Raw genomic sequence first — 72,089 nt, forward strand, 5'->3', positions numbered from 1 at the left:
ATGCAGTCCTACATTTGAGACCTTTATTTTAAGCTACTGTTAATAGTTATAATGGCCCCAAAAAGTATTTATACACTTTTGAACAACTAAGACATGCTTTAAAATATATGAATGTCATAGCATTGCATACAGTCTGCAAAAAAAAAAAAAAAAAAAAAATGCTCGACCTTTTCTCAGAAGTAGTTTTTCTGCGAAGATTAGTTCAGGACATATGTAGTTCATCAAGCATAGCTAAATTCCACAAAGCCTGCAAACTATCTTGAGTGTATCCTTTTGTTTTATTCAGTCACATTTTATTTAAAGGTTTCCTTGTTATTGTGTAATTATACATTTAAGTACTGAATAATTATCAACATTAAAGTTTATCAGGATTAAAGTTTGGTTTAGGGTTAGTTGCATGTAATTATGCATAATTTACTGTTATTACTACAGTAAACATGTAACGTGTAAGTGTAACACACACTGTAAAATAAAGTGTTGCCTTTTTACTCTTTATAATCCTACTTTTGTAAAATGTTTTGCATTTGTGAAAGTGTGTTACATGTAATGATATTTACATAATAATGACATTTACATAAAATGAATGTCACTTGGTTTAATAATTGGGTTTATAGTCCAGTTTAGATAACTTGGGATGTCCCGAGCCAATATACACTGGACTGATTTGAATAACTTTAATGTACTTGAAGTGTGCACCTAGCTCTAGGAAAATACTAATCGGATCAAAACTCGGTATACCGGCAGATACTCAATTTCAAATGACTCAGATTGGATCAAAGAAAAAACTTAATGGGACATACCTATTTGAAACTACATGCCAACTACCAATCATTAGTATATTAGTAGACTGTCTGACTAATATCTGCTAACACTTTATTTTGATGCTCCCCAACAGACATTCTACAGACTTAACTTTCTTAACAGTCTGTTAAACCTAACAGTCAATTAAATTTATATTATAATCAGAGTTAATTGACATGTAGTTGCAACTTGCAAAGTTACTTATAGTCTAAAATGAAGGTGTAACTAATAATGTTATATCATGCAATGACATTCATACTGTACATAGAGCATGTAAAGTGTCCAAATATTTTTTGAGCCACTTTAGTTGCTCATTAAACTTGATCACAATGGATTCAAATAAATTATTAAATATAATTAATATATATAAAATAAATATAGATTTGTAAGGTGTGAATAAAAAATAAATAAAAAGTATCTATTATTATTTTAAATTGTGTTTATTCGTTTAAATGTATGGAATAATAATCAATCCCTTATTAGACTACGATGACATGGGTCTCACAAAACCACATGCCTTTTTGATACCGCCATTCCAAATATACCAAAAAGGCATGGAATACTCATGATCTAATTACAGTTCCTCTCAGAGTAGCTTCAGGGCTTACTGTCAGCCATTGTTCTTGCTCATCTGAGAGTCTTTACAACTGTGCATGTGCAAATCTTGTAAATGAATGCAGACCGCTGTCTCATCCCTGCCCAGTGAACTCTGAATCCCTAAGTCTGTGTGTCTGAGCTCTGGGCTGGTGATGAGTTACAGAGGTATAAATCCCCTGTTATTTGGCACACAGAAAGGACTGCTCCATTGGAGGGTTTGTCACTGCAACTGCACCCCAAGACAGCATGTGTGCATTCTTGGAAGGGTTGAAATCCCTGTGGCATGCGGTTCTGGGGCGTCATCCAGAGCTCCACCACCAGCTGAGCAGATTTAATATGACAATTTGCCTTGTGTGACTGTAGTCCTCATTCCAATGACTGAACCTGCACCAAAATAAATAGTGGTATAAAAAACAGAGGCATAAAGATTGGATAGTTGTTCAATCAGATCAAGGAAAACTCTTGTTATATACACAGAACAAAATTATTACTTTTGTAATAAGCAACACTTTTGTTTTTGCCCCCATTTTTCATGAGCTGAACTCAAAGATTTAAGACTTTTTCTATACACAAAAGGCCTATTTCTCTCAAATATCGTTCACAAATCTGTCTAAATCTGTGTTAGTGAGCACTTCTCCTTTGCCGAGATAATCCATCCACCTCACAAGTGTGGCATATCAAGATGCTGATTAGACAGTGTGATTATTGCACAGGTGTGCCTTAGGCTGGCCACAATAAAAGGCCACTCTTAAATGTGCAGTTTTATCACACAGCACAATGCCACAGATGTCGCAAGTTTTGAGGGAGCATGCAATTGGCAATTGTTTGGGAGCATGTTTGGGATGCTCTGGATCGGCGTATACGACAGCTTGTTGCAGGTCTTGCCAATATCCAGCAACTTCTTTTAAAAAAAAGGAGTGGACCGACATTCCACAGGCCACAATCAACAACCTGATCAACTCTATGCGAAGGAGATGTGTTGCACTGCATGAGGCAAATGGTGGTCACACCAGATACTGACTGGTTTTCGGACCCTCCCCGGACCCCCCCAATACAGTAAAACTGCACATTTTAAAGTGGTCTTTTATTGTGGCCAGCCTAAGGTACACCTGTGCAATAATCATGCTGTCTAATCAGCATCTTGATATGCCACACCTGTGAGGTGGATGGATTATCTCAGTAAAGGAGAAGTGCTCACTAACACAGATTTAGACAGATTTGTGAACAATATTTGAGAGAAATAGGCCTTTTGTGTACTTAGAAAAAGTCTTAGATCTTTGAGTTCAGCTCATGAAAAATGATGGCAAAAACAAAAGTGTTGTGTTTATAATTTTGTTCAGTGTATATAAACTAAGGAAAAAGCCTATGTTGACAGATAAAGGGTTGGCATAAAATGATATATGAGCATTTGAGCTCTATATCTGGCATGAATTATATACCTCTCAAGTCTCACCATATCAACATTGAGGAAGTGACATATCTGTGTTGTTTTATAGCCCTGATGTCGAGTCTTTGTGATTAGTATCCTTTCAAAGACTCTGCGAGGTGTTGAAGGATTGTTATGGCATGGAAAAAAACATGTTTCAAATGTAAAAAAGGTTTCTCCATTTCCATAAAACTATTTTTTTCATTGATGCTACCTTTTATTATCAGTAAACATTGAATATTAGTCCTTGTGCAAGTAATGTATTGCAAATTTCAAGATGTTAATTAAAAAATCTTTGAGACCACACACATAGTAAAAGTGGTAATGAAAACAATCTCCATTGGGTAGAAGGGGGAACAACTTGATCAAACAATATCTTAATAAAGGGTTTCTTCATCATGGTGTTGATATCCAGTGACATGTCAAGACAAGGTTCTGGTGCACAGTGTTTCTCATTTCTACTTGAGCTGTTTCGCATGTTCCTGCTAAGCAACAAACACTTTCATTCATTTGCAATATTTATTCATTCCTGCTTGCAAATTCAGATGGATCTAAAAGTAAGTTGTGTGTAAAATGGAGACCAGTTATTCATCTGCTTTGAAGTAACTTGCACCATTATAAATTAACATGTTTGAACATGTTATGGTTGATCTTAAAACATCTGAATGTCTGTCAAGCAACTGACAGTTTACATAAATAGAATGCAATATAATATGCAAAAACACAATACAATACAATATTATAATATACTTTTTTACTGTCTGCAGAGCTGTTGTTATCTGTCCCACACACACATACACACAAGAATCGATCTCCGACTGAGATAATCTGTGTCTTAGGTCATTTAATATGGTCTGATCTATTACCTATCAAAGGCCATCCAACCGTTCCTACAGAGGCAGTATTAAATACAAACCCAAACCTCATTGATCTCCTCTCAAGAGACCCATGAAAACAATGAGTGTGAGGAGTAATGTTTCACAGAGGAAATGTTTGGAGTAGATATCTCTGAAAAGGTGGCAATGTAACTTTTAAATAAAAACATGGTGCAGATAAGCAAAGAAAAAAAGCTTTTGGGCTTTGAAAGAATACAGTACAATGTGCTCTATCTATCTGTTGGCTCAGTAGAGATATCATTGTTCGCAAGGCTTTAGATTAGTTTGTGGGCCAAATGTTGAGCATGGCCTGAATTCTCACTTTATTCTCAACTGATGCAAAAAAGACAGATAAAGAGTTAAATCAACATATTTTTGTTAGTATAAGAACATTATTATGAAAATGGAATTTATTTAAATGGATAAAGCCTTGATGTCCAGTAAAAAAATAATCTTTTTCAAAATAGATCCCAGACAAAAATATGGGAATGGAGGCTTGTTTCACGCCAATGAATAAAAAATAAAAACAGTAATTGCAACTTTATTTATATCTCACTTTTAACATTTTTTATTCCATAATTAAATAAGAATGAAAACATCTAATAATTTGTCTGAAAATAAATAGGTACAGTACAAAACAAAAAGAAAAATAATATAACAATGAAAACTATTTTATTTCATACACTGTAAAAAATTTCTAACCCTCCCAAATCAAAAATTTCAAGTGACCGATAACATCTAAATTTTTCAATTGGCCAAAGTGAAATTCTGTAAATTATAAAATTAAATTTACAGATTTTCACTTGGGCCAATTGAAATTTACAGAATTTCACTTGGGCCAATTGAAAAATTTAGATGTTATCGGTCACTTGAAATTTTTGATTTGGGAGGGTTAGAAATTTTTTACAGTGTAAGTATCAAGCAATCTTGACATTGCAACACAATCTTCTGGCCTATGTACCTGTGAGAAAAGATATACTTTCCAACTAACAAGGTGACTGATTTCCCTTTACACTCCATTTGATGCCTCCCACTTTCAGCGAGACAATTTGCACAGAACCACCTTGTCAGAGCCTCTCTTGAATGTAATATACAGTCTGTGTTTGAAAAGCTCAGACCACCACAGTACAATCAAGAGATTCCAACTCCTCTTTGTCTGCCATGCAGCTCACAGTAGAGATAAATGTGCGGCTGGATGACTGTTAGCACAGCAGGCAGGTAGACTTCCCTTGACTTACTGCTTTCAGCCATCGCACTTCCACAGCACTATGAAAGTTGATGATGCTGAGCAATTTCAGCTCTGACAGAGTTGCTGTAAAAACGCTGCCAACAGAAAGGCAATACATTTAGCAGCATGCATTACAGGTGCATTTTCATTTGAGAGGCAATTACTCTCTGCAGTAAAATAGCTTTTTCACAAAGACAGCTCCACCACTGGAGGGCTGGTGATTTGTTGTGGCAGGCTACTTGGCAGGAAGTAAGCGACTGATGCTGGTTTTCCGAACCATTGTTTAAAAAAAAGGTAAATTTGTAAGCAAATTACTCCACCCTGTCCCAATTGTCCCACATGAACAGGGATTCGGTCACGTGTGCTACTCTTACAATTCAAACGTGTTATTGCGTGCATGGAATGTGCTAGTAAAACAAATATTAAACTCTACATGTAGGCTCCACCGAGCAATCTTTAGTTAATTACTTCTGTTGGACGAAAGGAAAAAAATATTAGATTCTATCTGCATGCTTTTTAAAGTCCTCCTGTGGGGAAAATCAAGTTTTTAAAGTTGTTTATATGGCTATGTGGTGTTTTTAATATACTTTAAGACAAACCATGTGCAAATTCAGAAGTCAGCACCATTGCTGAGTATTTTCTCCTTAAAACTGCAGTGAACCAAAGACAGTCTCAAAATCACGGTTGTTTCTGACGTCACAAACTTCCTTGTAACCAATCATGTCAATGTGTCATCAACGGGTGGATCTCTGAGCTGGTGTGAGTGAGTGGAGGCGGGGCTACGTTGCATATTAACGTATACTAAATGAAGCAAGGGTGTAGAGTTACATTCAAGCTATTTTAAGACATGAAAAAAGCTTAAATATGTCATTTTGGTGATCAAAGATGAGTTTTAAGGGATACAATTATTGACTACAGGGGGACTTTAAGGGTGTTTCTTCAACTTTCAGGTGCCAATGATTAAAAAAAAAAACTTTTTCTTGTTGTATATTGTCCAGCAGTGTCATTTCTACAATAAGCAATTTAGCTCTAATAAAGTGTAATCAAACATTTGTGCACCAGGATTACTGTACCAAGCTTTAGGCCCTGTTTACACCTGGTATTAAGATGAGTTTTGGTCGATCGGATCACAAGTAGACTACACTAAATACAGGTGTAAAAGGGGTCTAAAACGTTTTGAGCTTGTCCACTTTCGACCACTTCCAGAGGTAGTTGAAAATGCATTTTACCTGATTGCTTTCGTAGTGTAAACGCTCATGTGGTCGAATGCGTTCGAACAGCCACAAAAGACCGCCTACTCTCCGCCTACTGAACTAACGCATAAAAATTATTGGAAGAACTCTAGCCAGACGGGATTTAAACTTTGTCGGCTGAAAACCCAGATTTTGTTTGAACAGTAAAAACGTACCAAGCACGATGTTCTCTCACCATTCCTTGTGATTTCACAAGTTCAAAGAACTTCTGAGCAGAATAATTTTTATGATGTTACTTCCATTTAAGCTTTAATTTTTTCAAATTATGCAAAAAATGTCAAATATTTTTAAATTATATTTAGGATACATTAAATGCTATGCTAGCTATGAAATTAGCCAAGGTGATAGCCTTTTATTCCAAAAATATAAAACATTTAAAGGGATAGTTCGGCCAAAAATGATATTTAACCCATGATTTACTCACCCTCAAGCCGTTCGAGATGCATATGTGCATCTCGAATAAAATGCATCTCGAACAAAAAATATGCATTATGACGTAGGACGTAGCAATTGATTTAGCGTCCTACGTCATACACCGGCATCCATCTCCCGTGAACGCGCGTCGACCGTTGCCGGAAGCAAGATATTTTCATTTATAAAGTTTTAAATATGTATATTTTTACGACAAAACCGCACGGATTACCCTCAGAAGGCCTTCGTTTATCCCCCTGGAGCCGGATGGATTACTTTTGTGAAGGATGCATGCACATTTTGGGACTTGAAGGAGGTGGACCTCATAACTTCACATTATAACCACTGAAAGATCTAAGACATTTTCTAAAATAACTGAAAATGTGTTCGTCTGAAAAATGATTGACAGATGCATCTCGAACGGCTTAAGGGTGAGTAAATCATGGGTTAAATATCATTTTTGGCCGAACTATCCCTTTAATTTTCACAGAATTAACTACAATACTTGAAATTACATTAACATGGGGAAACAAATTAAGAAGTATAAACAATGTTGGACAGTGTTAGTAGACGAATAAAAAAAAACTAGTGTGTTTTAAGAGAGTTTATTATATTTTATAAAGGTCCACAGAGCCAAAAGTGCCCATAGTTAGAAAAAAGTACATTGAAAAAAGTTTTTGCACTTTTCTTTTTTACTTTGACAAAGGAATGCTTCTCGCCAAAGGCTAAACTACCAATTTTAACATGCAGTTTCCACTCACAACCAGATCATATTCTCTTCATACTCTGGTGTTGAAGGTATTCCACACTTGAAAATCTTCATTTAATCCTCAACAGTCCCCATCTGATAGGACCGGTTTCGAATATGCCAAAAAACCACATATCTATATTGCTATCTGTAGGCAACCAGTTGAGCGTAAACCAATCTTGCACATGGCCCTTGTGATTGAAATCTGTATTTTCTATTACCTCTCTGTAAACAGATGGCAGATAAGAAATGCCAGCAGCTCTGAAAATGCCGCCTCCGTGGTTCCTTCCAGTAGGATGAAGTACAGGATGGGGTTCTCCATGGTGGTACGGGACTGATTAACCCCCAATCTGTCTCAGAGCTGCAGAGCTTCCCCATGGACTGCCATGACAGCTCGGCTCAGAGGCCAAAATGAATATTTTTCACTGAGCGAATTGCCGGCATGGTGCGATACAGAGTTGTGCTAATTGACAGATGATGTGTTTCCACGGTTCTCTATGAAAGTTAATTGCAATGAAAGCAGGACCGCAAACCTTTGACCTTGAAGGATGCTTCATAGTAGTTAGGCATGCACAGGTAAATTTGACAGAACACAAAATACACAATACAGAAAGGCACTTGCAGAAATATATTAATGCACTCAATGTCCACACATTGTTTGAGCAGAAATCTTCATTCTCAAAGAGTTTTATCTATTCTCTACATGGTTGCTGCTGATTACAGTTTACCCTGGGACACCTAAGACATGTCATACATGAGGTAGACATTTCATAAATCATTTAATTAGGATTGCATTAGTGAATTAATCTGCCAGCTGCATGCCATGATAAGGCAGTTCACTAGAGGGTGTCCAGAAAATCTATTCATGTCTATCTGTATCTAAAATGGCCTGTCTGTCACAGTGCTGTGGGGTTTGGATGGCTGTTTCTGAAAATGACTTGCCTTATGAATGTTCACCTTACGCCGCAGTGACAGCGGGCAGATTGCTCTCCGTCGTGCACTGCCAAAGCTGCGCGACTAAAACGCACATCACAATACTCGTATCTGGAGGAATTGGAAAGGCATGAAATCAAGGTCAAGTAACATCAAACTATTTGTTTACCTACAGATACTTCAATTCAGCTCTTTGTGGAGGGGTGAAAAGTTGATTTTGGAATCATTTTAGATCTGTATTGAGCTTGACAGGCTAGATTGCAGTAGAGAAAGGTTATAAATAGCTGATAAAGCTTGTATAAAGTGGTTCAGTGACATGGATTCCATAGACTTGGCTGACTTAAATAAAATACAGAAACATATTGCAAGCCAGTACTAAAAGGGGAAGGAGTTTCTCCAAAACACAGCCTGCATATGCCAGTGAATGGAATAATCATACATTTGTATAGTTTTGAACTGAGTTCATATCCTGTCTTGTCTTTCATTGTAAAGTCTGAGATGAATGACCACTAGTATATGTTTGCACTTCGTTGTGGTTGTGATGTTGTAGCATGAAACAAGCACACAGACCGCCACTTTCACACAATTCATGTCAAACTCCATCCAGTTATTGCAGTATACAATATGACAGCTTCAACTTTGGCTCTGATTATGTGGAATGGCAAAATATCACAAGAACAAAATCAAAGTCAAAGTGGTTGCAATGTAGGTTTACTTGGTACCAATTAAGGTAACACTTTAGAATACTGTTTCTTCATTAATGAATAACTACACAGGAACAAATGAGTAATGCATTAGTAACACTAGTAACTACAATTAAATAACAAGAAACTCTGTTTAATGAATTAGTAAGTAATAGCGCTCAGTCGGATGTGGTAGTTCACTATTAGCTAATCAATAACTACTATTTTTCATACCTCACTAAAGACTATAAGAACTACTATATACAGGTTAATAAATATTTATAATGCACAATGTTTAATATAAGGTAATGGTAGCCCATTAGTAATGAATAAAGTGTTACTACATCATTCTAAAGGAACTACTAATAATTTGGATCAGTATTCTAAAGTGAAAAACATGATAACAACCTAATATTGACTGAAGTCATTGTAAGCTTTTAAGGCTTTTGTAAGGTTTTGGATAGTAATGAATCAAGTGTTACTACATCTTTCTAAAGGAACTACTAATTATTTGGATCAGTATTCTAAAGTGAAGATCATGGGAACACACTAGTAATGACTAAAGTGTTACCAAATCCATTGGAAGGAATTGCTATTCAAAATCTTACAAAAATCTCAAAAGCTTACAATGACTTCAGTCAATATTAGGTAGTTATCATGTTTTTCACTTTAGAATACTGATCCAAATAATTAGTAGTTCCTTTAGAATGATGTAGTAATACTTGAGTCATTACTAGTGGGTTACCATTACCTTTTATTGTAAATTATGCATTATTCATGTTAATTATGAACCTGTAGATAGTAGTTCTCTGGGAGGTATGAAAAAAATAGTAGTTATTGATTAGCTAATAGTGAACTACTACATTCATCTGAGCGCTATTACTTACTAAGTTGTTAATCAGAGTTTCTTGTTAGTTAATAGTAGTTACTAGAATGTTAATAATTCGTTACTCGTTTGTTCCTGTGTAATTATTCATTAATGAAGGAACAGTATTCTAAAGTGTTACCCCCAATTAAAAGTAATGTTCCATCAATAATCAATTACAAATCTTATAAGGCCACGTTCAATACAGTTGTCAGTCCTGTATTTGAGTCCTTAATACGGTTATGTTCACACACAGTTTAGTTGCGGGAGTAACAGCCGCATTCTATAGCCTAAAGGAACTTACACCCCTTAATTTTCAGCATTCTCGAAAAACCCGTGCTGTGTGAACAGAACCGAACTGGACAACTAGTCGTCTGTCACGTCATTGTGAGAGAGACGCTCTGCGCTGCACAACCGCATGTCTACCCTGTGTTGTGGGTTTGCATTTGTGGTTTTGGTAACTTACAGCAGCGGAGATATTCGCTGTGTGTCATCTTAAGGCTTTAGATCCAGTCACTGTTCTTCACCGGAGTTGCCTCCGTCAGTTTTGAGTTCTACATGCGAGTGTCGCAAATCAAATGCTCCGCTCTCCACACGGATATAAAAGCTGCTGTCGGGTAATGAAGATTTGATGGATGAACTCACGGATCAATTGGACTCATTATGTCAAAAGTAATAAGACTTTTCAGTTTTATGGACGTCGCCATTTTTTATATTACTTTGGTCATTGTTGCTATGTTTAGGCTACTATTGGTATAGAGAATACGTGCTTGATTCATAAAGACAGTATTCAAGACCCTACTGTAATGTGAATGGGACATTTGGACATCTGTAAGTAAATGTAGTTGTCAATCCCAAAAACTGACAGTATGAACATCATTTTGACTATATATATAAATTTACTTAACCAGAGTAAGAAACTAGTGATATTGCCAGCATCAAGAAGACAACATGGCCGCATTAACATGATACTAATGATATTTTTTTTTTTTACTTTTCAAACAGGTCAGGGCTGCAAAAGCATAAGCTTTAAACCTAAATCTAAGTAGGTTGTAGAACCATTGGTACCCTTTTGTCTCTATGATCAACTTTGCTCACAATGCTTTTGAGAAACACTGCCCAGATCTTGTTGCATGTGTTTAAACAGCAAAAAACTTATGCAACATGTATTAGACATTTTTTTTATCATATGATGGTCTTGGTATGAAAGTATAGAGGAAACAAGACATCAAAACATCAAAAACACAAGCAAGGCAACCCAGAAGCTCCACAGTGGACTAGTCCAAGTCTTTATCCAGCCTTTATGAGTATGACATGGACAATTATCACACCAGACCCTAAAACCCATCTCTAACCATTCCAATGTACGGGGGATAGTACCGCCAGAGGCGGGCCTGGTCATAGAGCCATAAACAGATAATAACTTAATGGCAGACCAATTTGGAAGCAGCTGGAAGCAGGTCTGTAGAAGCAGCTGTTTTAACTCAGACATACACACATGAACACATATGCATGCACTGGCACAATCACACACCACCACAACAACCACAAGACATCTGATATCTGCTGCATGGCTTATTATATTTACATTTTGTACATGATTAGTAAATATGCCGGCTCTTAGATAAGTGCAGACACACTCACACACATTGCTCATAATCCTTTAGCTTCTGCGGATCCACTGCAATATCCCACACAACAATACACATACAGTGACATGAAGATACAAATACATGCATATCAATTTTAGAATTTGGAATTTACTTGTGTCAGTGTGACCTCACATATTTGGCCTCTACCATGGTTTAAATATGTTATTTTTAACATGATTAACCCCTGATTATAAGGAAAAAACAGGACAAGTTAACAGTTTATTAAAATAGACAGACAGACACAGTTGTGGAAAGAATTATTTAAATATGATCAAAGATGGCTGTAAAAATAAATCTGCATTGTTTATCCTTTTGATCTTTCATAAAAAAAAATCTAACGTTTCATTGAAGTAAAATAATTGAAAGTTGGGGGTAAATCACATCATCAAATAAATGCTTTTCTCCAAAACACGTTGGCCAAAGTGATCTACCCGTCTTTTTTATTTTTTACTTTCTTCTTCAAAACAGCTTTTAATAAACAAGGTAAGATCTACTGAATTTCCAGATAATATTTTCCTAGTGGATTAATTAAAAGGGAGCCAGTCTCAACTGGGATATGAAACAATATCTGTATCGACAATGATAAACTAGGTTAATTAAACAAATCTAGATTTATTTAATCAAGAATTTCTCTTCAAACCTCACGACAGTATACAGAATGTCACATACTACCATGTTTTTCCTATACTGATACAAAACTAAGGATTAAAATACATCATTACAGATTCAGAGTTGAGAGCTATATCCATATTTCTGCCTGACCATTGGGGCAGAAATGAATTCATAACCCCATTGGACTCACAGTCCCATTCCTCATTAGTTCAACCTAACTTCATGAAAATAAGATCTCAACGAAGATCCACGCATTTTAGAAAACGAACAGCTTGTCTCACTGTTATTTTTCCTGAACCCATTAGCATTCTTAAACTGTATATAAATCAACTCATTTGGTATGTGGTACATTTTCAAGCGACGCATTAATATTCATATGTGTTAGGCATACATTATGGATCAGAAGGCAGTTGTGGTCACATAGCTTCAGTACACATATTGCCCTCTGCTGGTCGCTGCAGCACTCGTCTGCGGTCTGGGACAACATGTCTAAAGTCCTCATTAGAAAACCGTTGAGCACATTCCCGCGGCCACAAGCTAAGATACTGTAATTTTGTGGCTTGGACGGCTCCGCTCTCTCGCCGGAGTTCTCTGCTCCGCTTACTGATTTACTGTACTGATCTCATAAGCACAACTCAGACTGTTCATATTACTGCTGTCCACCCCAAACACAATGCATCAATCAAACCTACACCTGTAATATTGCTTGTTTTAGAACGCTCACATTACTCATTGAATATGAGAGCTTTGAAACAAAATTCAAGTCTTATATTCCTGTATTGACTTGTAAGCCTATTTTAAGGCCGAGACAGAGGCATTTTGTGCAAAAATAAAATCCTGCGGGTAATGGTTTGTGTCAAAACACAAAGAACCAACCATTTGTTTGAGTTAAACTAAGCAATATGTCTGAGCAAACTTATTTCCTCTGTTACACTGTGAAACATACATTCGTAATACCTATTTAATGAGCAATGAGACTGGAATGGCTCAAAAAGAGGGAAACAAACCTTGCCAAAACAACACAGAGACTGCTAATTATAATAGCCAATAATATTAAGGGGAAAAGAGTGTCCTCAGAAGCAAGTGAAATAGATCCATTTATGGATCACATTCTCTATTAGTCACACAGATAACCTTTCACAATAAAGACAAGTAATTAAACACAGCATAAAAAACTAATTATGTGGTCTGTCTAACTTGATTGTGTTGTCTGAGTGAAGCAATTTATTGCAACACTATACCTTTTGGAAAATGTACAAAGATTCCCGAGGAGAGAGAGAGAGAGAGATAGATTATATTGTGCTCGTCCTCTATCAGGCATCTCAGTCCAAAAAACTCACAATAGCAACTTCATAACAGAGTGAAAAAACAGCCCAAGGCAGCATACCTTTACTTGCTCTTATTCACAGCTATGAGAATGAAGCAGGATCCCTCTGTTGCTCTTCCTATTTCAGATATTTCAAAGAAGTATGTGTAAACGTTACTTCCAATTTTTCTGAACATTAAAAAGGTCATTTGGACATGCCGGTTTTGGTTGTTCATGCATGCTAAACCTCTGCACTGCAGTGGCATATAAACCACACAAAGGTGTGTTTAAACAGGCCGCTTAAAGGGATAAAATGAAAATTCTGTCATTAATTACTCACCCTCATTTAATTTCAAACCGGTAAGACGTTCGTTCATCTTCGGAACACAAATGAGGATCTTTTTGATGAAATCTGAGAGCTTTCTGTCTCTCCATTGACAGCTACACAACTTTGACGCTTCAAAAAGTTCATAAAGAGATCGTAAAACTAATCCATTTGAATTGAGCGGTTTAGTCCAAATTTTCTGAAAAGAATCATTCGCTGTATATGATGTACAGGCTGAATTTAGGCTTTTATTTACATATAAACATTAATCAACTCACACATCAGCTGTGGTAAACGGAAGCTCAAGCATGTTCGCTTGATGTGCGAGAACCAGTGAGGTTCATTCTCATGTTACGCAGCGCGTTTGAGCTTCAGCAAGAACCAATGAGGTTCATGCATGTTACGCAGCATGTTTGAGCTTCAGCAAGAACCAATGAGGTTCATTCTCATGTTACGCAGCGCGTTTGAGCTTCAGCAAGAACCAATGAGGTTCATTCTCATGTTACGCAGCGCGTTTGAGCTTCAGCAAGAACCAATGAGGTTCATTCTCATGTTACGCAGCATGTTTGAGCTTCAGCAAGAACCAATGAGGTTCATTCTCATGTTACGCAGCGCGTTTGAGCTTCAGCAAGAACCAATGAGGTTCATTCTCATGTTACGCAGCGCGTTTGAGCTTCAGCAAGAACCAATGAGGTTCATTCTCATGTTACGCAGCACATTTGAGCTTCAGCAAGAACCAATGAGGTTCATTCTCATGTTACGCAGCACATTTGAGCTTCAGCAAGAACCATTGAGGTTCATTCTCGTGTTACGCAGCGCGTTTGAGCTTCAGCAAGAACCAATGAGGTTCATTCTCATGTTATGCAGCGCGTTTGAGCTTCAGCAAGAACCAATGAGGTTCATTCTCGTGTTACGCAGCGCGTTTGAGCTTCAGCAAGAACCAATGAGGTTCATTCTCATGTTATGCAGCGCGTTTGAGCTTCAGCAAGAACCAATGAGGTTCATTCTCATGTTATGCAGCGTGTTTGAGCTTCAGCAAGATCCAATGAGGTTTGTTCTCGTCAAGCAGCTTCGGTTGAGCTTCTGTTTGTGTTCGCTGATGAAACTACATTTAATTACTGAATTAATCTGTTTATCCAGTTTAAAGTCACTGTCCATAACAACACCCAGGTTTTTTTTTTTTTACAGTGGGCTTCACATATGTTTTTATAGCACCCAGATCCAGATAAGGGGACCCATGGGCACTGTCGGGTCCAAATACCACGGTTAGAATATAATCAGGGCTGGGCATGACTTAAGAAAACATATCTCTTGAATGTTCGTTTTCCTATTACAATTTTTTGTTTTGTTTTGAACAAACAAAAACCACTTACTACATGAGTTTTAAAAAAACTCAATTCTCTAAAAGCAAGCATGAGAATGTGAAAGAAATAAAGATAATTGGAGATTTCTGAAACATTAACAACAAAAAATTGCAAAAACTACATTAAGATCTTATTTAATGTATTATTTCTGTAACGTCATGAGGGATAAATGTACTTGTCACGGAAATCTCTAGACAAAATGGTTTGGCTCATGTGTGTTAACACTCTGATTTAAACTGTAAATGCGAATAATAGGAAACGTCTCCTCTCTCAACTGTGAACGTTCATAAACTGCAGTCAGAATGCTAGAGTTTTGCTCCTGTGGGAATTCAAACTAAATCATCATTGTTGAAAGATTTGCCAAAGGCAAAGATTTGCATGAATCTATGTTAACCCTGAGCAGTGCAAATGTTTGTTTTCCAACAACCACGTGCAACTACCTCAGTACAGACCAGCACTTCTACATATTCTGGAAAAGGAAGTATAGTTTGAATCTTCTATATGTTTTAAAATGCTAAACTGTTGTCTGCATTTGCATATATGACACATTTAGCAAGTTAGCATGAAGTCGCTGACTGGTTGTTTTAATATAGCCTGAGTTTGAGCAAAAGAGTCGGGTGTCGTACTAAAATAAGCCTGCAATTAATTACAATTATTGCTGGTATCAATTACATGACTCCAGTTATAAATCATTAGAGTTGTTTACCCCAGAAATGCAAGTTCTCAGCAAGAGTGTTTCTTCCAGACCTCTTTGTAACAGCCAAGGAGGCAAGGACATGCATAAACAAACAACTCAGCGTTCTACATCAGAGCCCATGGCGTATGAAGATAACACACTAAATTATTAAAAGCTCAGTTGATTAGACTGTTGTGCCACAGTCTTTGTGCTATTTTCATCCAAGGCTCAGGTCAAACACACCAGCTCTGATTTCACACACACACACACACACACACACACACACCCATGTACAATCTCTCTGCAGCACTTCCATGGAGCCCACTTGCACTTGCCTCGGGATGAAACCTTTCTAAAATCTCCATTTTGAACTGACAAGTTTAAACAAAGCAATTTCAGGCACAGCTGCACCTGCCGTGTCCGCAGACGTCCTGCGCACTGTCTAGCGGGAAGACAATCATTTGTCTCGTTACACGGCTGAAATGAGCTCAGGATCTGTCTCGCTTGCTTGCAGTGTGTGTGTGTTTGGCTAGAAATTGGCGTAAAGAAAATATGTTGCGCAGATGGTGAAAAAGTGCTAAAAAACAGTGCACACCATAATTGAACTATTATACGCCGTTCAAATGCTTCAGAAACATAATAATAGGAACAGCACAACGATATATAGCAGTTTATACCTACTGAAAACACAAAGACTATATTTTGAAGCAAATCTATCTGTAGAGATACTGTTGCATACATTGATATTCTGAGAGACCATTTGCGATCTTCATGAATATGGATGTTTTTCTATTTTTCATTCGCAAGGACACGGCAAAAAAGAAAAGAAAAAAGAGAGAGCTTGACTTTAGAGCTTGACAGTTAAACGGTTTGAGGCTCCTCATGTGGGTGTGAGCAGGTTTTAACAGTGCTGAGGGACCGTTAACGATAAGTGAGATTTAAGGAAGTATTTGAATAATGGCTTATGTAAGGAAGGGAACAGACACGTACATGGCCATATACCAAATACACAGAGGACATTACATTTAGAGCAGTAGATAACGCTCCTTATTTTAACTTTATTTTTATTTTTCATAGTATACTGATAATTCTGTTTTTTTTAACAATCAAATGGTGCACACACAAAAACTGGAATATGGGTCAATAACAAATAATAGTGTCTACAATGAAGAGAAAAAAAGGAAAAGAAAATCGTTTTAAAAATCTATTTTAAAACACGCTCTCCAAGATCTTAGGTTTTCTTAGGAAAAACTTGTATCATTTTCAAGCAAAGTTTTAGTTTAATGACTTAAAGTATAAGCTTCATCATTACTAATTTATGATTCATTACTAATTTATGAACTAATCATTAAACACTAATTCATATTTACAATCAATATCTTCATATAATTAATAAAATTATAGTTAATATATAAAATGTAATAGTTTAAAATTAACTCAATTCTAAATCATAAATGTATATCTATATTTATTTGTTCAATAATATTAATTCATAGAAATGAGAGCTATCAAATCGATTAATTGCGATTAATAGCCTCTAACATAAAAGTTTGTGTGTGTGTCTGTGTGTGTGTGTGTGTGTGTGTGTGTATTTGTAGCCTATATATATATATATATATATATATATATATATATATATATATAATTACAAACTTTCATGTTAGATGCAATTAATCGCTATGTAAAAAAACAAAACAAAATGAGCGTCATGCCACTGACCCATATGCTTTTGGTTCATTTGGGTATTTAAAATGTCATTTGGCTAATCTCCAAACTCAGTTTGTCACCATTCATGGATGCTAATTAAAGCAGGCTAACATGGGTTTTAGCATTATGCGGGTTAATCCATTTGTCTCCCTATTTGAAAAGATCCATTATTATCATTTTTAAAAAGCGGATCGACTTTCCCTTCTCAGTTCCTTCTCTGGGCCTAAGGGGCCTGTTGCTAGGCAATAGTGGCCATCTAGGTGACGTGATCTCCCGTGGGCCTGGTTCTCACTCATCACCTTCCACATAAAGACATATACGCGTACACACACACACACACAGAGAGATAGGCAAAGACATACACAGAAATATGCATGAAAAGAAATGAAAGAGAAAGTAAGCAGACCAAAGATAAGAAGGTGAAAACAGAGAGAGAGTGTGAGTTAAGCACGTTCATGCTATCACATTTCTTCCTCTGGATTCATGACCTTATCTCTCGCAGCCTGTTCTCACTCACTCATTGCAGTGCTGAGAGGGACTTCACACGCAGGTCAGGCCTCAGTCACTGCAGATGGCTGTAATGAGAAAGACATGGGCATCTGGTCATCTCCTCTCTCTCCTATCCTCTCGTCTCCTCTCCAGAGCTGTGAACGGAGCACTTCAGACATTTATCCGCAAGAAATTAGCCGAGACATGACGTGAGAAAACGTTATCATGAAAGCATGAAGCAGCAGGCCTCTCGGCGGGATTTAGGATTCACATTTCTTTGCCGCTTCTTAGGATTCTGCAGAGATGGTGAGAGTGTTTGAATCAGTTAGGCAGGTTAGGTACTACAAGGGTAAGTTAGAATAAACTTTAGCATGTTTCACACTGCTTAAAAAAAGGTTATTAACAAAGACAAATGTAATTCAAATTTTATTTTTGTCAAATTCAAGAACATATGGCGTGTTTTTTTTAAACATTTTCAACTTTCTTTATAATGTTGCTGTTTGAGCCTGAAAAGTGTCTGCAAAGTTGCAAAGTCACTCCAAAGGGAGTTATTCTCTATATAAGCAGTTTCTGAACTCCATGAAATGCCTACATTTTAGGGGCCATTTACACAACCCCATTTTCAACTAAAATGCAAAACTTTTTATGCGTTTTGGCCGTTCATTTACACAACAACGGCATTTTGGGGGCCTGAAAATGCTAACTTTTGAATGGGTTTCAAAGTGCACGTTTTTGAAAACAATACTGAGTATTATGTGTTCAGTCTATCACGTACTAGTGTTTCTTTACAACATCGCCAACTACTGGCCTAACATGCATAATACAACGTTTTTAGCCGTTTTGCGTATCCGTGTGAATGGGGATCGTTTTGACAATGTTGACGTCTGTACACGAAAAATGCTAAGTAAAACTTTTTAGTACATCGTTGTTGTGTAAACGTACCCATAAGTCTTAAGTTTCTTCTGAGAACGTACACGACACAATATTCCTCATTTAAATAATTTACATGCTAAAAAGGGGCGAGACCTGGTTAGGTTGCGTTAGTAGTGTGGTGAAACCGGGTGAAACTCACTGTTATGGCAGCATGTTACGTACATGACATTTCCAAAACACGCCCAAAGCATTTGACCAATCACAACACACTGGTCTAGCCAACCAATCAGAGCACACTGCGATTTTTGAAAGGAGGGGTTTCATAGAGACAGGAACTAAACAGGGGTGCGTTTCCCAAAAGCATCGTTAGCCAACCATGGTCATGAGTTCCGTCGTTATCAGCATAGTTCAACGAGTCGGTGTTTCCCAAAAACATCGTTCTAACGAACATTCACAAACAGCATCGCAAAGTTGTGTGGTTGGAACGACAGCTCTCGACCTGCATGTGGTTAGAAGCATAGTTTCTTGTTTGCATGACGTGGACTCAATAAATCCTTTTCTTGAGGATTTATTCAATTTATCTGATTTTTCAAACATTTTCATTAAAGAAGTTATTACTCCACCATGTGCGTGACATCATTAAACAACGTGGTTGAACGACCAATTTGTGACAATACGGTTTCGGGAAACAGTCGTGACTAGCTAGTTGATTTCTTCAGCGATGCATTGTACTATGGTAGTTAAGCAACGAGTTACGTTGTTGTATGGGAAACGCACTCTAGAGCGTTACTGACAGACTGGGAAGAAAGGTGCTGCAACAATGTAAAATATTTTAAAGGGGGGGTGAAATGCTCATTTTCACTCAATCTCATGTTAATCTTGAGTACCTATAGAGTAGTATTGCATCCTTCATATCTCCAAAAAGTCTTTAGTTTTATTATATTTATAAAAGAAAGATAGGCTGTACCGAGTCTTTCCGGAAAAAAACGAGCGGCTGGAGGCGGGCCGTGTGGGCGAAGCTAAAGCTGTGCTAACGCGCCGAGCTAACCGAGCTAACAACACACAGAGACATTTGTTCAACAGTTTTACTCACCGCCTGCGGTTCCAACGCATGACCGCAAACCTTTATCATTGTGACTGCTCGATCCTTAAGCATTAGACGATCTGCAAATCCGTCGATCTGGGCTTTGTTTGTAAAACAATCATCGTCGAAATGCAGGGAACAAACAGTCCGTTGATGCTCAGGAAAAACAAACTCCATCCACTGGTCCCTTAACGCTGGGTTCTTTGGGAATCTGTGCAGGGTTGTCTTGCCCTGGCAACCAAAAACACACTTCTTTGGTGACATTGACTTCCCTAAAGCCGAGCATAGCGCTTTGATGGCGTACTGCTTTCGCTCTCTTGCTCTGGTCTACGAGTGCGCGCGCGCCCGCGGAGAAGTGCCCTTAGGACCCATATAAGGAAATTCCGCCCCAGCTGACGTCACGAAGACCCATACTCGAAAAAAACGTTCCGAAACTTGTGACAAACCGGAAGGACAATTTTTGGCACAGAAATACTCCTTCAAACGTACAATTTAATTTGTGAAACTTTGTCCATGTTTAGCATGGGAATCCAACTCTTTAACAGTGTAAAAAACTCAGTATGCATGAAATAGCATTTCACCCCCCCTTTAAAAATAAAGTGTTTTCTGAACATTCAAGCTTGAAAGCCTATTCTAGTAGACTCCAAAACCAAAATCAAGACTTTGAAGCCATAGAATAAAACCTGAGCATTGTTCCTCTCACTGAGGGTTTCTGAGAAAGTTTCAAATCAGTCACCTGTGAGGTTTCACGCCTGTTAGTAAGCTGCGTATGCAGGCTGGAGGCTCCTCACTAGGTTTTGGAACAGACCTTCAGTGTGTGCCAGTGTTTTAAGAGGAATGTTTAAGACAAATAACAGTGAATGATAGTCTGAAGGCTCAAGTCAGTTCCACTACTGCCAGAGGGCCAGCGAAGACTGACTGAATGTACAAACTGCAAGAAACAGAGCCTCCATTCACCGGTTAGCACGACATGACAGGCTGTGTCTGCTGAACATGGCTGTGCAAACACACGCTTGCTCAAGAAAACGTCCAGTTGGTTTTCAGCAAAGCCAGTAAAGTCCCCATCAGCAGAGTGTTTATCTGATCTCAGTTCAGAGGCCCAAACAGGCCTGACTGTGGACCATCTCCGTAGCCATGATGAGAGACATATGCCTGGATCCTGTGTCCATCCTCAGAGTGGCTAATCCATCTATCATGTCCGTCGCTGATAACCTCTTCCATGTTTGGCCTCTCATGTCACCGCTGCTTTGTGCACTTATCTGCACCATAATGTCAGCTTGTGCGGGATCAGAGAGTAGTAATATAGCCAGCGACAGGGCAGAATTGTCTCATATGTTGGGTGGTTGTCCTGGGTCAATCATGTGACATCATTTTTTTGTCCTATACATTTACTTTTTTTAAATATGCTAAAAAACACATACAATGACTTGAATTAGGAGGAGGTCAAAAATAATAATAATAATAATCAGTACCACTGTATAACTATTATGCAGTGTTGGTGTCTTTAACTAAAACAAAGTTTTCTAAACTGAAATAAAGCTAAAATAAAATATAAATAGTAGATTTAAATAACAACCACTTAACTTTCACCCCCCTTTTTGAGCATAGATTTGAAAATGCACTAACCAAACTTAAATGGTTGTAATTCATGAATGCTTTGGAATACAGACTTAAGGTTGGTCTCTTTTTAAAGAAGACACTCATTACAGATTATTGATCAAATGAAAGTCTACAAAAGTTATAAATGTTTAGGTTTACTGTAAAACAAATGCAGTGTACTAAACATTTAATTTATACAAAATATATGTTTAACAAAATAACTTTTACTGCAAATTTTCTATACGTCTAACCAAGTTGTGTTCCAAATTTGAAGTTGATATCACAAAAATTGAAGTTCCTATGAGATGTTGTTTTGGCGCTATACCAAAAATAGCCACTGGGTGACACCCACATTCATTGATGTTTTGTGTGTGTGTGTGCTCCTGTAACAAATTAATACATTTCTGTCACAATATCACTTCTATCACAAGGCGGTCACCAAATATGGAACCTCGAGTCTCAGACCTTTCCGACGATATGTTTTGTCAAGATAATTTTTTTTAGATTATACAATATTTTTTTAAAAATGTGTAATATGAAACATGACATCGCACACTAGGGGAAGGAGCCCACTAAGAGGATTTAAAGTATTGTTTCCATGGTAACGCAATTGCCGATTTGAAAATGGTTTCCAAAGGATGAATTTTGAGTTTTTAAGCTCTCAAATGATACCTAATTTTATGATTTACTAAAATGTGGCAGGAAAACTAAATGAAATGTTGCATTGGCATCTAACTTTAAATAATAAAACAAATACAAGTTGAAGCATTAAAATGACTAAAACTAAAACTGAATTAAAAATTAAATATTTAAATAGAAAAAAAACTAATAAAAATAACAAAGGTACATAAAAAATACTTAAAACATTAATAAATGAAAAATCTAATAATATTCAAAATATGAATAAACAGTAGTATATATGATAGTATTATACATAATATAAATAGTAAATAATAAAATAATAAATAATATAAATGAACACTCCTGTTGTCATAATGGAAAAAAAAAAAGCCAGATTAAAAGAATTAGATTCTTGAAAACATAGTTTGTCATAGTTCTGGTTATAAAATATTGCATGGTGTGACTTCCCAAAAATGTAAAGATAGTTATGAATTAATAACATTGAAAATATATGTAAAACCCTTTTTCAAAATGCTTAGTGTTAAAGATGTGTACACTGATGTTTACATAGGAAATTGTTATTTTTTTACTTTGTCATTTTTGAGACATTAGAGTTAAACGCTTCTTGAAAAAGATATGAAAGTTTTTCAAAACTACAAAAAGAATCCAAAATGAATACAAATAGTACATTTCTAAGAACTTGAATTTTAAAGGATCTGTCTTTTTCTTTTTCATGGGCACGTCACTGACCCATTTGTGCAACTGTCCTGATGTCCACTGTTGGAAACATGTAGTGCTGACTCTGAGTGGGAAAAACCTGTGAATGTGATGCAGAGCTCCACGTTTGTGTGTTCAGTTATGCAGCTGTCTTGAATATAAACAGAAAAGACAAAGTAAGAGAAAGAAAAGTGAGTGAGAAAGAGAAATCGCAATGTATGAAAGCTATCGTTGACCACAGTGACTAAGATTGAGTTTGCTTGGATCCCTCACACTTCTGTCTTTTGTGCCTTTTCCATCATGGCCACCGAGCCAGAGACGTGTTGCTTCACAAACACAAGCTTCTACATGCAACGTGATGCACAAATATACACAATATATAAACAATGCACACACACTAGATCTTTTTTTCAAACTGTCCTAAGACAACCGGCTCCGGGTAACATTTGCTTCACAGCTGTGTGGGCACATATGGGATGGCAGGAAATTCAGCGGCTGTCAGCGTGACGTGCAACGAATGTTTTCCAAGCACTTCAGAGGATGAGCTAAACTACCCCCCTTCCCCCCTTCCCCCATTCCCTGTCTCCCACCCCTCTAGAATTTATGGAGTCCTGCAGCAAGTGGTTCTCATTAACCGTGTCATCTTCTTAACAAATTGCTACGTTGCTCTCACAGCTGGGGCTGTGCTTATGGGGACTTATTATGTTATTTACCCCATGTAGTGCTCATTTTTGGCTGAAGTAGAATACTGTAGGTTGAACTGTTTCTGAAAGTTTTCCCTTCTACTTTATTGTTTGGTTATTGCACATTTTTATGTAATGTATGCAAAAAAAAAAAAAAGTAACACTTTTTTTTTTTTCCTATATCTATCTATCTATCTATCTATCTATCTATCTATCTATCTATCTATCTATCTATCTATCTATCTATCTATCTATCTATCTATCTATCTATCTATCTATCTATCTATCTATCTATCTATCTATCTATCATTGTGTTTCATGAACTAGCAATGCATAATCTTGGTTAATGTTGCATTGCAACATTACCAATAAAGTATTATGAATGGATATCTTATATACTGTTCAAAAGTTTGGGGTCAGTATGTTTTTGAAAGACGTCTCTTATGCTCACCAAGTCTGCACCAAGTAAAAAAATGTACAATAATAATAAATAAATAAATATAATATTCTGATTGAATATATTTCAAAATGTAATTTATTCCTGTGATGGCAAAGATATATATATTCTTTAATGAATAATTATTGTATTAATATGTTGTCAATGTTAGTTCATGATATCTATAATATGTTGTCAATGTTAGTTCATGATATCTATAATATGTTGTCAATGTTAGTTCATGATATCTATAACATAAATTATTGTTAATTAATTAAAAGTTTTACTATGGTAAAGTGCTTAAGTTGGGAAAAAAAAGTATGTGTTAAAAAATGTAGGACATAGAACAACTTGATTTGCTCCTTGTGAATTAATGAACTTGTAAATTAAAGCTGAGCTGTTTCACAGCACATTGAGCAAACATTGAATTCCATCTCTTTCTGTCTGTAATTGAATATTATTCCCTCCACTTACTTTTCAATGTAATTATGAGTCTGTCATAATTTTGCGTTTGGAAAATATCTGGAAAATATCAATATGTATTTTCTGTGACTGAAGGGTGAGGTGTGACATGAAGCATCTGTCCAGCTGTGAGCCTGACAAGGAAAATAAGCATGAAAGAGAGCTGAAACTGAAGGGGGAAAAAATATCAAAAATCCACACCTTTATGGAGAGGCGTTTTTGTTTCCAAAGCCACCCTGCATTAACAGCTTTCATCTGGTTTTCCTTGGCAGCCAAGTACTGAAATTTATCCAGCAGGAATTATGGTATAAATTGTTCCTCAGACAGAAGAAATGAACTGACTGCACCTGGCCTGACACAGCTGTTTTGCACATAGCACAGGATCAATAGACATCCAATTGTTCATCACCATGCTCTTGAGAGCAAATACAACATGTGAGTCTGTTAGAATCAAGGAATGACAATGTCAGCAAAAAAATAAAACATGTGGTCCACCCAACATGTTTTTTGCCACAAAAATGACCACTTTATTGCCAGTGGGCTACGCAGTTGAGCAAAGATATCTGACAATGTACAATCAACATTATTGCACTAAATATTTTTAGTCAAACTTTTGTATAAGTAAATACTAACACTGTAAGAAAAAATAAAAACAATTTTAAAGTAGAAAATATATTGAAAATATGAAGTTCACAGACTTAAATTTCCTTTAAAGGGTTATTTCACCCAAAAAATGTCATCATTTACTAACCCTCATGCTATTCCAAAACCATAAGAAGTTCATCATATTCAGAAAATTTGGACTAAACCGCTTAATTTATATGGATTAGTTTTACAATCTCTTTATGAACTTTTTGAATCGTCACAGTGCTGCGTAGCTGTCAACGGAGGGACAGAAAGATCTCAGATTTCATTAAAAAATATCTTCATTTGTGTTTTGAAGAGGAACGCAAGTCTTATGGGAATGGCATGAGGGTGATTAATAACAGAATTTCATTTTTGGGTGAACAAACCCTTTAAACAATACAATGCATAATTCAAAATGTGGGTAAAACACCTATAAAAAATATCAGTACGGACAATTAACAGTACATTGAGCCCTATTTTTACAGACTTTTCTTAGAGTGTAGTCAACTAACAAATACTGTAAATGAGAAGTTCTGTTCACAGCAAGTATAGTGTCTAAAAAATAATAAGATTCAAAAAGGGCTTTACAGCAATGAACTTATTCCATAGCTCCATAAAGTCAACTCAAGAACACAATACAGCAAAAATAAAATCTTGTTAAGAATAACATTTTTATTTTAAAGTGATGATGATGAAATAACTCGGACAAAGTCTGAAATTTGTCTTGCGTTACAGTAAGTTCACTCACAAATACAAAACCATACTGCATAAACATTAGAAAATCCTTTATTACAAAAAAAATTATCAAAGAGCCTTTGAATAATCCTTATTTTTAAATGTAAAATATTGTCAATAAGTACAATTTAAGTAGTTGTCGTATTTGCACCAAAAATTCTAAAACATTTTGATAGCCATTCCCCCATCACATATTTTAGTAGTCATCGTTATAAATTGGATATCTTTCGAAAGCTTAACCACTCAAAATTCATCCTGTGAAAACCGTTTTGAAATTGCACATTGCCTTACCATAACAGGCTCAATTCTTGTGATATCAACTATGCGTTGATAGGTTAAAATGTTTTTTGTTTGGCATCTGAACATGGTAAATAAAACTATTAAGTTGCATATGGTATTTTACACTGGGCAGAGCATCGTTTCATCAAAAAAAAAAAAATTCAGACTTGTTGAGAATTGACCTTAAAGGGGGGGTACAATGGTGTTTCATGTATTCAGAGTTGTTTACAGTGTTAAAGAGATGGATTCTCATGCTTAACATGGCCAAAGTTTTTAAAAAATATTTTGGACGAATAACGGAGAATTTCTGTGCCGAAAATCTTACTTCCGGGTTGGTACAAGTTTCGGCTGGTTTTTTTTCGACCGTGGATCTAATGACGTAGACCAGAGTGGAACTCCTTATATGAGCATTTCTCCCGGAAAAGCGCGCCCGCGCACACGCCGACCAGAGGAGAGCGAGACCGCGCACATCAACGCGCTTCAACAGGAAATCATCGGCAGCGCTGCATAGTGTCTCCAAAGTGTGTTTTTGGATGTGAGGGAAAGCTTACCATGTTCAGCTTCCCAAAGAACCCAGCGTTAGGAACAGTGGATGCAGATTGTTTTTCCGGGGCAAAAACGAGTTGTGTAGACTGTTTGTTCCCTGCATTTCGACGATGAATGTTTTATAAACAAAGCCCAGATCGACGGATTCTCTCTATGGCTCTGGCTTCGCCCACACGGCCCGCCTCCAGACGCTCGTTTTTTTCCGGAAAGACTCGGTACAGCCTATCTTTCTTTTATAAATGTAATAAAACTAAAGACTTTTTGGAGATATGAAGGATGCAATACTACTCTATAGGTACTCAAGATTAACAGGAGATTGCGTGAAAATGAGCATTTCACCCCCCCTTTAAATGAGGTTGTACAGCTATCAAATAGTCACTGTGGAGATTGTTCCTGTAGAGCAGAAGGACGACTGCTGCCCCACATGCAGATGGAGCGTTTCCAGAGTCACACATTCCATGAGCAGCTTGTAATATTTCCAACACTGGCTCAGTCATATTCTGACGGTCTTGCACACAGCTGCAGAGCGGTACAGTAATACTGCCTTGAGGATGTGAGCACATTGCAAAATGGGGCCCATTATGGTGAGAGAAAATATAGCAAATCAAAACTGAATAAATTACAAATTAAAAGTTGCAGCACAAAACCCAGGGCAGCACGAGAGAAACAGCTGAAGTCTGCAAAAGTTCCACTAATGCGAATTACCATGTGGGTACGATGTTAGAGAAATTTAGGTTTTATTCAGAGAAAAATGCTTAATCAGCTTTTAATAGTTCTCTGGCCATGGTTGTATTGTTTTCCTTTGTTCATGTACTTAAATGATTGTAATAATACAGTGTACACATTACATTTAAGCCACTAGGGATTTTATTGCGTGAATGGGCTTTTGTACACGATATCTGAGCAAGGCTTCAGGCTAACCACAGTTTGTTTGGATGAGACTGCATGCACAAGTTATGGTCATCTTTTCAGCAATTATCAAACACCTACTTCTACAACAATGCAAAGTTACGCAGTGCCCTTGGCGAGGATTTGATAGTAAGATGAGTCCATTTATATATGCCTGCAGACAAAAAACGTAGTCTGTTGTAGATAAAGACTCTCAGAGTTTGAATCCACCTCTTACTGCGGTATCTGTTTGATGTCCTTCTCTACACCTGTGGATTAAATCTGTGAGCATGTCACCTCTGCTGAATGGCTTCAAGGACACCTAATCAAGTCAACTTGTGTCTTGCGTCATCAATACAGCATACAAGGACATTGGTGTGTTCGACTTGAACGGCAAGCCTGCAACCTTAGCCATAAAAAACGTAATGCCTGCCAACGCTGCGGGTACGCAGAGAAGGAGACAAGAGGCCGTTTTTATTAAATGGATGTCAATAATGTGGCTTCACTACACTTAATAAACCGCTTTTATGAGGAAATAGCTTATCATTTAATAAATCGACAGCCAATCGGCTAATCTTCAACATGCTTTCCCTTCAACATTCAGTTTGGATTGATCTATTTTTAGAGTTTACACTGAAAAAAAATGCTGTTTTATAAGAGAAGTCACGGAGAATTGCGCGACAGGTATGACTGAGTTTAGGACACTTCTTATTCATTTCTATGGTATCCGCAAACAGTCGCACAACTGAAATTCAATGGTGTCAAGGCTGTAATGTGATTATCAAGACACACGTGATCCAAGTTAGCTGTTATGCTTTCTCCAATGGTAGAGCCATGGACCCTCATATCTCCCAATAATAAGACCATCTCTGGCAGGTGTATGACATCAAAGTACCACGAGAGTGATTAGGGACAGAGAATGTCTAATAGGAAGAGAATTGGCACTCTCTGCTTACTTCCGGTTTCTGGACTGGCTGCAGTAACACGTCTCTGTCCATGCGGGGGCGCTCGCAGGCGAGTGCAGAATGAATGGAGGTCTATGGCGAAAAACCCTCAAAATCCACTTTTCTCAGGATATAATTTTTTGTCTAGTAATTTGAATGTTGTATTCGAAAGGAGATGCAAAGAAATTACACATTGCTGGGTGTTAGATTTTTTAGAGTCACTTATTTGGTTTAAAAAGTCTTTTAAAATGTCAATGACATCAGAATGCTGACGTCATTAGCAGAATGCTAGCGTGTTATGGGCAACAACAACTCAACCTGTAAGAAATCGAAAAGAAATATGTACTCGTTCATTCAACTTTCGACCTATAACCCATGTTGAACTTGCAAAACCTACAATAAAATCTGAGATTTCTCAAAGGCAATCAGGTGAAAGAGACACATTTAGCCGTATAGCCCCATAGACTCCCATTCAGTCTGCACTCGCCCGCGATCACCTCCAGTGGAATTCTAATGGAACTGCAACCAAGATCGATACAATGGGGCTAATAGGAAGTGCCAAGGCTCTCCGTAGACGGGCTCTGTTAGGGAGCAGATTCTGCTCTGATAGGCGCATTCGACCACATGAGTGTTTACCCTACGAAAACAATCCGGTCAAATGTGTTTTCAACTATCTCTGGAAGTGGACGAAACTCGAAAGTGGACAATCTCAAAACCTTTTAAACCCCGTTTACACCTGTATTCACGTCGTCCACTTGTGAACTGATCAACCAAAACACATCTTAATACCAGGGGTAAACACAGGGCCATACATATGCAAATTAGTCTCGGCCTCCACTCAATAACAACAGCTCAGAATACCTGATCCACTCGTCACTGTAAATGCTGCACAATGGCAAGTGGAAATATTAGTTTAATTCAGCCACATATATTTTAATATCCATCTATCAGAATGGTAATGCATTTTATGTATCACTTTCTACAACGTCGGACACATAATTGACATGATTGGTCTTTGGTTTGACAACGTTATCAAACAGCTAATAATGTGTTGATTATGTTACACACACCATGTTCCCGTTCACCATCTCAGAGTCAGACAACTGCCTTCTAAAAACTGCATCCTTACAAAGGCTTTTAACAACTCGTCAGTGGAGATAGGCATATAGTTCACCATAACATCGTAATATACATCATATATACATAATTCACCTGCTATTGCTAAATGTACCCAACAGAAAAATAATCCGGGATAACCTACTCTTGAGACTCCTCTGCTTCAGAGCACAGTACTGATATGTTAGAGCCCGTCCGCCCGCACATTGACGTGATTGGTTGCGTTTGTGATAGAAACGGGGCGGTTTCAAATCAAGTTTTGGTTCACTGCGATTTTAAGGTGAAAATACTCACTAAATAATAATAAATTAACATTTTCACAAGTACAACTCACTCCAGGCAAAAATCATACAACCCCACTTCTACTCTGCACCACTCAGATTTAGTCTGGAACTATGCTCATAGACTACAGGGGTGTGTATTTGCACCGAAAATTATTTTCTGAAAACATACCGAACCGTGACTTCGAAACCAGGGTAAGAGCTGAAAAGTCATTTTGTACAGTTATTCCCGTAATAGATAAGCTGAATTATACAAAGAGTGCTGTGTCTCAGTGCTGCTGGACTGGATATCAGAATGCTGCTCAGCCAATCAGATTCGAGGACCTGAACGAACTGTTGTAGGCTATAATAAAAATTTCATTCGTTTAAAATTTGTTATTAGTTCAAGAGCATTATCTACATTTGTTACAAAGAAAACACTATGGACATGACTGCAAAGAAATGTGCTGCACAGATTGACTGCTTTATTCCATATCCCATGCCTGAGCAGCTTTTGCTGGAATCAGCCCCAGCTTTCCAGAACCCAAGGCCTCTTAGAGGAATGTAAAACAGGTGCCATGCTATTGGTTCCCCCCACAGTGGGGGAGTAAGACAAACTCCCACCCACACAGGAGCCCGGACTTGACTGACAGCACATCACATTCTTCAGCCAGCTGTGTCTTCTGCTGATTTTCCATAAAAACATTCCCAAGAGACACAGAGAAGGAGATGCTCACCATCACAGCAAAAATCACCCGAAAGAGTAACACATGTCTGACCACACACACGCGACTGTGAGCTTTGCTGTGGTTTTCTTCTCTTCACACCTTACTTATTGCATTTTAAAGCTTATTCAGGTCTTTTCTTCAGACATATTGTAATGCACCATCCTATTAATGGCAGTTAGAAGAGAAAAAGATGGAAAATGTTGCCAAGAATGCATATTCGCTAAAGAAATCAAACTACCCTATTTCTCCCCTTGATCCATGTGTGTTTCCTCACAGTTCTCTTTCCTCTGGTATGACCTAAGCCATGTAGGAGACTTTTGGCAGGGGATTTAAAGAGCTGAACTGCTATTTGAATCAGAACCAAAGCCTCAGAGATTACCATAATACCTCTTGGAATAAAACTGCCAACTGCACGCTTGTGTGTCTGATGATATGACCTTCGTTCTGACTCTCGTTGATTCTCATGTCTAGCCTACATAAGCATTTCAGTAACTAAAACAAAGCACCAAACAAATTGCGTGTTGGGTTTATTGCGTTAGAGTGTGTGCACATATTTCTACAGGAACTTAAAGGGATACTTCAGGATTTAGCATTAAGCTTTGTATCAGTAGAAAACCCGTAGTGTTTTCGAATTACCGTGCTTTCCTCCCTCATGTCCCCCTGAGACGAGAGATTTATGTATTTTTTGTCTGGAAAAAATCCTCCGATGACTCAAAAATCGTCATTTTGCGTCATCTGAGGTTTTTTTTGGCCAGAGGCGAGAGACTACAGCCCGTAGCAGGGGCTGTTCTGCATGTTTTCAACCCGCCCACAGAGGGTGGGATCTCACTCACAGAATGTACACAGTGTCAGCCATCTTTCTTTGGAAGCTAAGCTAGCAGGCTCTTGTTCTGTGGAGAAAGCTGAGTAGTAGGGGTTACCATCCTCTTTTTCCCGGACATGTCCGGTCGTCGAGATCGTCCAAAATGTCCGGGATTCAGCTTTTGCTTTCTGCAGTCGCCATTCATTGTTTACATGCATAACTTTTGTTTCAATCTAACTGAATTTATTCCGATTGGTGAATCTGAATGTAGTGTTTACATGAACGCTAAACAAGTGATCGGTTGATGTGCGTTTCAACATTGCTAAGAAAATTCCCGCTCCTCCGTAATCACTAATCACGCCACCGGCCTCGTGCCGTTCTCCCGCGGCCCTCAGCCTCAGCCCCAGCCAATTTTCTGGCTTTTCTCAGTCTAGAAGGCTCCAAATTCAAAAATAATTTCACATTTCTACTACATAAATGACCCATTTTAAATACACATTCATCTTTCCAGAGGTGAAGTATCCCTTTAAAGCTTAGAGAGAAAAGGTGATTCAGATTTAAAGCAGTGTTTCTTTACCTTTTTGACTCATTGGCCCTGTGTTGTCTGACGTTATTCGAAGGCCCCCACATATAGAAATGTTAGGTTAATAAAGAAGAGGTAAGGGGGCACAGTGACGAGTTTTTTGTCTGATACTGTCAGAAGCTATCCGACACACTGTGGTCTCTCTTCATTATCTACTATTGTACTGTGAATCCGAGGGTGAGATACTGTGCGCCTCGTCATATTTTCTTGTCTTTTAACCGACGCGACAGCTTGAGACTGTCTACTGGACACGATAAAGAGAATGTTGAAAATCCATTCGTCCTTTGTATCAGAAGTCAAACAGGGCATCAGTTTACTGTCTGGGATTCGTTGTGTTGCGCCGCATCTAGTGTAGACAGCATCAATGATTATAATGGGTTGTTTTTGCTTTTGTCACGCCGCTCGCGTCTGGTGTTATGGGAGTTGTGACGTTTGAAGTAGACTTTTGTCTGCTTTTTATGTTTACCTGACACTGTTAGTCCTTTCGCAAACTTGTCATGCTTAGTGCAGAATCCTACAAAACTCGATTCTGATTTTTAAATTGTGCCATCTGGGTATCTTGCCATCTTGCACGACAAAAAAATGCTACAACTGATAACAGACCGCTCAAGCGGGTACTCAAGAGATCTTGAGGTAATAAAATGTCAAATAAATATCTTGTGTTCAATTATTTAATTACGCGGCAAGCAGCTGCATAATAAGTGGGATAAATTTGCAGTCGGGTCTTTTATCACCCTGAAGAGGTTTCTTTTGCACAACAATCTGCTGACTGTGTACACTATCTCCTAGATTTGCCAGGCCCCCCCAGGGTGCGTGTTCCCCAGTTTGGCAACCACTGCCTTAGTGGACCTCGGGCCCCTGGTTCTCCTTACTGGTACCGACTTAAAAGGTCTAGTTCACATCACTCCAAACCTGTAAGATTTATTTTGTGAAACACAAAAAGAGAAGTTCCAGTGCAAGTGGATGGGTATCAGGGGCTTTTAAACTTCAAATAATAATAAAAATAAATAAATAAATAAATAAGCACCATACAAATAATCCATATGACCAGTGCACTATAACTGTTTTTGATCATATGATAATTTTGTGTGCAGAAATTTAAGACATTTATGACAAAATTAAAGACAACAGCTATTAACTGAAATTCTTCCCTTGACAATTATGGTCAACATTCACATTAATTGCATTAAAAATAGGTGAAGTATTCAATTAAAAACGGACGTAAATGTAATAATAAAAGCATTTAAAATTATTTTCTCATGTCAATATTCTCATTAATCACCATAAAGAAGGTCATATTAACAAAACAAAAAAGCTCAGGGAATTTCAAAGATCCATGTTCAGTCACATATAATATGAAGACTTTATTTATTTTGTTGTCTGCAAAGAGATACCTCAAAGGATCACCCTCTTGTTTTGATCTCTCTCACTCTGCCACCTTTCCTGCCATGAAATTGCCCCTGATCTCGAAGCCCATCGCCTCACGACCCAACCTGCTGCCGTGCAACAATGCTCATATTCACAGCCTTCAGACAGCAAATTGCTTCTCTCATTCCTCACCACGCCCTGTGCTCTCAGCCACCTGCGAAACGACCCTGCTGGCTGGAAATTTCACTACAAATTACTCTCAATCCCCCAGGGAGAAGAAAACCCCCTATTCTCTCCATGCAGCGCCTGCAGTAACCATGCTAAACAAACACATTTATACTGTACATGCATAGTAAGTTACAATAAATCAGCACCTGGATTAAAGCTATATGCACAATGAGCTTTGGGTGCTTAACATAATACATATACGTATGTGTATATATATTTATATAACCTATATGTACACATTTCCATAAACCAAGCCTGAAATTGCAATGTGCAAGAAAGTTTCAAGGGACAAATGAAAGGAATACCTAAGGTGTACTGTACTGTAAATAGCAATCAATTGCATGCTTTCATTTTATCTGCAATTTTAGGATAAGGCTGCCCTCTGGTGGACGTCGCACACAATACCATCAAACCAGCTCATTTATAAGCAGACGAATGAGTTTGAGGCAAAACTGCCAGGAAGATGAGTGTTGAAAGCTCTTTGGAAAAAGGATTAGGGCTGTTTTGTGGTCACACGGCATTCTGCCAACCGCACAAGTGAGCAAAGTCTTTAAAGCCACAGAGCTTGAATCTCTTCACTGTTTTTTACTCAATGCATGCTTCAGATTGACTGATTTGTCCCACAAGTACACATGATCGACCATAAGAAAACAAAACACAACACACACACAAATGGCTACTTGATCCAATTTCAGACCCTTCAAAACAAGATTCCTCGCATATAGGCCTGGTGTGCATTTATCTATGCCAATCAGATATTCTAGACTTTAAAGAACTTTTTAATAATTTAAAGAACCCTTTTCCTCAATAAAGAAGCTTTTGCCCAATGGAAAGTTTCCATGGATGTTAAAGGTTCTCCATTAAACCACAGATGCCAAAAAAAGGAATCTTTATTTTTAAGAGTGTATGCATGTTTTTAATAGATTTATAGATTCTTTCAGGACTGTGAAACACTCAGAATACACACAAAGAGAGGTTCTCAGCCTTTTCAATTATTGCAAGTCGGTCTGTATTATACTGTAAGTCTAACCAGCATTCAAAAATTGAGATAATATTCCTTGGATCATGCAGAAATCAAACAGATCACATCAGAACTTGCTCTGGGAGTGTTAAGGTTTGCGTAATAACTGCGGTTTGCGTTTGCAGACAAAGAAAAGGGGTGGTCTTCTCTCTGGGCCCAGTCTGTGCTGCAGCCGCCGAGACACAGACGGAGAGAAGGCACGGGGCCAAAGCTGTGGGGCCTGGAGCAGGATCACAGCAGCGCCTGTTTCTGTGAGATCAAGCTTTCAGGTTGCGAGATCATATGGGACTGAGTCTAAGCAGCTGTTGAACAAACGCTAACAATACCATTTTTTTCCTTTCTTCCTGTTCTTTTGATTTTTAACGCAATAAACGCAAACCCTTGTTGACTGTTTCACTACCGATATTTCATTAAAGTAGCACATTTGAACAAATAAAAAATATTAATTTGAATTTTACATTTCAGTTTTATTTCGTATTTGATATTACCAGCCTGAAGTCTTCTATTGATATGAACAAAAACAGAATTGTCCTCCCAGTTCCCCCCCCCCCCCCCCCCCCGCTTTTTTTTCATCAACTTGATGCAAGCTACTAAAATAACAAACTAAAACTGAAAAAAATAAACAGAACAACTATATAGACATGATAAAGATGAAAACTTGATTGAACAAAAAAATAAATAAATGGTAAATATATTAAAAAGACTTTTTTTAAGATAAAAAAAAACTACATCTCAATAATACTAACACTGATTCACAGTAATATGTAAAGAGAAAGAAATCAGGACAAGGAAAGAAGACTTGGAATAGAAGTGCAAAAAGATTGAAAACACATGTAGGGAAAAATCGCTGCTGTGGACAGAGACAATTTGTTGGTGGCCTATTCACTGCTATAGATAAGGCCCAAACATGACAATGTTTGTTTGCAAAACAGTTCCTTTAAAACTAGTTTAAAAAATAATAATATGACGGATGAATATAAGACTACACAAATGTGAAATTCACTTACCGATAGCGTCCAGAGTTGACAGTATACGGATGAAATGAATGGGTAGTGCCGTAAATGAATCCTACCTGGCGCAAAAACTGTCCATGACTCCTCACAAAAACAGCTATTTCTTTCAGACTTTAAAGGGGTCATATAATGGTACATGCACTTTTACAAGTTGATTGTACTGAAATGTGTGTTGGCAGTGCCTGTACACCATCATAAAATGATAAAAATCCATCCAGTGTTTTTTGTTTTTTTATCTACTTATATGTTTTCCCCCATCTCAAATCAAGCCGTTCGATTTTGTGACGTCACAAAATCGACGCCCCTCCCACGATTGTTGATTGACAGCAGCGTTTCAACTCGTGAGCGAGCTGTCAATCATAGTCCGCGCGGACCGGCGCGGTCATTGTTGATACGCTGGAGCACTGTCTATGAGCAGAATGGCGTCTAAGCGATTGTGGTGTTCTGTTCTTGGGTGTAATAAGGAACACAGCAGTCATGCTGATGTTCCTAAATCCGTACAGCTGAAGACGCAGTGGCTGAGTTTGTTTTCGAAGGGAATATTCCCCACGATCAACGTCAATGCTTTCATGTTTGCGCAAATTTTTTTACACACCAGACTGCTTTACAAACGAGGGTCAGTATAAAGCTGGTTTTGCTAAGAAGCTGCTCCTGAAAAAAGGATCGGTACAAACTATTCGTGTTCCTGCTGCACCTCCAGAAGAAGAAGTGAGTGTAACATTTTATTAACCTTTATATTAATATTTATATTTTTGCAAATCGCTAGCATGCTTCATGATGAATGCGGCTGTTTACACTCAGGGTACATTACTGCATGTTTTCTATATACGACGTTCTCAATATAATTCATAATCACACGTTTATAATGAACAACGCGTTATGGTTATTGTGTTAGGGGCCGCTCACATATCGCGTCTTTTGCGCGCGCAAGTTCGTTATTTCAAATGTAGCCGCGCGGTATGCGCGCTCATAATGGAAGCGACGCGGTCGCGGTGCGACGCGCTCGTTTTTTCCAAGCGCGTCCGCGCCGCATCGAGATAAAAACATCTCAACTTTTCAGAATGCCGCAAGCGCACCGCAGGTCACGTGACAAGAACCAAGCTTAGCAACGACAGACGCCTCCGGAGCGCAACCACCCGAGCGCTTTGGAAAAAAGGACAACGCGGCGCGCCTAGCGTTTTCGACGCGTTTTTAGGCGCGATATGTGAGCGGCCCCTTACATGTGTACGCACAGAACAGAGGGGTGGGGTGAGCAAAGCTCATTATCATTTAAAGACGCATGCACTTAAACGGCGTGCTGAAAACAGAGCTGTTTTTGACCAGGTAAAATGAGTGTTTTCTTACAATACTAATGAGAATTTTTAAAGTATATTAAAGTATATTACAAACTTTTAATTTAGACCCTAAAGAACCATATTAGCCTGTAAAAAATGGCATTATATGACCCCTTTAAATATAACTCACCCCAGAAAAAGCTTTGCCACCCAGTCTAAATTATAAATGTAAGCACTGAGCAGTATTTTCTGTAATGCATTTTAAAAGTAGCGCTTTAATGTGAGGACATGATGTAGGCCTACCACGAACAAATGACCAGAAAACACGTAAGTTATGCTGCACGATGTTTGCGAGGTGTGGTCATCTATGGCTGTAGTCAAATTCATAAAAAGATATGACTCTAATGAACCGGTTCTTTTTGGTGAGTCAGAAACACTCCGTAAAACCAGTATAGCGCAAAAAAAACTTTTCGACAAAATTTCCTAAATTCCTCTCATCGTTTATTTTCACCTGCCTCGATCTTGTACCCAAACTATTTGTGATGCGCTGATTCATCATTTGATAATGAAACCAACCATAAGATGCCGATCACGACAACTAATAGTAGTTAGGTAGATTGTAATTTGTAACTATATTGACATTTTTTGGAAGACAAACTTTATGTTGAACACGCCCCAGTTTATTGACTCCACTCCACGTCAAAACAGTAACATAAAGAGAAATGCACATAAAAGGGAAGCGCACAGGAAAATCGGTAGGCTATCGCGAGCACACTTGACTGAAACGCAGAATAAAAGGAGCGAATTGAAACCACTTTATTTTTCTTTTGCAATTCTTTATTTTTGTTTGTAAAACCATTTTTTTTCTCTCAATACTTTATTTTTCTTTTGCAGTTCTTTATTTTTGTTTGTAAAACAGCTTTTTTTCTCTCAATACTTTATTTTTCTTTTTGCAATTCTTTATTTTTGTTTGTAAAACAACTTTTTTTCTCTCAATACTTTATTTTTCTTTTGCAGTTCTTTATTTCTGTTTGTAAAACAACTTTTTTTCTCTAAATATACTTTTTCTTTTGCAATTCTTTATTTTTGGTTGCAAAAAAACTTTTTTTCTCTAAGTATACTTTTTCTTTTGCAATTCTTTATTTTTGGTTGCAAATTTTATTTTTTTTGCTCAATACTTTATTTTTCTTTCAGTGAAGATTCAAGTTGGAGTTGTCTGCAAAAACCACATTGTTAGATTAATTTAAGGTGGATTGCTAATCATCCACATGGGCCATTGGTGCTTGGACTGTGGATCGTGGCTATATTTTGTATTTAATTATAGTATAGATGATTGAATGCTTGTTTGCTTTGTTGTTGCCACCCCTCCCAGTCTTCATGCCAACCCATAAATAATTTTCTCTGCTCCAGAATGAATGGAATGCAGAACATGTTGAAGATCAGCACCCAGTCACACAAAATAATGCTATGCCACGCAGAGACATCCCCATTGACGTACATTCAAATAGAACAGCCTTGTCTGTCTAATCTGCATTTTTAGCACACTAGGACACTCTGGGAGAATCTGTTTAACAATCACAGTCTCAGCAACACTTTTGCTTATTTAAGCTTTCTACAAATTATGTGTATCATTACATTATTCTGAGAATACCACACAAATGTAGGCAAATAATGGCAAATCTACAAAAAAAGTTTTTTGCCTCCAAATATGGTGTCGACAGTAACACATAAGTGAAAAGTTTAAACTGGGTGTATTGGGTTTGTACAGCTTACTAAGACTTCCAAAATCCAAAAAATACATTACAGGCTGCTTTTCGTGACCCTGTTCATGGAAATAAATAGTTGAAAATCAGCTCAGGCCCATTTTTTCCTCTGTGTTTACAACCCGGACCCTAAGCAACGTTAGACAAAACATTACTCAGAGGGTCACAAGGTCATTTCTTATTAGTAAATGATAGAGGAGCTCCACAGCTGAATTACAGATGTCATTTGAAATCACATTTTTCCTTGTTCAACCATGTAAGCAATAGCATATTTTACCTTAATCTATCAGACCATTAGAACCCAATATAAACATTTTCCCACTTTGTTTTATTTGAACATTTTTTAAATCACTCGCCCACTGGCCATCCCCATGCAATTCACATCTTTAAGAAAATCAGATTCAAATGTTTTAATGTCGCAAGGTCAAAGGTCAAAATGTGTCCATCTGCCCATGAGCTTAGCTCTTGTCTTTATTGCACTTCTAATGACTGTGACTGAACAAACAGTTATTGAATACACATCCATTCTTTGGCACTGCTGGCACTATAGTGCCTTTCCATATATCTATATAAAAATAATTAAAACAAAGAAATAGATTGCTTTTTCTTCTTTGCATTCATTTCATCAAGCAGATTTACAAAGGCATGGCCACAATAGTATGATCAATTTTATGAGCAAAGCTAAGATATGTTTCATAATGACTTTTAAAGGTTTTTGCTCTTTTCTTTCTCCACAAAGAAAAACTGTTAGTACGATTTCATACTTAATTTAAATAAAAGCACCCATGAAACCAATAACAACAATTTCAATGTGTAGAGTGTAAGCAGACAAACAGTTAGTTTGCAATCTCATCTGTTACATTTTCTCTTTAAATGTACCTTCATGCAAATGAATTAAAGGGACAGTTCACCCAAAATGAAAACTTCTGTCATCATTTGCTCACCCTCATGTTGCTCCAAACTTGTTTCTGTGGAACACAAATTTTGAATGATGTGCTGTTTGCTCTTTTTCATACAAAATACATTGGGATAGTGTGCAATATTAGTCTTTTGAACCCAAAACTTACCTTTTTTTATTACGGCTCATCAATTCACTAAGTGAATCTACCATAATATTTGTGTCTACAAAGACTTGTAGATGTAGTCAACTTGTAATACTTAGTTTATCTGCAAAGTACCAAAGAAAATTATAGGCATCAAACCAAATGATAAGGCTACACAAACATACACTATTTTCCATTGTTATACTTGCTTTTTCTCAAGATGGTTTCCCATTATATTCCCAGGGTTCACTGAGCTGACGCTCACCCCTGTACTGTTTGAGGTAGGCACAGAAATGTTGAGCACTCCATTGTCCACTACAGATTCACCACTCTCTTGAGTTTTAAAATATACTACATAGAATATTGGTAGGACAATGCCAATGAGTAACATGGCAACTACAGCGTTCCACCACTGGATCCCCCAGTCTGCGCCATAGCTGCGCAAGCGCTGGCTTCTCCATCCCCATCGTCTGGATACCCTGGAATCACCCGAAAATACCTCTTCTGAGGGGTCTGTGCTTTGGATGAGACGCTCAATGTCACTGTCCACCTCTTTAAGGTAATTGGTGTACTCCTGCACCTGAGGTCTTCCCGAGACGCTCGCTTCAGCGCTGTTTGATGATGCTGCATCGTGGGACGGTCTTTGCTGGGGATTCCTGAGCTCAGAGTTGGCCTCGGTTAGCAGACTATGCTTCTTTACAGGGATTTTGATGGACTTCAGTGCATACATGTCCTGCTCTTGAAAAAGGTTGTTCACTCTTTTTATGTCAGCCACCTGAAACCATAGAGAACGATTATTTTTAAGGACCTAAATCATACAACATACACAATTCTGCACAATATAAATGTTAATGAACATGAGAAGGACCTACACAATCGAACTAGATACCTTGCATCCATACTGAAGGGCCAGTTTGCTGAGATTGTCCTCATGGGAAATGTCCCGTTCTAGCAAAAGCATTTCACCCACTCTTTCTCTCTCCTGTGAGGATGACTCTCGGTTCCGTGGCCAGAGCTCCATGACATTGAGTTCCTCATCCTCAGATGAAGCTTCCGGTTCTTCTTGTCTGTGTCTGAACATGTACACTTGGCCATCCGCACTGGCATGTACGTCTACTGGAGCCTGGAAGGCTCGAGGGAGAGGATCTCCACGCCTCATCACTGCAACTACATAAATTCGTAAAAGAATTAATATGGCCTTAAATTTACACTACCGCTCCATTAAAAAAAAAAAGTTAAAGAAATTAACACTTTATTAAGCAAGGATTCATTAAAATTGTCAAAAGTTATAGTGAAGAAAACAATTTTTTATTGTGGTTTCCAAAAAAAAATTTTTTATGAGTGCCAAATCAGCATATTAGAATGATTTCTGAAGGATCATGTGACACTGAAGACTAGAATAATGGCTGCTGAAAATTTAATTATTTTATTTTTAACAATAACAATCACTTTCCACAATACTGTTGTGGAAAACACTAGGCCTATATTTTTTTTATCAAATAAATGCAGCCTTAAAATAGGCCTACTTCTTTTAAAAAGATTAAAAAATCTTACCAACCCCAAACTTATGAACGGCAGTGTACGCTAGGTGTTCTTTTTGGACTTTTATGGCTCAAAACGTATTTTTATTATTAGAGATTTATATCTATATAGATTTTAGCTTATTCTTTTTTTTTATTTTTTTTATTTTATGAAGATCACATTAAAACATTATTGGAAACATTTCCCATACCTTCATGAATTATATTTTCATATAATTTAATAATACTTATACCCTAATCCCAAAACCTCAAACCAAAAAAGTGAATATCACTTGTAAATGGAATATTATTATTGCAATCAAGCAGTAATTTTGTCAAATTATGCAAAAGGTGTGAAAATATTATTTAATTCTCTGTATTTAAGATACATACAACTTAATAACGCTATAAATTTAGCCTTATAAAGACAAAAGATTTGCATTTTATTCACATTTAAAGGGTAATTTCCATTATTTTCAATACAAAATGCTATTAAACACAACAAATTATTTAGATTGCTCTGGAAATGACATTGTGGGAATGTTCATGACTGCCAGAATAAAAAAAAATATCCTGTGTTGCATGTATATGTTAGAAATTGATTACTAAAATAAATAACCTATTTAGGGTGTGATAAGTGTGTTGTTAAGATTGAGATTACATTTATTTTCTACAGGACCACAAGTGCCCATAGTTGAAGAACCAGGCACCAACATGTTATTTGAATAACCAGAGAAACAGCAGTCTAATCTGCAGTCAGTTCATAGCAGGCAGAGATTCATTTTATTTCAAAAATAGTTAGAAACTAAAGTGAGAAACATACTGCAGAATGTAAAAAAAAAAAAAATCCTTGATGTCAAAAACATCATTGTCCATATTTATACATCAAACGTTACTAGACTTAGTGGTAGCCTACTATTGGTACTTCAGGAAAATCAGAGTTGAGCTTATTATTATTATTATATGCAACCAACCGCAAAAACAGCGGATCAGCCTACTGTCTAACACCGTTACATGAAATAACATTGTCTGAAAAGTTTTCCCCCCTCCCAAATTGTACAAAACACAATGCAAAAATCAACAAAACATACCTTACATTTGTTAAGAAGAAAAAATGGAGTAGGTTTACAGTAAACACTAACAAAGGTTACAACAGTAGCCGACACGTTCAATGTTATGGTTTCAACTTCGAAGTTAAAGTCTGATTTTCCATCATTTTCCCAGTTATTGATGTGAGTCTGAATAACACTCACCTTTCTAGACAAAAACAGCAACATTGTGCCGACAAAAATATCCCAAAGTGTCATTTTAGAAACTTCATACCGCAACCGAGTTTGATAGTGCTGGCGAGGGATCGAGTGTTGATTGACAGGTCCTCGGGCCAATCAGATCGTTGAAGAAGGAGAGTCCTCCACGCTCTCTTTTACATAAGTGGTTGTGTGAGCGATACTTTTTTGCCGATATAATTTAAGACATCTTTGTTTCGAAATCAAAATCTGCTGTCAGGCGTTTAAAAAGTATAATGGTTAAGTGACATAGTGGATTATCTGGATTGACAAATGGTTTCAAGACTACAAAGTTTCTCTCAGTCATGTAAGGTGTGGTTGAGAATACGGAGTCTCTTACAACGTGTCACGGCAGGATGTTGTAATTGACAAAAGGTCAGACCAGTTAGACGTAATCTAGTTGTGATACACTGCTGCCTATCACTTTACGAGGAGATAATATGCATATTTTATGGCATTTTATCAACAATTGTTGCTAGGTTATATGCTTCTTTCTTTCTTTTTCTTTCTTTCTTTCTTTCTTTCTTTCTTTCTTTCTTTCTTTCTTTCTTTCTTTCTTTCTTTCTTTCTTTCTTTCTTTCTTTCTTTCTTTCTTTCTTTCTTTCTTTCTTTCACCGACTAGCCTACTCCAAGTTGAAAACATCTAATAATTTTGTGAAAAACGTAGGCCTAATTCTTTGATGAATATAAAGTTCAAAAGTACAGCAATGCTTTGAAATAGAAATATTTTGTCTACTGTTACTTTCGACATTTATTATTTCTACACACACACACACACACACACACACACACACGAAAGTCATAGGCCTACAGGTTTGGAATGACATGAGGGTGATTAAATGATGACAGATCCTTCCTTTTAATAAATAAGAAGAGCATATGCTATATAAATGCATAAGTATGACATAAATATCTATAGATATGCAAACATTTATGTCATACTTATGCTATATAAATGCATAAGTATGACATAAATATCTATAGATATGCAAACCTACAGATCACGCGGGAATAAATGTGCTGTCAGTGCCTAAAGTATCTTATCAATCAGGCAGCATTTCTCAGCTTGACCTCGAGATGGCGCCAAATATCTTCAGTAGTTTCAAACCAATTTGTTCAAGGATGGTTCACAGTAATGCGTTTTAAACCACTATTTGCCAAAGGTCCATGTCCCTCATTCACCTTCTTTGTCAGAATATTCTTTGTCAGCATCAGAGGAGCTTGTCCGCCCCAGTCCAGGAGTCAATTACCATGGCAGGACTGTGTTAGAACATGCAGTGCTATTGAGGTGCTTCTGATGTGCTTCAGGTCGCCTTAGTCACTCCTGCTAAAGCACAGGTCAACGCTCAGGCTCAGCGGTTTATGATGGAGGACATGAGCCTGCCGTAGTTGATCCACATTCGGACACTGATGTAAGGAGCCCTGAGTCATTTGTCAGTCCTCTCTAAGCTCGACTAGTAGGTTTCGTCTGAGCAGATATACGCCCTCTGATAGCCACGGTTTCCACAAAAACATTAAGCAGCACAACTGTTTTCATTATCATAATCAGAAAAAATTATTCTTGAGCACCAAAACAGCATATTAGTATGATTTCTGAATGATGCTGAAAATTCAGATTGCATCACAAGAATAAATTACATTTTAAAATCAATTAAAATATAAAAGTTATTTGAAATTATAATAATATTTTATAATATCGCTGTATTTTTGATAAAATTAATGCAGCCTTGATGAGCATAAGATTTTTTTTTTTTTTTTTTAAACAATAAAACAAACTTTTTTCCCCCACATGAGACACTGATCTTAAGCTGTGTGAAAAAGTCAGATATTAGACGATTTATGGTCCATGATTTGATAGCCTGGTCCGCAACCTGTGTGTGAACTCTCAAATCTGAATTCATTTTTTAAATTCGGTGTTAATTAACATCACACATTACTGTGTAGGAGCAAATGCCTGTCATCATTCAATGCACACTGTGTCTTACAGTACCAGACAAATTATAATGAACAGGTCAAAGGTCACAGCAGCAAGGTAAACAGTCGAAGAAAAACTTTGGTAATCAAAGAGGTAATCAAAGAGGTGAGCATAAGAATTCCCAGGAAATGTATTTCAACAAGATATGTCATTTTTACTTTTAGAAAATAAAAATAATAAAGCATGCAGTTTCATCAACAATCTCTTAGAACCAACAGTGCTTTAGTTTAAGGCATACTAGCCATATATTTAATGAAATGGTTTTTTTTTTTTTTCATGTTTTCAGGTCTTTTAATAATTATACAACTGCTCACTGCTCAAAGTCAATGACAAGCGAATATGCCATTCAATCACCAAAGTACAGTTAACCTTCCCCGTCCAATCCTTCCAAGAACTGGGCATATGTGCATTCTCAGTGGCAGATTACACAGACGACATGATCTGATGAGCATACAAGCTGTTATCTGGGTCAGCACTAGTCTCCAATTTCACGCCCTGAAACATCCATCATATATCTGTATTGTTTCTCTCCACGGAGTTTACTGACCTTTGTTTCTTGGCAAAAGCAAACTGTCACCAAATTTTCTTGACCATTTCTATATGTTAGCATGTATGCTTAGCATGTGTTTTGAAGTGTAGCATGCTAATGGAGGCACGACTGCAGTGGAGCCTGAGCTAATTGAAGCTTTGCATATTTCACTGCTTTCCACTCCTATGAACTGTTGACATTTATCTCACCCCATGATGTATATATAGCTCGTGTGAGCCATGTAAGCTTTTAAAAATAAGTCAAATCATTTTTATAAAAATATATATAGTATGTCATATGCATTTTACATTTTACATCCACTAAATTCTTACAACACAACCCTTCTAAAATGAGCAATCACCTGACCTTCAGTTGACCCCATATGGTGCTGCAAATAAAGCACAGCACTTAACTACAGCTGACCTATTTTTACATAAATGTGCTGTGAGAATTTTAACACTTCTTTCTGACCCGAAAAACATTTTCTTTCCATAAGTTATTTTTATGTCAAGTAGATGCGTCACTGATTTAAGGCAACAGATAGCAGCTGGACATTATTTTTTCATCATCTTGACAACATCTTTCGTCCAATGCAAAAACCTCCCTGAAGGGGAAGCAGGAGCGAATGTGACAAAACAAAAATTAGCACAGAGCAGCACATCATATCATTTACATCACATTCAGATGCAGGGTGCAACTCTGAACACGGTGCAACAGAGTGGCATAACATGCTGTGTTTCTGGGCCACCGAGCAGCATGTCAAACTGACAGAGAGAACAAAAAGATGGAGAGAGAGAGAGGAAGGTCAGATGCAATGTAACAATGAATAATTTGCGGATAGTATGGCTGAAGACCAACAGAATTGCAATCATGATATATACATGATATATACTATATCTGTCAATTATATATCTATCTACCTACATAGGCACACGAATATACAGTATATACAGTATGTGTGTATATATATATATATATATATATATATATATATATATATATACAGTATGTATATATATATATACATATATATATATATATATATACAGTATGTATATATATATATATATATACATATATATATATTTATATATATATATATATATATATATATATTGATGATACTTAAATTAGCCTTATTGTAATTTAAGTGTTATTGTAATTTACACACACACACACACACACACACACACACACACACACACACACACACACACACACACACACACACACACACACACACACACACACACACACAACTATCCTTCCTTTTAATAAATAAGAAGAAATGATGAAACAGCTTTATTTGACTCCAGAGCAAATAGAAAAAACACTGAGGTAAAAACGTTACAGACCACAACAATTTGTATGAAATTATCAGCTTATATTATTTAATTCAGGATGTGTTTTGAGTGCCTCTATTTTTACATTTTCATCTGATCCGTTTCCACCAGATGGCAGCATAGTCCCTTGTATTTAAAATATTTTTTTCTAACGTACTACAGACAGAGAGTTTAAATATAAAAAGAAAATACACACAAAACAAATCCATTATTTTAAGCTATACATATTGCAGATATTGATGCCTGTATAAATTTGATCCACATTCTAGACCTTTTATGTATCATCCTTATTTCTATGACTAAATCTAAATCTCCATAAACCTGGTTATAACAGACCTACACAATTTCAAAGATAGATTTCAGCCAATTACGTAAACACTTAAAAAAAATTGCATTTAGACCTATTTAAGAGGGAAAGCGTTATTGTTTGTTTACGCTCGCTGCATGTCCGTGTCCATGTTTCTGGCACAGGTGATTTGCCGATCAGCGTGAGGCCAGTCGTTTTGTCTGCGGGGGTCATCGGAGGCAGTGTGGGGAAACAAAATTAATCCTCGTGGCTCTAGGTTATGGCAACAGGTCAGGAGTTTATTGATTAAATGTCAGCTACCCAGGTGAATGTGATTCGTAACTCTGAGGAGGCCCCTCCGCACGATCCATCACATGATATCCAAAGGAAGATTAAAGGCCTTACGACAGACTAAACACTTTCAGCCCGGATGAAGGTTCTGCCGTCCATCCGTCCGTCTATCTATCCGTCTGTTCCAGACTTCAAACCTCAAGTCTTTAATGTCAGAACCCACAATCCCACAAACAGCCACCCGTTCCCTCGAGAAAGGTGCGTGTGCCATCATCATAAGCGAATTTGATTGACAAGTGTACTTCAAGGCCCAAGGTTAATGGTGTTGACACAGAAACCATTCAACGGGTTAAGGGCTAGAATGAGAGTTCTGAAGATCATGCTCTCTTTGTCAAATTAAACTCTTTGCATTTGGTCCCTGAACATGTGGAGCAGATCTGTCGGCGGGATGGGCGTCCTTAGGGTCATGGGGAAGTTATCCACTGACTCCAGCCGTCCAGAGGATGCGCCGCAAGCGATCGCAAACTCGGATTTGGCCCCACGGCACCCATGGAGCCCCAGTTGGACGGTCTCTTTACCCTAGAGGTAGGTTCACAGGCTATACTGGACTCCGCGGTGGCTCGGAGCGCTGGGTGACACATAACCTTGCCCTGTCACCACCCTCACCAGTGTGTCAGCTGATATTAGACTGATTGACGTTGACCCGCCACTCAGGCTCTGAGGGTTTAGCGGCGCTATATAACCTCGCCCTGACTGTTCACCAGGCTGAGGACATTGGAAGCAGGGCATCCTCAGCTGCGTCCTATACTCCGAGACAAGGGCGAGCGCTTCTGCCGTGTTATAAGAATTACAAATGCCCGCTTTGATTTGTAGATTTTTTTAGGCACGCTCATTACCATATCACATGAGCGTATAGCAATATTTTGTTTGTTGTGTGCTGATTTTATTATGTTTATGTGAGTTGACATTCCATCTGATTCAGAGGATTTGGAGTTGTAGAGTCTGGCGTGTTTCTTGCCGTCTCGCTCTCCAGGTTTTGTTCTCTGTCTGCTGTTCTACTTTTTTGTAACTTGTATTTTAGCTCCTTTTGACAACCCCTTACTATGCACAAATATATTGCTAGCTTGTATAAAAGCACTATGTAGCATAGAGGAGCCTATAAAGAAAGTGTCCTACTGATGCACATTTGTGACTTAAAGGGATAGTTCCATAAAATGAAAATTTAAATTGATTACTGGCTACAAAAAAAGGGGGAAAATGCACTACTTGCACTACTTTTTCAAATAAATGCTGTTCTTTGTACTTTCTATTCATCAAAGAATCCTGGAAAAAATCCCGGTTTCAACATTGATAATAAGAATTGTTTGAAATGTTTCTTGAGCAGCAAATCAACATATTAGAATTGTTTCTGGAGTAATGATGCTGAAAATTCAGCTCGAAAGGTTGTATCAGTGATTTCAGGCCCAAATTTTTTTTTTTTATCACATTCATCTAATCTTTCCTAACGATCCGCTAGCTGCCGCCCCATAAGCATGCCGTCAAAAAAACGCGTCTCTGTAGGCAGCCTAGGCTCTGAGATCTACACACAAAAACAATTGGTTTCACCAACCACTCAAAACCAAAACAAATAGTGTTCCAACCAATCACCGCCAGGGGGATGGTGTTGTGAGGTTTTGAGCCAGCTTCTTCTTCAGCTCCGACTTCGCGTGCAGCCGTGCACGAGCGCAAAACCTCACAACACCCACCCCCTGTCGGTGATTGGTTGGAACACTATTTGTTTTGGTTTTGAGTGGTTGGTGAAACCAATTGTTTTTGTGTGTAGATCTCAGAGCCTAGGCTGCCTACAGAGACGCGTTTTTTTGACGGCATGCTTATGGGGCGGCAGCTAGCGGATCGTTAGAAAAGATTAGATGAATGTGATCTTTTTTTGGGGGGGCCTGAAATCACTGATACAACCTTTGACATCACAGGAATAAATACCTTATAGAATGGGCGTATATTAGACTTCTTTTAAAAAACTATAAAAAAATCTTACCAAGCACAACATTTTTGAACGGGAGTGTAAAAGTAGTCCACATTCTTAGAGCAGGGACATACACTCACCTAAAGGATTATTAGGAACACCTGTTCAATTTCTCATTACTGCAATTATCTAATCAACCAATCACATGGCAGTTGCTTCAATGCATTTAGGGGTGTGGTCCTGGTCAAGACAATCTCCTGAACTCCAAACTGAATGTCAGAATGGGAAAGAAAGGTGATTTAAGCAATTTTGAGCGTGGCATGTTTGTTGGTGCCAGACGGGCCGGCCTGAGTATTTCACAATCTGCTCAGTTACTGGGATTTTCACGCACAACCATTTCTAGGGTTTACAAAGAATGGTGTGAAAAGGGAAAAACATCCAGTATGCAGCAGTCCTGTGGGCGAAAATGCCTTGTTGATGCTAGAGGTCAGAGGAGAATGGGCTGACTGATTCAAGCTGATAGAAGAGCAACTTTGACTGAAATAACCACTCGTTACAACCGAGGTATGCAGCAAAGCATTTTGAAGCCACAACACGCACAACCTTGAGGCGGATGGGCTACAACAGCAGAAGACCCCACCGGGTACCACTCATCTCCACTACAAATAGGAAAAAGAGGCTACAATTTGCACAAGCTCACCAAAATTGGACAGTTGAAGACTGGAAAAATGTTGCCTGGTCTGATGAGTCTCGATTTCTGTTGAGACATTCAGATGGTAGAGTCAGAATTTGGCGTAAACAAAATGGGAACATGGATCCATCATGCCTTGTTACCACTGTGCAGGCTGGTGGTGGTGGTGTAATGGTGTGGGGGATGTTTTCTTGGCACACTTTAGGCCCCTTAGTGCCAATTGGGCATCGTTTAAATGCCACGGCCTACCTGAGCATTGTTTCTGACCATGTCCATCCCTTTATGACCACCATGTACCCATCCTCTGATGGCTACTTCCAGCAGGATAATGCACCATGTCACAAAGCTCGAATCATTTCAAATTGGTTTCTTGAACATGGCAATGAGTTCACTGTACTAAAATGGCCCCCACAGTCACCAGATCTAAACCCAATAGAGCATCTTTGGGATGTGGTGGAACGGGAGCTTCGTGCCCTGGATGTGCATCCCACAAATCTCCAACTGCAAGATGCTATCCTATCAATATGGGCCAACATTTCTAAAGAATGCTTTCAGCACCTTGTTGAATCAATGCCACGTAGAATTAAGGCAGTTCTGAAGGCGAAAGGGGGTCAAACACAGTATTAGTATGGTGTTCCTAATAATCCTTTAGGTGAGTGTACGCAAGATGTTTAATGTTAGTAATGTCCAACCTGTGTCACAAGTGCCACATTTGATTGTAGAGCTGTTGGTGGAGTAAATAAGGACTTGGGAAATAGTGGTCTAGACTAATTTATGGGTATTTTATAGAGCTTGTTTGTCCTTTTTGGTGTTTAAACTAACATGTTCAAATAACATTGCATGTAAAAGACAAAATTGTTCTACAAAAAGAAGGGTTCAAAACAACATGAAGTTAAGCAAATATGAATTATTTAATAAATATAAGTAATTTTAAAGCAAATCACAAATGAAGAGCATTTATGCTTTACATCTCAGTCTCAGCTTCAAAATAAAAATCTGAACAAGTGGAGTGACTTGGCAGCGCAAGGCAAGGCACAGTGAATTAAACATGGATGACAGCAGAGAGAGGAAAAATGTCATTTCCAATGATATCTAAGTCTGTCTGCCATTAAAATGTGCATTGACCCGCGCTGCATACAAAAATGATATCATGAACATTAACTTCCCAAGTTAATGTCGTGTGCTGCGCTGGGTGCACAGGGATGCCAGTGGACTAAGAGCATGCTTTTAATACACGCCCTCACTTCCTCTTTCCTGTGGGGATTCCTTCCGCTTTTACAGCACACTGCAAAAGTGTTTCTTTAGATTGCAAAGTGCATGCCCTTAAGTAAATGTTCTGTTTAAAATAGTGATTCTCAATAGGTTTAAAGCTCTGATGTGACACTGATCTTGCTTACGCTAAAGGTATACTGAAAGGCAGTGAGCTAATAAGTACAGTATATCCAGTATAAAGGATGGTTGAAACACCATGCATTTTATTGTGTCCAAGTGTATGTTATGACATACTATAGCTGGAGGACATTGTGGTGTATAAACAAACACAATAGTTTACGCCATGTTGTTCTGTACACCAGGGAGCAAAAAGTAAAAGAAAGAGCAGAAAGTGAAAAAGAACATTATTTACATTTGCTGAAATCGCTCATTTTAAATTCTTAAATCGGATATAAGCACAGTATAAACTGACTGACTATATGTGGTTAGATGTCATGAGATGACAGTCAAACATATTTTATAAGGAGTATGAGTAGAATACAGTGTTCTGAGATAAGGAGGCAAAGTCCTCACATATTTAAATGTTTATATTGTTTATAACATATTTATACATGTTTATAATAATCAAATGTAAATTCATGCCCCAGTTACACTTAATGTTGTCACATTTTCCTGGTTAAATAAACATTGCATCAAAAAAGAGAAACCACATAAAAATTATATTTTGTTATAAATTATATATATTTGTATGCCTTTTTACATCTATTACAAAAGAATAACTAAAGGCAGTAACAATTTAAACAATATATTTTATTTGTGAGCATTTCTTTTCAATCGTCAACTTATTTTCAGAAGCTCGGTATGCTAGACACAAAGATGTAGCCTAGCCTACCTTTAATTTCCCCAAGATGATTGCTCACTAAAACCCCCCCACAGTCAACATGTTTTCAGGCCATTTCCAGTTTGATTTTGACGTGACCTAAAAGTGGTGCTATCTAAGTGGCTGAGTTGTTTACTTACTTTTTAATTAGTCTTCCCATTAACATCATAATGATGTTCACTCAGACCGATTTGCGCACGAAAACAAGAGGCGGGATTTATTGCAAGAACCAATCATATCCAATTATAGCACGATGGAGGCTTTGCCTTCTCTCATGTGTCTTTCCCCCATTACATTACCCCCCACTAAACCCAGCGCACGCTTAGGGGGTCTGTTAAAACTCAGTGGAGCACAGGGGAGGCAAGAGAGACGCGGCGTCCCGCTGTAACTTTACTTGCAGGTGTCACTTTACAATTGATTTATACAATTTTTAATGTCGCATTTTGAAACATTTGCATTGTTTTATTTTTGTAATATGCATTATTTTCTCACTGTGTCACTGCCTTCTTTGCCTCGTCAAAAAAGGCTCTGGTAGAATATAATCCTGAGCCCCTCCATAGGGGACAGCAAGCCAAATCTTTATCATGTAGGCCTACTCTAAGATTAAATGGTGACACAAACTCGTGAAGAACTCAAAAGAAGAATATTTTTGAAGAACGCTGAGGTCCAAACAAATCTGGACTCTACTGACTCACAATGTATGGACAAAAAGTGTCTTCTTGTGTGTTACACAGAAGATAGAAACTCTGAATAATAAGGAAAAAAAAAACTGAATAAGGGCACTTTTACACAACAACAATGTACTTAAAAGTTTTTTCTTTGCATTTTTCGTGTACACACGGATCAGCGAAAACGACTAAAAACGCTGTATTCTGTTGCCAGGCCAGTAGTTGGCGATGTCACTTTGTAAAGAAAAACTACTCGCCTATAGACTGAACACGTAATACTAACGCGCATGAAGTCACCGTTTTCACAAATTCACGTTTTTGTAGTTTACACCAAGACATCAATGGTATCGTTTTCAAAAACTTTGAAACCTGTTTTCAAAAGTTTGTGCTTTTAGGCCCCCAAAACGCCGTTGTCGTGTAAATGAACTTCCAAAACTCATAAAAAGTTTTCAATTTTTAGTCAACGGCTTCATCTCTGCCTTACGTGTCAAATATACTGTATGTGTTTGGGCATTAGATGCATTCTTGAATTTTAGATTGAGTTTATGAATAAGAAATATAAACTCCTAAGAGCAGGGTAATATGCTCAGTTTCAACCCTTCGTGTTTGTTAAGGTGATTAATAATGAATATGATGGTAGAATTATGCATGGCGAGGTGACTTCTCTGCTTCGTTCTGAATGCACTAATTCACACAGAGTTCAGGCGACTAGCTCAGTTTAAAGGCTGCTTGTAACACACCATCGCAAGAGATAAATTGACGACAGAGGACACAGAGGCGGGAACTATTGAACCTGTAATGGTTTGTACCCTCTGTGAGAGTTCAAACCGAAGTCACAGGCATCACTGACTGACTTCTTCATCTGACAGGATGTGAGTTTGCTCTGACCTGGGGATTTTAATAATGTATACCCGATCACACAGTGAAGGCTCTCGCCTCAGTTTAACCACCACATAACCTCAGCACTTCTAACTGTACATTATAGTTCAGACCAAAGAAAAACATATACCTTAAAATATTCATCTCATCTCCACCAGGGTCCTTTTTCGGTCACTGCCATACAACATGAGCCAACTTCTACACAAACAAACAGCATTTTGGGTCATATTTCGCATTCTGCGTAAAAGCATCTGCGAATTGACTACTATATAATTATGTTCAAACACACAGCTATTATCCGCGTTGAGCCGTAACCTTACAATACATGGAAAACGTTGTGCCCAATCTTTTTAGCACAAAATTCCGCTTCTTGGTAATTCCGTGTATTGTAACGGGCCATAAGATAATGGCTTCCCAAAGCATTTGCCTTTATTGAAGGATCTTAGTTTTTAATCTCAGTCTAATTCATTCACACAAAAATAATCAGCTTAAATATAAACCCTGCACTTCATCCTTCATGTTTAGTCGGCATCTAAGGCAGAGGGCTGGCAAAATATTTTCCCTAATTTTGGCCACCTCTACTCTTCCCCTAAATAAAGCTCTCTACTCTGAACATCTGTCATATCACTTTTATCACAGCCTCAAATGAAAGTGCAGGTAATGGATAGAAGACCTTTCACACTGTTCAGGGAAGGATAAAAGACTGGTCAGGGATGTGGGGGAATGGACGTGTGAGAGAGAGAGAGAGAGAGAGAGAGAGAGAGAGAGAAAGAGAGAGAGAGAAAGAAAGTGCCCAGAGCCCTGGATTGTCAGAATTGGTTGAAATGAGGAAAATTCTTGCATGAAGACACTCGGCACGGGTGCCCTTTGAATGAACCAGTGGAAAATGGGAGGGAACCATAAAATGGGAAGATGTTGCTTTGAAATAGATGATTGCAATACATGTAATCCACAATAAAACATCTTTAATTCTCACATCAAGACCATTTATCAAACCGACAAAAAGCCAAACGGCAAGGTAAATCGTCTCATGATTATGTGCATTTGATGGATTGGAAAAACAATGTACAAATGTACAAGAAGTCAAATAATCTCAACTATGTTGACTGATAACATGTGGCTCTTTCCCAGAAACATGGTATTCATCATTCCTGCATAATTGCACCATGTGTGCCCTACAGCATTGTGACTTTTATCCAATTTGATTCTTAAAAACATTCACAACAGAATCTTATGACAACATACATTGCATTCACAAGACTTAGCAATACTGTTTATGCTAAAAACAAAGAAATATGTATATAAAAAATTAATCTGCCGTGAGACAATTTGTATTTCATTATATTCAAGAAGATGTTTTACCAGTGACACACTATTTGGATGGATCTCAAAAGCATTAAATGGACTTTATGTGGATATTTTCCTGTCTGCTGTTTTTCACATCACAGACCACATAGTTTGGGACCACACATGTGGGACATCTGCAGCTCCAGAGTTAAATGGGTCATGACATGGATTATTTTATTATTTTAATATGTTCCTTGAAGTTAATTTATAATGTTAATAAAGCTTTTTGCATCCTTCATTCTGACCCTCGATCTGTCTGAAATGATCTGTTTTCAGATTCAATTTTGGGTTAGTTCACCCAAAAATGAAAATTCTGTCATAATTACTCACCCTCATGTTGTTCCAACACAGTAAGACTTTCATTCATCTTCGGAACACAAATGAAGATATTTTTGATGAAATCTGAGAGCTGGCTCACTCCTTCTTAGGCTGCTAGGTATCGATATCTGCCATCCCAGAAAAGTTAATAAAGACTTTGTTAAAATAGTCCAAGTGACTACAGTGGCCCAACCTTAAGTTTATCAAGCGAAGCGAATACTTTTTGTGCGCAAAAAACAACAAAAATAACGACTTTATTCAACTATTCATTTTCTTTTGTGTGGGCCTCTGAGTGAGTTCACGTAGTGTAATAACGCAGCAATTCTGGGTTGAACGTCAGAACGTAGGCTCGCTATTGGCCGACGCTGGTCATGTGTGTGATGCTGGCCAATTTTTTTGGGCGCACAAAATGTATTCTCGTCACTTGATAAACTTAAGGTTGGGCCACTGTAGTCACTTGGACTATTTTAACAATGTCTTTACTAACTTTTCTGGGATGGCAGATATCGATTACCTAGCAGCCTATGAAGGAGTGATTTCTCAGATTTCATCAGAAATATCTTAATTTGTGTTCCGAAGATGAACGAAAGTCTTACGGGGTTGGAACAACATGAGGGTGAGTAATTAATGACATAATTTTCATTTTTAGGTGAACTAACCCTTTAACTGCTTCATCTTTCAACAAAAGTTTCTTTGTGAACTCTCCATTACACTGTATTAGTTTACAAAGCAAAATTCTCAGGAAAAACATTTAATCCTCTGACGCGATCCGGGATGCCATTAAAAAAAACCATCCACTTGTTTCCAACGCTGGGATCCTTCTGAAGTCTGTACAGAGACACAAACGAGCTGTTTAAACTGGACGTGTCAAAGCAAAGGTTCTTTCACTCTTCCATTTGACCTGTTGTCGACAGACTCAAGTGTGTGGAGTACATCAGAAACTGAACGCACATCTGTATACTGTATCCAGTGTAGACAGCCCCATGATTATAATGGGTTCTATATTTTTTATGTGACACAATGCTCACATCTGGTGTTGGCAAGTTTCAGCCATTAAGCTACTGAACAGCAGTGTGGTGCGATGATGAAATCCCACGATATCCAAACGAGGCATTTTTGGAGGTTGATTAAATGAATGCTTTGTTTACAATGAGGAGAACATTTTAAGTTATGAAACTTGCGGGATGTTTTAATGGTACAAAGACCTCTTATAAAATATTAATAAGCACTATAATAGTATATAAATAATAATAAAATAACACCGCCCAGAAGTGACATCAGGCTGCTCATTTAATTTTTTTTTATATATAAAATCACCAATCCAAAATACTCACTGCTAGTCAAATTGAAGGTTATTTGCATCCAGAAACATCAACCAATTGTGCTAGTTGACCCATATGGACCCAAGAGAAAGAGGAAAAATGCAGCGGCCCACCTAGGAGCAGTTTCATAATGAACTCCTGAAGTAAGTGAGGATGACATATCTTCTGGCCTCTTCTAAGCACACAATGTGTGCGTGTTCTCGAGTGTCGAACACACACACACGTGTGTGCTGCAGATGCAGTCTATTAGAAGCAGAGCTGCTATTGGCGACATTACCTTCTTCAGAAAGGACAGGTGTTGGCAGCACCATATTCCTGGCACCTTGCTGCATGTGACATCTCTATCGCCTCGAGTTAAAAAGCCATTGCACATTGCTAAATGACTGAGGCCTCTTTATCGCATTGCCTAGCATGGCTGAGGGCAGAGGAAGATATTGTTGAATTGTGGTGGTACACATGAATCAGTAACTTTGAAGTGATTTTAGCACAGGTATGAGTGTTAGGCATGATGCTAATCCTAAATTAACTGTGGTAATATCACTGTCATGCGATAAGTGCTTTATTGGTTTAATAAAATTGTATAAATAACAATACCACATATTTTCAGTAAATAGTTGCAATAAAGTTATACATAATTATTTAGAAAAAATGTATGCTGTTTACGGAGGACAATATGGCAACTGTGGGTTAATACAGAACTCAACAAGGTGTATGTCAACTGTAAACAGCTCGGATCACAGTTTATCCAAACAAAATGAAGAAATTCTCAATCTTGAATTTTTTCAGTGACCCTTTCTGCTGGTTACACTTATTCTTGTACACTTACCTTAATTTGTTGAGTTCTTGATTCATTCAGTCAACCGATTTAATTGAAATGTTGATTCATTCAAAATTAAACATGTGACTTGAATTTGAAATAGCATACCAGCATATCTTTATACAATATTATCACAATTCTTGAGACACGATACGGTATTATTGTGATATGCTGAATACAATGCAATAAAATATATTGCGATATATTGTGATTACCTTTTTTCAACTGCAAATGTCCCCAAAGGAAAAATGTCCACATATATTTTTGTCTAATTGGATTAAATTCTCAGTCTGTTCATTTCACATGTAAAACTATTCGTCAATGTCTTGCTCTGGAGGCAGTCATATGCAAATTAATTTTACAACTTGAACAATAGATGGCACTTTGTGGTTATTTTCGTTGTATGTGAAATAACCGACACAATAACGCAAGACAGTTTGATTTCATTTTCAATATAGAGTATATAACCATAAAGTTTATGATAGGATACTTACACATTTTGTCCATCAAGATTATTTTCACAGATGAACACAGTTTTTATGAATTTTGCAAACTAAATGCAGTTGTCTGAAGTAAAAGGTAGGGTATAAACGAACTACACCACGGTCCCACGACTTCAACGTCACCACTACTAAGCTTTTGACAACTCTTTCAGTTTTTTATCTTAAAACATTTTCCCAGAAAGAGTTTGAGTTGGATTGAATTTCCAGCATGATGGCTTTTAATCTCCCCAACAGCCTCTGTAGTCCCATTTAGTCACTTAAAAACCGCCCTTTTCAAGACATGTAACTGCTTAAAAAAATCACTAGTGGGGTAATACTGATGCATTTTATGTCGTAAGTGTCTTGAGCTTGTGTTTAGCACAGACTTTATTTCAGACATTTAACCAAAATCCCATTTAAACACCTATTGACTGCAGGACGATGGAATCACTAAAGTGCTAAAATGCTAACTTGTTTCCGCATTTTGGCTTGGAAAGTGATGTCATACCTGCACTACTCTATTAACCATATGTAACTGTAAGTTGAGCTATCAGGTAATGCAGGCTGTTTTAAGCAGCCCATCTGTCTTCCCCCTCTCGTAGCATTAGACACATTTTACTGCTGCTGTCTTTCTTGACAAACGTACTGTATTATAACTGCACGTTGGCAGTGAGGATATGGCATTATATAGATAGCTTCTTTGATTCCAGAAATTGTTGCATCGCATTATGTGACGGCATTTGTGTGTCGAACTAACACGTTTATTTAGCCTTCACCGAGCGAAACTGTGCTTCCTTTACACACGGATCACTGTGTGCGTGTGAGATACAGTAGCGCTAATTTACTCACGTTATTTTGTGAAATTACTTTGTGAAATATTATTTCAAGTTATTATTAATATTTCATGCATTATAAGCACAGAACTTACGTAACATTTATGCACAATACTTGCAATCCGATCATTCAGGCTCTGAAATAGCCTACTTGTCGTCCATGAGTGGGCCACTTGATTCGTAGTAGGCCTATATTCTTTACAATTGATAAAGAAAAACTTTTTTCTTGTTTCTTTTAAAGGTATAGTGGAGGATCTTTCCGAATTTTAGATAAGACCCGCCCTCTCCACGTTTTGAATAAGTTTGATTGATTCACCAGAATGATTGACAATTAGGAGGACCAATAGTATAGGTGATCCACCCGGAAGTAAAAAATCCTCCACTATACCTTTAAGTTACTCAGTATGAATGAATGAACTAATGATTTGTTGCAGTATAAGAGCAAGATCACCTGAGGCTGTAAATATTTGGAACAGCAGCACTCTTGCTCATGCAATTTTGCTTAAACAACCAGAGAAGAAAGCATTATAGGGTCAGCATCACAAACACTCATTTTGTAACTGTTTTCATATTGGAGTTATGTTTGTGTATTATGGAAATATTTTTCCTAAACACTGGGCTATTCTATAGTCTAATGGAATGTGTTAGTGCTATCGGTTTAGGTTGGCAGGGATTGTAAAAAAAAAAAGTTAGGCAAGTAAAGTAAGGAAATGGATTGCTCCATACTTTTTTGTTATCCTGTGAATGGAAGATGCTTTGAGAAAATAAATAAATAAATAAAGTAAATGTCTAAAGCAAGGGAGGCTGGGGAAGAACGTTCACTTTTAAGGTTAATTGGAGCCAAAAGTGTCACATCAATCTAGCAGTTTACCAGAGGAAATTGGCCTGGCCTTTTGTTGAGAAATGGCGGAGATCACCACATGGGGTTTTTCTATAGGCAATGGGTTGTTAAATTTGTAATGGGCTTACTGTGTTGCTGACCTGGTCTGGTCTTATATATAACTGCATGTGTTGTAGACAGGACCCAGCCACCTTCACAACTTGTATTAAATTCATATTTTAGGCCTCCCGGGGTGCGATAACAACGCTCCTGTTTGCTTGGACATCTTGCTCTTCTGTTTGTTCACAAGAATATTTGTAGGAACATACTGTAGGAGAGCGCGCACATGTATCCAGGTCACAATAAGTCTCTGTACCAGCCGTGTTTTGGATGGTGGCCCCTAAAAGTAGTCGATGGTCAGTATTGCTTCCTATTTTGAAATTATTGCATCAACTTGTTTTTGCTAATGTGATTACTTTCCCCAGTGTGTAAATTTCTTTTTAGGGTGATATTCTTTGACATTATATAAAAAAAAATAATAAAAAAAAACTTGGCTGTAATTCAAGGTCTCTGTAGTGTCTGCAAATGAGGGAGAACAAATCTTTATCTCCTTAGATGATTGCCCAGAATAATGATAATAAAAGGATTACTCCTGGTCTAAAGAAGACGTCACGCTGAGCTAAGGTCTAATTGGCGAGTTCCTTTACAAAGTTGATCAAGTCCTGGGGCTGGAAGTTAGTGAACTGGTCAATTAATCTTTCTTTTTCCTTAATGAGGTGAGGGATTTCCTGTGGCTGGAGCCCAGCACAAAGTCAGACATAGTGCCCAAAGGATGTGGCGTCGCTGTACCAAGTGAGCCCCCCAATTAAAAACGGACACCACCAAACCTACCCTCCTCTCCAGGTGGTAAATTGGTCTGACTCAGACTCAAAGAGAGTGATCTTAACTATGACTTCAATTCAACTTTACAGGAGGACAGGGGGAAAAGGGGGAAATTTCCTCCATGAAATAGGATTGCTATGGGATGAAGCTTGCCCCTGCAAGGGCCAATCATTTCTTTTGCTAAATAAAAAGAAACTTGTTGAATCCCTCCTGCTGAGTGCCAAAGAGTTTCGAAACATTATGTTGCGGTCTGACTTAGGATTTGGGGGTGGTGGATGAATGTCAGGACGGAACAAGCTGGATGAATAAGGGAATAAATGTGCTTGACATGGTTGCTTGTGTCATATAAAGTCCATGCTTATCAGAGGTCACTCCATCAGGAAGGGATCAAAGGTGAACAAAGCTATGGAAGATTACAAAAACAATACCATATGCAACAATCTCATCAAAAGAAACGTGTATTGGAAATGTCATACAAGTCTGGCTGTTACAGACTGCCTTTCCCCCCTCTTTTGCTGTTTGAAAAGGATAGTTCACTAAAAAATGAAAATGCTGTCATCATTTACTCACCATCGTCTTGTTCTAAACCTGTATGACTTTTTTTTTTCTTTTCTGTAGAACAAAAAATAAGATATTTAGCAAAATTAACAGCATTATAAATTAATTGCATTATTCTTCGAAAAATCTTCTTTTGTGTTCAACAGAAGAAAGAAAGTCATACAATTATTCAATGATTTTTTTTTATTTTATTTTTTTTAATTTTGGTTGAACTACAGGCTACCTTTGAAGGTACACTCAGTATTAACAGGTTTTACATTTATAAATGTGTTTTTTTAAAGTGATATATACAATCACCTGAGACTGGAACCATATCAGTCTCAAAATTTAATGATTAAATATATAATAAATTATCATTATTTGATTAAATTATCAAAATGTAAATAACGTGCGAATATATAATGAAACCATCTTCCAAACTGTGTTTTGCCTTACCCTAAATTATCATGGTAAGCCAATAATAATTATTTGTTTTAGAGGTGTCAAAATGCTTTTATTATTCATCCATGGCCATGCATGTTGATTTCAAATCCACAAATAAAGGAAAGAAGGCCAGGTTACTATATGCAGTAGAGCTTGAAGCCACAACAACTGAACGTTGAACCAAAAATAGTTTGCAAACAAAAAGGTTAAGCGACAGTAGGCTACCCGTAATAAAACATGCATCAACATAGCATAGAGTTTGCATAGCATCACATTTGCTGTACATTTATAGGTTCACATAACAAAGTTTATGTTGGTAACAATGCCAATAGCTAAACTAGTTCCTACTTTGGTCTATTTGCCTAAAAATTGTCTTGCCAAGTTATAGTTTCCAATGTTATCTGGTAACCAGACAGTTGACAGCACCCATTGAGTTCCATAGTATACTATTATACTAACGCAAGTGTTTTTGCTAGTTTCAGCCCGACGCAGTTATCATTTTCACGTCCTGCGCTATGATGTTTAAATATAGCAAATACATGCCCATCTGTTCAATGAAAATGAGGTGTGTTCAGGCGCATTGTTGACGCGTTGCTATTTTGAGGCAACTGAAATAGACTGTGCCATTGACCAACAAAAACCTGGTCTAAAGTCAATGTATTTTTTTGTTATTTAAAGAGCGTGTTAGTAATGTGCGCCTATAGGCGGGTCCACAACGCGTGTACACTCTGCTTATTAAACACACAGGGACACGCAGCAGCACACAAACATGCCAAATATTAAAAATAAAAGATTACAATGTAAAATATTATTATTGTGTAAGATATGGTGGAATCCGACTTGTCCCGTAGATGGTCTGCTTCTTTAACCTCGCACACGAGCAGATCTGTTTGCTCTCTGGAGACGCATTCAGTTTTTCCACTTGCAAATTCCGTCATGTAAATAGCGCGAGCGCAAATGGCATTTAAAGGGGGGGTACAATGGTGTTTCATGTATTCAGAGTTGTTTACAGTGTTAAAGAGATGGATTCTCATGCTTAACATGGCCAAAGTTTTTTAAAAATATTTTGGACGAATAACTGAGAATTTCTGTACCGAAAATCTTACTTCCGGGTTGGTACAAGTTTCGGCTGTTTTTTTTTCGACCGTGGATCTAATGACGTAGACCAGAGTGGAACTCCTTATATGAGCATTTCTCCCGGAAAAGCGTGGCCGCGCACACGTCGACCAGAGGAGAGCGAGACCGCGCACATCAACGCGCTTCAACAGGAAATCATCGGCAGCGCTGCATAGTGTCTCCAAAGTGTGTTTTTGGATGTGAGGGAAAGCTTACCAAAGAACCCAGCGTTAGGAACAGTGGATGCTGTTTGTTCCCTGCATTTCGACGATGAATGTTTTATAAACAAAGCCCAGATCGACGGATTCTCTCTGTGGCTCTGGCTTCGCCCACACGGCCCGCCTCCAGACGCTCGTTTTTTTCCGGAAAGACTCGGTACAGCCTATCTTTTCTGTTATAAATATAATAAAACTAAAGACTTTTTGGAGATATGAAGCATGCAATACTACTCTATATTTACTCAAGATTAACAGGAGATTGAGTGAAAATGAGCATTTCACCCCCCCTTTAAAGGAGAACTCCGGTCAATTTTAACATTGAGCTCATTTTTTTGTCAATTTGGAGTGCTGTCAATACAGAGAACAACGACAAAAATCGGTGTTGCCTACACCGTGTTATTGCCTACACCGTGTTAGTCGATTGCCGAGTTCACGCACATAGGTTTAGTTACCTATGATCACGCGTGTGAACTCGGCAATCGACTACTTTGGACTTCAACCAAAAACAGGATGTAAATACAGGTATTTGCGCTGGCTTAAATAACATCATTTTTATACATATCTTTCACATCTACTGCAGTCAGATTCACCCGTGTTCACTCTGAAGGAATCACTCACATGACCTGTGCACTTGTAATGACACATCAAGGATGTTAAGAGGCTAAAAGCAGGTTTAACTATTGCCCCATTGAAGTCAACAGGGTGCAAATTTTAAAAAGAGGATAACACGGTGTAGGCAACACCGATTTTTGTCGTTGTTCTCTGTATTGACAGCACTCCAAATTTACAAAAAAATGAGCTCAATGTTAAAATTGACCGGAGTTCTCCTTTAAAGGGAATGGGTGATGAGACTCTGCTTTAGACCATAGCGCTACACTCAGATCGTTAAAATAGGGCCCTATATCTTTCATTTCGAATATATAAAAATTTCTTTCAACATTTGGTTATCAAGAGATTTAAAGCACCATTTTTGAATGTGAATGTGCGTTCATTCTCATGTGCTCTAGTATGTAAGAAAGAGCCTGTGATTGAGTCTGGAAATGAAGTAAAATAACAGAAAAAAAGAGAATTAGTCCCCACAGTGCCATGTCCATAATTTATAGCAAAAATATTGGCATTAATCTGAAACAGATAAATTAAAAGAAGTTATTACTCCACCACCTGCGTGGCATCATTAACCAACATATTTGTGTCAATATGGTTTCGGGAAGCTCTCTTAGCTAGTTGATTTCTTCAAGGATGCATCGTACGTTGCTGAATGGGAAACACACCCCTGATTGGTTCAGTCCTTTATTACTTTAAGTTGGTTTGCTCAACATAGTTACAAGAAAAGTGCTGCATCCACATGCTATTTTAAATTGCCTATTAATCCAAAATGACTAATTCAGGTTTTAATGTTATATTTTAAAGGGGTCCTATTATGCCCTTTTACAAAGTCTTGATTTTGTTTTTGGGGTGTACTATAATATGTTTTCATGCTTGATTGTTCAAAAAACGCATTATTTTTTGCATATTTTACATTATTAAAATACAAAATGTGCTGTGATTGATTAGCTGGCCCAGTGTGTTGTGATTGGCACTGCTTAGCGCGTGTTCGGGAAATGTCCAGGCCCTTCATAACCGCAAGCTCTACTCAGTCAGATGTAAACCTTAACGATGGCGTACATATGGCGTCAATTTCAAACCATTTCAAGCCCGATTCAGACCCTGACAGTGTTACCAAAGAGGATTGTGCTGAACGGATTTCAAGCACAGACTTTGCAAGCACGGATTTCACAGGACGTTTCAGAGTGGTATGTTTTTTTTACACTCTTAGACTAAAGACAAATATTTACCCCTAACATGTGCCAGCCTTCAGTTCAGAGAACGCATTAAGACTTCATTCTGAATGCAGTTTCCCATTAAATTCACTTTCCTCTTTGTTGAAATACATAATGAGGGCTAATGTGTGGTCAAGCCTGCTGACCATGGCCGGGAGATGTCTGTCAGGCTGGCGAGGCAATGCAATTGCGCATGGCTCAGACGGAGGAGATACTCTCGGGTCAAGAATTCAGCCCTCGGCCATGTTTGAGTTCAGCGCCCTCTCATCAAGACCGGGACCTCTAACAGAAAAACACAGGGCTCTTAGTGATCCGTGCTTCCAGAAGCTTCCCCTAAGCAGACTACAGCAGAAGCACTTGTTACTTTGCGAGTCATTGGACCACGCTTCAAAATCCCCAAGGCAAACCTACCTTTGTCTACAGCAGTGGAAGTAGACAGAGGTAAACTCTCATACTGTGAAATACAAGCAGAGTCAGTGATCCATGTTTCAGGCATCGCAAGCATAGCCTTTGGAAAAGCTGCTTGACCGAGCTCCCCTCCCTCATTAGATTGATAACATGGGTCAGTCCTCTAAAGAGCTTAGCGTCTGCTTCCGGACTTCATATTTGGTACATATAGGAAATTGCACTAAAAGCACTGCCATGCAGATCAGGAGAGCTTTTGACTTTATAACAACCTTTTAACATATACAATCCTTTAATCTAAAGACCCTTATAAGGGTCGGGCCACCAAGATGATTGTGATTGGCTTTTGTAATTAACCAGAAAGGAACAGCACAGCATGTTGCCACTTGATATCATAACTGTGTATGATAAGAGTTCATGGGACTGCTTTCAACTTTGCTTAGGGAAGTAGGGCGAAAACAAACAAACAAACAAACAAACAAACAAACAAACAAACAAGCAAACAAACCAAATTGGTCATTTCAAGAGCCAGCTGTGACATGTGTCTCAGACAATTAGTGCCTGTGGTTCACAGAGACATGAGGAAATGGGGACAGTGGCACTGGGGACTTGTTTTTCCACCAGTAGGGGGTAGTCACATTACATCAGAGCATGAAGTTTGGCATGGCTCAGAGACACAACAGAGTTTGTGGAAAGGCAATCACCCTCCCTATATGAATAACTCTGCAGGTCCCATACATTCTCTTCCTGAAAGTGATCAGCTGTGGAGTTAAACTCAGGACGAATGCGGAAATGATACTTGACAATGCATGGCAATACATGGGAGAGATGCACTAGGTCATGTTATATATATATACATGGGAGAGATGCACTAGGTCATGTTATATATATATATATATATATTTTTTTTTTTTTTTGCATATATATTTGTTTATATATAAAATGGTAAAAATTGTTTAACATAATTAAAAATGTGGTACTTTAAAATAATAACAATACAATCGTATTTTAAAATAAAAACATAATTTTAGTCAATTTCATTTAAGATAACATAATTGCGGAAATTATGTTATGTGTATATGTGTATAATACATCTACGTGTATAATAAATGTGTATGTGTATAATAAATCTACTATAAATATATAAATAATTGTAATAATATTTAATATATATAAATTATATATATAAATATAAATATAAAAAATCCTTTGGCCACATTTATACAACAATGTAGTAAATGAGTAAAGCCATTAGTTTTAAACAATTGTATGATATTATCTTAACCACTTGCAGAATATTTCTGTGGGCTTTTACCTAAAACAAGATTAATCTAAAGATGTCGTAAGGATATCCTGCTGGACTACAAGCATCTGTTATATATGTATGCTGAAAATGTTCTAATTTGTCTATAGTATATGCACACAAGGATGGGTCAAGTGTAGAGTCAAGTTTTTTCGGCCATGCCTTGCAGAGAGTGGACTGGATGGAGAGTAATTATTTGTGGTGAGTCGAGGGCCCTGGGGGTTGCAGGGTGGGCGGAAGAGGCATGGGGTGCGGTGAGATGGAAAGCACGCCAGTCCCGCTCACGCTTGATGCTCAGTGAATCTGAAAGGTCATGTCATGTTTTCTGGCAATTGACTCGATGGGTTTGGATTCTGCAGCATAAGGCTGGTACGATGTTTTGTGTATGTGACTGTGTGTGTGTGTGTGTGTGTGTGTGTGTGTGTGTGTGTGTGTATGTGTGTTTCTGCTCCACACATTTACTGGGAAATGTGCCCCTGGGTTGTTTTTCGCATTGACCTTATTACCCTGCGCTGTGACGAGCTTGCCACTGAACTTGCTATCTCTCTCTCTCTCACACACACACACACCATCGCTCTCCATTTCTTTACGTTTGTTTTTGCTCCATCTCTGTACCTCAAGATCACTTCCAACATTAATTAAATATTATATCAAACAATGAACGTACATATTTTGGAATTGTTTTAGAAGCACCACCCAATGAGGAGGGGGAGGGGAGACGGAAAAGAAAAGCATTTCTCAAACCCGGTTGCTCTAAATGAGAGGGGACAAACACTGAGTAAGGGCAATATTAGCACATTTAATTAACGCCGATCGCAATCATCAAACACCGGCAGCTCAGACTCATCCAGCAGCCTGGCTAAACCACACAGGACCTCCATCTGCATTTGGCTCCATTCTCTGATATATCTCTTGCCTTGCAGCCATTTCTCTGAGTGTAATTTACCAGAACAATGTAATTTTAACCTTTCCCCCTGCCTCATCATCAGGGACTTTAAGTCATTTTGCTGGAAATGAAGAAACACATCTGTGTCTTTTACGGCAGAGGACACACCATAAAAGCCGAATGGTTCAGTTAAAAAGGATCCTCTCCCTCTGAATTAATCCCAACTGTGCGCACTGTGTGTGTGAGCTAAATGTTAATCATCCTGAAAGCTTTGTTTGAATGCATTTCCATTTAGACTTACACATTTAAACTGTTGCTATTGATGACTCGATGAATTCCACATTGGTGTTACTTTTTAAAGACAACACTTGGCTGAAGTGAAAAAAAGTTATGGAAATTTAAGTTTATGAAAATTGCCATTTTAAAATTGTATATGAAATATATATTTTCCAAAACATGTTAACTCTAAAGCTGTGAGAAAAATCAGAACCATAAATCTAAAAAAAAAGTTGGGTTCCAAATTTGAGGTTGACATCTCAAAAAATTAGCTTTCAGTAAGATTTTGTTTGGGCGCAGTACCAAATGTATCCACTAGATTAAATTTGTTTCCCAAATATTTCCAATGTGGTCATTTTTGACTGCGAGGAGTACAAGTGCCACTATTTTATTCAGGACCATTTAACCTTTTTGAATCGTGTTCATGATTTCTTTTTTTGTTTTTTTGTTTTTTGTTTTGTAGCATTCTGATGATGTAAAAAAATTCTAAAAAACAAAATGTTATATTTTGTGGTCAAAAATGGCAGAAGAGTATTAAAGGGATAGTTCGGCCAAAAATGATATTTAACCCATGATTTACTCACCCTCAAGCCGTTCGAGATGCATATGTCAATCTTTTTTCAGACGAACACATTTTCAGTTATTTTAGAAAATGTCTTAGATCTTTCAGTGGTTATAATGTGAAGTTATGAGGTCCACCTCCTTCAAGTCCCAAAATGTGCATGCATCCTTCACAAAAGTAATCCATCCGGCTCCAAGGGGGATAAACGAAGGCCTTCTGAGGGTAATCCGTGCAGTTTTGTCGTAAAAATATACATATTTAAACCTTTATAAATGAAAATATCTTGCTTCCGGCAACGGTCGATGCACGTTCACGGCAGATGGATGCCGGCGTATGACGTAGGACGTAGCGTTTGATTTAGCTGTACTTCGTTCTACGTCACGACGCTTCCTACGCTACGTCCTACGTCATACACCGGCATCCATCTCCCGTGAACGCGCGTCGACCGTTGCATCTCGAACGGCTTGAGGGTGAGTAAATCATGGGTTAAATATCATTTTTGGCCGAACTATCCCTTTAAAGGAGTATTCCAGGTTTAATTCAAGCATTTGTCGCATAATGTTGATTAACACATTTTTTTTTTCATTTTCTTAAAAAACAAACAGGTTTACAGTGAGGCACAAGTCAATTTAAAGCCAGAAATGTGAAGAAAATATATATTTTTAATATGTGTGTAACATTACACAGAAAAAGTGATTTTGCACACATAGTACTTGTCTTGTGGCAAAATGTTTGGAACAGAGAATATTTTAAAGTTGTAATAGATAGTGACAGCATTTTTTTTTGTATTGTGACTTACATCCAAATGTAATGACTTTTTAATTTAAAGGAAAAAATGTAGGGCAGGGACTTGGTTCTATCCATTGCTTGTTAATTGTATTTTAACATGTGCGTTTTGCACTCAAAAATGAATGCCAGTTTGCAGATGATTATAGAGAGGCGGAATTTAAGCAGAAAGTTTATTTTGATCAAACATTATGGTCAATTTTTCTTTTAAATGAAACATACATGCATGAATCATTTACAATAAGATCTACAACATGCACTTACTAACTAGATAGAGTGCATATAAATTTCATGCTAATGTTTACAGAGTGGTGGACATTTTTGTGGCAATCAATATTATGCCACAAGTTCTGTCGACTGAGCTTAACTTGTATTGAACCCAGAATATGTAAAGGTGGTTGTTTGTTATCCATGCTAATCTCTGTCTCTCTCTGCATGCGTTCGTCCTCACACTATGCCTGTCTCTCGCTCAGCGGCTCAGTGGCAGAGCTCCAGAATCACTTAGATCATTTTACCTAGGGCACAGAGAGGGCAAAAAGAAGCCACTGACCCCCGCTTGCCCATGCAGGGCTTTACGCCTCGCTGACTTTCCTGGTGTGACATTTTCCCCCATATCGGCCCTCCCCCTACCCACAATTCCCTCTCCGACCAACTAGCACAGCACAAGGGGGAGAATAAAAAAGCTCCGAACGATCATTGTCTGCACAAATATCAATCAAGTGAACAGCAGCCTGGGTCAATCTGCTGTCACCGTGTTCACAACTCACATATGGCACTCATGCAAAATGACAATAATGACAGAATGCCACAAGTGATATCACGTCTAATAACTTTTTTAAAGGTAAATAAGTGAAGAAAGAGGAGAACTTGTGTCCATCTTGCATCACCTGACCCTTTGCCACATTTACACAAGACCTGAAAGCTTCCCTTTTCTCTGCGATGACAAATATAGCCCCTTCGACAGGTCACGCGATGGTCGTGACATTATTAAAAGATCAATTGTGCCTCAAAACCTTGCCGATCTACTGTACGGCTATGACCGCGACAGATGGGACTTATGTAGACGTGATTTTAATATCTATTTAAAGAGGTTTTACTGACAATGATCTAGTGAGACAAACACTTTTGAAACCTATGGCTTTGACAAAACCCTGACCCGAGCCGAAGTGACAGCTGTGCTGATGTAGCTTATTGTAGGAAATGCGGATTGATTAGAAGCGGGAAAGTCACACATGCCAAGATCTGAACCACTGGAAAATGAAATATATAAGATACATGAAATATACACACAGTGCTGGGTAGTAACTGATTACATGTCATCTGGATTACATAATCAAATTCCAAAAATTAATACTTGTAGTTAGATTATATTAAATTTTAAAATACTGGTAAACAGACTAGTTACTTTTGTATTGATTTCATTATTACATATTCACACAATGGCAGTAAATCATTCATAATTTATGATTCTCACTAATTCTTCTTAAAAAAAAAAAAATTTGCACACACAGAGCCACTATAGGTGGCTATAAAACCACAAAGCATTTGATCACTGGAATTACAGAAGGAAGTTAAGAAGTGTTTTCTCAACATTGCATACCGAATCAAATCCTGACGAACACATCCATTATTATTTGAATTCACTTCATAAGTCATTTAACATGTATTGTTATGTCTTTGAAAGGCTTTTTTTCCTTCAAATTTTTTTTATTATAATTTTTTTATTTATTTTCATTTTAAATTTGTATGATTTATTTAATGATTAGCTTTTCATTCAACTTTCAAACCCCAGTCTGGGAAACCCTGACTGAATATAATGCACTTCAAGTTGTTGATAAGAATGAAATATATTTTCTTTTTCTTTGTATTTTTATATCAATATGGTACAACATTATCCTATTCAATTCAATGTGATAAACGAGTCAGAAGTAATCTAAAAGTAATCGAAACGTAGCCAGATTATATTACCTTCAATGTGTAATTTAATGGATTATGTTACTAACTAAATTTTTTTGTCATGTGATTTGAAATCAGTAACGGATTACAATATGTAAGTATATGTACCGAGCAGTGGATTTTACATCTATAAAATATTTGGCCCTTGCAATTTGGGAGACTTTTTTTTCCTAATATTTTGAGTTTTTGTTGTCAGAAAAATGTCACAGAGAATGAAATATTAATGAAGTATTAATAATTCAGTGAAAATTAATTAAAAGGATAAGTGGTTAAGGTTTAAATTGTTTTTATTTTTATGACCTCTGATTTCAAGTGAGTCTTGTATACCATTCACATTTGTCATGGGAATGAGTGGCATCTTTAGCTTTCAGCAACCTCTGAGCATCACTGACATTAATGGAGTGTTTTAAAAGTTAGCATGAAGACTGATGATGTAGTAGACTATAAGAGCATACAGTGTTCTTTGGCAGATCCTTCTTGCGGCCTCCAGGGAGGGCAGTGTTGAGTGCTTGTAGAGCAGATATTTAAGGGGCACTGCCACGGTTGAGGAGTTTAGATTTTCCTCATATTCTATAAATCCAGAGTCAAGGGAGTTTGACTGAGGAGATGTGAAGTGTGTATGTGTGTGTGTGTGTGTGTGTGTAAGGGGGAAAGGGTGAACAAAAAAAACAGGGCACACTGTGCCAGAATCAACACGTGTCTGCAAAAGCCTAGAGGTTCTGCAACAATCTGTTCCGCTTGGTTCGCTGCAGTGCTGTGACCTCGATTTCTGGACTGCTGTTGAGAGGCTCCTTGCACTCAGGCTTGACACAAGCACAGGACCGCCCTTCTCAATGCTGTCCCAACCTTGGCAAGTGTGAGGATGTGTGTGTGTGTGTGTGTGTGTGTGTGTGTGTGTGTGTGTGTGTGTGTGTGTGTGTGTGTGTGTGCGTGTGTGTGGACACGGAGCTGCTCATAAAGCTGAGCAGTTGGTGCAGGAAAGTGTTGCTCTCACTGCCCCCCTGTCTAGGGTGGGATGAACATCTCTGCAGTTTGGCAGTGCTGAAAAATGACACTTTCAATTGGGGTCAATTGGACCCCTGCCTCTGGATCTGAGATGGCAGCCATGACGAGGGGTAATCTCAGGATGAGGAAATAATTGGCTTTCTGGAGGAAGAGTGGGACCAGGCAGTGGAGATATAGGGTTGTGGAACACTAGGGGTCAGTGGAAGTCCACGAAAACATTCAAGTATGTGTGAAACCGAGTATAGGTTCCTAAATATGGAGGTACCAGCGGATCTAGCGTGAATCACAGAGGTTAGATCTGTGGGAGAAAGGTGAACTATGTTAAACCACCTGCTACTGCCACATGTCCATCCCTGTAACACAATTTTTCTTTTTATTATCACAATTCACCCTTCGCAGGGAGTTTGACTGACAGGCGATCTGACCAATCATAATCCGCCAAATCCACCATTTTGTCCGACAAAGCAGTCAGGAGAGTTAATAGATTAACGTCGGTGGATTTGAACTTGAAAAACGTGAACTGACGTCTTTCCACGGTTGAAACAACATTCCTTCTGATGTTCATTCATGTTTATTTAATGCTATAAAGTAACTAGAAGGAAGAGATGATCGGTTCATGAGCAGCTTTAACTGAGGCGCTACAGCGATCTGTCACGATTACTTTAAAAAATAACCAAATTTGAAAGTTGACACTTTGTTTCATATCAAAAGTAACCTACTCTGTCATGTCTGTTAGCACGTTGTCAGTGTCCTCTTTGCTCCGCGATGTATTTTTCACTGTGTGAGA

At 37.8% G+C, this 72,089-nt stretch overlaps 1 protein-coding gene and 1 long non-coding RNA gene across 5 annotated transcripts; both read right to left on the reverse strand.

The window, feature by feature from the left end:
- Positions 1–1,293: 1,293 nt before the first annotated feature.
- LOC307160017 lies at positions 1,294–35,681 on the reverse strand. Its single transcript, XR_013821488.1, has 3 exons — positions 35,559–35,681; positions 17,980–18,086; positions 1,294–1,782 (listed from the first exon to the last, which is right to left on the reverse strand). It is a non-coding gene; the product is annotated as an uncharacterized lncRNA (long non-coding RNA).
- Positions 35,682–37,692: 2,011 nt separating this feature from the next.
- Positions 37,693–42,793, reverse strand: lysmd4 (LysM, putative peptidoglycan-binding, domain containing 4). 4 transcript variants are annotated; one of them, XR_013821485.1, is made up of 5 exons: positions 42,418–42,793; positions 40,534–40,811; positions 39,854–40,419; positions 39,669–39,768; positions 37,693–39,569 (listed from the first exon to the last, which is right to left on the reverse strand). XR_013821485.1 is itself a non-coding variant. In XM_079873813.1 (4 exons), exons 2-4 carry the CDS (start codon positions 40,801–40,803, stop codon positions 39,765–39,767), a joined length of 840 nt encoding a protein of 279 aa, XP_079729939.1. In that variant the 5' UTR covers positions 40,804–40,811; positions 42,418–42,793; the 3' UTR covers positions 37,693–39,764. The 4 variants fall into 4 exon arrangements, 2 of the variants coding, with proteins under 2 accessions (XP_079729939.1, XP_079729938.1); XR_013821486.1 differs by having other exon boundaries at positions 39,669–40,419; XM_079873813.1 differs by having other exon boundaries at positions 37,693–39,768.
- Between the last annotated feature and the right edge of the window lie 29,296 nt (positions 42,794–72,089).

Source organism: Squalius cephalus (genome assembly GCF_949319135.1).
Source record: "Squalius cephalus genome assembly, chromosome: 6".
Taxonomy (NCBI): domain Eukaryota; kingdom Metazoa; phylum Chordata; class Actinopteri; order Cypriniformes; family Leuciscidae; genus Squalius; species Squalius cephalus.

Excerpts from the sequence above, each read along its gene's own strand:
- lysmd4 (XM_079873812.1), bottom strand. The coding sequence starts at position 40,803 with ATGAGGCGTGGAGATCCTCTCCCTCGAGCCTTCCAGGCTCCAGTAGAC. Across the intron at positions 40,420-40,533 it reads CCCTTCAGTATGGATGCAAG|GTGGCTGACATAAAAAGAGT; the intron begins GTATCTAGTTCG and ends CTATGGTTTCAG.